Source organism: Odontesthes bonariensis, chromosome 19, assembly GCF_027942865.1.
Source record: "Odontesthes bonariensis isolate fOdoBon6 chromosome 19, fOdoBon6.hap1, whole genome shotgun sequence".
Taxonomy (NCBI): domain Eukaryota; kingdom Metazoa; phylum Chordata; class Actinopteri; order Atheriniformes; family Atherinopsidae; genus Odontesthes; species Odontesthes bonariensis.
Genome location: NC_134524.1, coordinates 2,791,703 through 2,863,791, shown reverse-complemented (window position 1 = coordinate 2,863,791; position 72,089 = coordinate 2,791,703). Strand labels below are relative to the sequence as shown.

The window sequence follows — 72,089 nt, the reverse complement described above, 5'->3', positions numbered from 1 at the left end:
TGGAAACTTGATGACCCCACACACAAGAACAATCTATCAATCAATGACCACAAAGTCATTAAACTGTGGGAAAATTCATTCTCCAAAGAAGGCTCACACTATAGCTTAGACATACCTTCCATCCATCCATCCATCCATCATCTTCCGCTGGTCCGTGGATCGGGTCGCGGGGGCAGCAGCTTGAGCAAAGAGACCCAGACGTCCCTGTCCCCGGCCACTTCCTCCAGCTCTTCTGGGGGGACCCCGAGGCGTTCCCAGGCCAGCCGAGAGACATAGTCTCTCCAACGTGTCCTGGGTCTTCCCCGGGGCCTCCTCCCAGTGGGACGGGCCCGGAACACCTCACCGGGGAGGCGTCCAGGAGGCATTCTCACTAGATGCCCGAGCCCCCTCATCTGACTCCTCTCGATGCGGAGGAGCAGCGGTTCTACTCCGAGCCTCTCCCGGATGACCGAGCTTCTCACCCTATCTCTAAGGGAGAGCCCAGACACCCTGCGGAGGAAACTCATTTCGGCCGCTTGTATTCGCGATCTCGTTCTTTCGGTCACTACCCACAGCTCGTGACCATAGGTGAGGGTAGGAACATAGATTGACCGGTAAATCGAGAGCTTCGCCTTCTGGCTCAGCTCCTTCTTCACCACGACGGGCCGGTGCAGAGCCCGCATCACTGCAGACGCCGCACCGATCCGTCTGTCAATCTCCTGCTCCATTCGTCCCTCACTCGTGAACAAGACCCCGAGATACTTGAACTCCTCCACTTGGGGAAGGATCTCATTCCCGACCCGGAGAGGGCATTCCACCCTTTTCCGGCCGAAGACCATGGTCTCAGATTTGGAGGTGCTGATGGTCATCCCAGCCACTTCACATTCGGCTGCGAACCGCTCCAGTGAGAGCTGCAGGTCACGGCCTGAGGACGCCAACAGAACCACATCGTCTGCAAAGAGCAGAGACCCGATTCTGAGGTCGCCAAACCGGACCCCCTCAACGCCCTAGCTGCGCCTAGAAATTCTGTCCATAAAAATTATGAACAGAATCGGTGACAAAGGGCAGCCCTGACGGAGTCCCACCCTCACAGGAAACATGTCCGACTTACTGCCGGCAATGCGGACCAAACTCTGACACCGGTCATACAGGGACCGAACAGCCTGTATCAAAGAGTCCGGCACTCCATACTCCCGGAGCACCCCCCACAAGAGTCCCCGAGGAACACGGTCGAACGCCTTCTCCAAGTCCACAAAACACATGTAGACCGGTTGGGCGAACTCCCATGCACCCTCCAGGACCCTGCGGAGGGTATAGAGCTGGTCCACTGTTCCACGGCCAGGACGAAAACCACACTGCACCTCCTGAATCCGAGATTCGACTATCCGTCGGATCCTCCTCTCCAGTACCCCCGAATAGACCTTACCAGGGAGGCTGAGGAGTGTGATCCCCCTATAGTTGGAACACACCCTCCGGTCCCCCTTTTTAAAGAGCGGGACCACCACCCCGATCTGCCAGTCCAGAGGCACTGCCCCCGATGTCCACGCGATGCTGCAGAGGCGTGTCAACCAAGACAGCCCCACAACATCCAGAGCCTTGAGGAACTCAGGACGGACCTCATCCACCCCCGGGGCCTTGCCGCCGGGGAATTTTTTGACCACCTCGGCGACCTCAGCCCCAGAGATGGGAGGTCCGAGCCCCCCAACTCTGCTTCCTCATCGGAAGGCGAAGGAGTTTCAACTCCCACCTCCGGCAGAGCTTCAACCATGTCCAGAGGGAGGTGGGGGACATTGAGCTCGAATGGGCCATGTTCCGTGCCTCCATTGTTGAGGCGGCCGACCGGAGCTGTGGCCGTAAGGTGGTCGGTGCCTGTCGTGGCGGCAATCCCCGAACCCGCTGGTGGACACCAGTGGTGAGGGAGGCCGTCAAGCTGAAGAAGGAGTCCTATCGGGCCTTTTTGGCCAGTGGGACTCTGGAAGCAGCTGATGGGTACCGACGGGCCAAGCGGAACGCGGCCTCGGCGGTTGCTGAGGCAAAAACTCGGGCTTGGGAAGAGTTCGGGGAGGCCATGGAGAACGACTTCCGGACGGCCTCGAGGAGATTCTGGTCCACCATCCGGCGGCTCAGGGAGGGGAAGCGGTGCACCGTCAACACCGTGTATGGTGAGGGCGGGGCTCTGCTGACTTCTACAGGGGACGTCGTGAGTCGGTGGGGGGAATACTTTGAGGGCCTCCTCAATCCTTAGACATACCTTTCAAAAAGGAAACCGTGACATTACCAAACAACATCAACTTAGCAACACAGACTACGATTACTGGAGCGCAGACTACGAAAGAACACAGACCTGAAAGAGAAGTATGTGGAGGCGATGAAGTCGACCATCGACAAAGGTTATGCAGAAGAGGTCTCAGCTTCGTCACTTGACCGCAGCGATAGCAAGATCTGGTACCTCCCACATCACCCAGCGACTCATCCCCGCAAGCCTGGAATGGTGCGTGTCGTCTTTGATTGTGCAGCTAAGCAACGTTCCCTCTGAGCTGCTCGCACAGTCTCAGCGCACAAGAACATCTATGCAGCGCATAAAATAAAATACTAGATATACTAGACCTAATCTAATCTAATTAATTAGACCAATACTGTGTTTTTCTGTACCATTTTTCAATATAACGCAGTGAGCGACAGGTGTTTAGCCAATGATACGGCTTACTTGCGCTATGCAGCCAATCAGAGCATTGATGGTGCTTGCATATGTGCCCTGCCCACACGCACCGTGCAGGTTAGCTAGCTAACAGTGAGACGCAACCCCTTATCATGGCGAAACGAACGGGCAGCGCCAGCGACACATCCACTCACCGAGCCAAAGTAAAAAAGAAATGCGGTTCTTTTAGGATGGAATGGCTGTCTGAGTGCAAACAGAAGAACAAGCGCTGAAACTGGGTCAGATTTTTTCTTTTTCGAGTGAGAAAGGTCTACTCTGCAAAACAAGGCTGCAAGCATGACTCTCACATATAACAGATAACATACTACACATCTCATGAACAACAAGATATTTGTCTTTTTCATTTTAAGTGGGCCAAATCGCTTTTATTAAAAGTAAACTAATGGAAATTGCTGCTGTGATTTGATTCTTTTAATAAGCCATGTAACTGGCTATGATCCAGGGTGTTGAACAGGTGTGATACAGGTGTGTGGCCACAGCGTGCACATCTGATGCTGCTCACAGTGCTCCTCAGTGTGCTCTGGGAGCTGGTGTGTTTGTCCAGACACATGAAAAGTTAGAGGGAAGGCAGCTAAGTATGATGGAGTATCCCTCACTACTTTTGCCTCCCTTCATATCAATGCTAACAGCCACCTAGCGATAGCCGCAGCTGTTACGGTGTTTGCTGCTCGGAAGCAGGGGAGTGCTCGGGCTGCACTTCGGTCTGCACGGTTTACACAGCAGGCAGTGATACGAAGGGAGAGAAAATAGGGCCAAGCGATGTGAGCTCTGACTTTTTCTGGAGGGAGGGTTTTGTGATGCAAATGTATTACTCTTTGGAACGCATATTGTTTTGAGAAGCAAAACGCTTTATTTTTTAAACCCCAGCCAACTAGCCGGACTACCTTCATCAACACCAAAACGAGGCTGGAACTCTGCTCACAGGACGCAGCAGGGGGTAAGAAGATGTTCATAAATGATGTTGTTGATATGGGATGTTACACAGCTTCATGTCAAAAGAAGCAAACTGTCCCTTTAACTTTGATGTGAATCTTTCTAAAGATTTTCTGTTTCTTTGTTCTTTAGTTTTTTGTCATGGTGTATTGTCTGTATGTTTTTATGATACCTGCCTGAGGACAACGGATGAAATTTAGCAGCTGTGCTAACTCCGGCATATTTACATGGATGCTTTGCTGATATGTTGATTAATGTGCAGAGTCCTAACCAAATAAATAAGAAATAAAATAAAAACCTCCTCAACACTGACCTGTGGCCCGGTGGACCCAGAGGATGAGCCGGCTCTGTTCCTGGTGGAGGGGTTCTGCTCTTGGTTCAGCTCTTGGTTCAGCTCTTGGTTCTGCTCCGGGTTCAGCTCCGGGTTCAGCTCCGGGTTCAGCTCCGGGTTCAGCTCCGGGTTCAGCTCCGGGTTCAGCTCCTGGATCTGCTCCTGCTTCAGCTCCTGCTTCAGCTCCGGGTTCAGCTCCGGGTTCAGCTCCTGCTTCAGCTCCGGGTTCAGCTCCGGGTTCAGCTCCGGGTTCAGCTCCGGGTTCAGCTCCGGGTTCAGCTCCGGGTTCAGCTCCTGGATCTGCTCCTGCTTCAGCTCCTGCTTCAGCTCCTGCTTCAGCTCCTGCTTCAGCTCCGGGTTCAGCTCCGGGTTCAGCTCCGGGTTCAGCTCCGGGTTCAGCTCCTGGTTCAGCTCCTGGTTCAGCTCCTGGTTCTGCTCCTGGTTCTGCTCCTGGTTCTGCTCCTGCTTCAGCTCCTGCTTCAGCTCCTGGTTCAGCTCCTGGTTCAGCTCCTGGTTCAGCTCCTGGTTCAGCTCCTGGTTCTGCTCCTGGTTCTGCTCCTGGTTCTGCTCCTGGTTCTGCTCCATTCTGGTCTGCACAGTTTTTAACCATCCAGTCACATTCCATTAAACTCAATACTGTGCTTTTTATTTAAATCCCTTTGAACTTTAAAATGCTTCTTTAAAGACCCACTAAGGTCACAGTTCAAAATATTTGTAGCTTTTTGATCAAATTCAGAGAAAAATGTAATAATAACTCTGTAGACCGACAGCCACTGTGTGCAATATCCCATAAATCTCATCTGAGTCAGTGGAACACCATCAACTTAAATCATTTTAGCACATTAAGGCAATGATCCTGTTTGAGGAAAGGGTCCAAATATCATCCCAAATAAGGCCCCACCGATATATCGGGGCGATATTTAGCATTTTGGGGATATCGGCATCGGCCATACTTTCCATAAATTTCCACCGATAAGTTTATATCCGCAAGTTGGGCCGCGGTGGTGGCCGTACTACTTGAAGCAGAGAGAACAAACTCCCTTCAAGGTAAGCATATACGAAGCCTTATCCCCTGCAATAAGTCACAAACACACCAACGTTGCAAAAGCACGGCACCACAACGTCTTTATTAGTGTATACAACTAGTGAAAATGGTCCATTTGATCTGTGTAACGACGCAAACCTTTAGCTCACGTAAGGATAGCCAGAATGACGGCGAATACTCCTCACTGGAACGGCTGTCCATAAAGCAGTCTCAGCATAGTGTACGGTCATTTTTAAACCCCCACATGGCAACGTGAACGTGTCTGTAGTTCTACACGAAAGGTTGACTGAAAGCCATGGTCAATGGAGACCAAATAAAACGTGTTTGTGTTTGTTCCTGAGACTAACCATGTGTTAGCGCAAGCCTGCTAGCTACTTGGTAGCCTGCCGGTGTGAGAGCCTATCTTGTTCCGTAACAACTGGTTACCCAGCACGTCAGAACCAACGGTGATTGGTCGTAATGTCCCTCTCTCCTTAACTTTAATAGAATTAAGTTTTGGCCAGTCGCTGCGTTTCAAACATCTGGAGTAACATCTTGTTACGGGTAGCCAGACAGGCCGTCACACCACCACCAAGTAGCTAGCAGGCTTGTGCTAACAGCCATGGTGTTAGGTGAACAACTTCATGAAGCCGTACGCGACGCGACTCAGATGGTTCATTGTAAAGTTGTACAGGGATGTTTATGTTTATTTTGCTGTTTAAAAATGCTGCAGCTCCCTACACTTGCTTTTCAGTTCTCAGTCAGTTCATTTTCTATTACTTCTTAATATAAAAATAGCATATATTCAAGTATTCTCATAGCAGGGAGTGATTTATTTCTTATTGATAATTATGTATTTATATTATTATTTTATAAGTTATGTTTGGTTTTATTTTACAAATGCTGCTGGCAGCTCCCTGCACTTTTCATTTTTACAATTAAAAAGACTTAATGGATATGAAAGTTTGTGTCAGGGCATGCTATTCTTAATTTATCGTGAATAATGTTTCTATTTATCGGTTGCACATATCGGTTATCGGCAGGGGCGTGGCACCAAATTTGGGGCCCCAGGAACAACCACTACCATGCATATTTGAACCAACATCGACCCTATGTTAGGCTTTTGGGACACTTGTATTGGCTAATAGTTATTACGAAAATAAATACATTTAAGACAAATATGGCTTCTATTTCACAATTATGTGGTAGCCAACAAAATGAGAGATTGTTTTTGAATTATTTGACTTCGGCTGCTATCAGGGCCGTAGCCAGGATTTAGGAATAGGTGAGGTCCGAAATTTTTTACAACATATATATTTTAAATTATATAGTTTTTAATATATAGCAGTGTTGCACATTGAGGCTAGTAGCAAAATAAACCATTATAATGTAACAAGAACCCATAGCTAAAAAGAACCTGATTATTTCCCAATGCAAGCCTATACAAATGTTTGGTACAAGCAAAGGCCATTTGGCCAGGCATAGAGTAAGGCTAACTAACCAATATAAAAAATAGAGTTAAATATAGATGGATGGATGCATATTGTAGGCTATAGCTGTTGCTAAACAACTTATAAAGATTTATGGGCTATATTGAATTCATTACTAAATTGGATGTGAAAAACTGTCTCCAGCCTACATAAATGTGCATTGCTATAACAAGGTGCTGTCTTCTTTATTCATGAACCATATATGACATCGATATAACAATCATATCATTCTAAAGAGCTCGAGCTGAGCTTTCCGTCAGTATATAGCAATCGCCGCTGCACTGCAGAGTGGCCGAGGAAATCGTTCATCAAATTCGTCCAATTTTTCTATTACTGATTACTGGTATGCAGCTACTATGTTGACGGTACTTACACGTGTTATACACACCGTTGGAAAGGGCAGAAACAGACCTTTCAAATGGTACGACGCAGTCACACATTCACGAAAGTGATGTCAACACAAACGTCAATTGAAACGTGTATGCGAAAACCGAGATTAAAAAAATAAATAAATAAAAAAATCCCTGAAAATTGCCGAGGTCCAGACCTCGCTTTCCTCATAGCTGGCTACGGCTATGGCTGGTATCACCGTGGTAGGCTATGCAATGGAAGGTGAATGGGATAATCAGTTACTGTAGGCTGTAATTTTGACATTTGGGCTCACCTTTCTTGGGAAAGAAATCAGTAAGCAGTTGCTTTCCTTCATTTTTTCTCTCTTGCCTTTCTTTTCTTTTCTGAAAGCCTGATTTTTATTTGGATGACATCTTTCATATGCCGGCTGCAGCGTTTAATGCCTAATAATGAAGTGAGTGAAATTTAAGGCGCATGTACATTCAAAAGTCCGCCAGAGGGCGGACTAAACCAATGCGCACTGATAATGGGGGTGTCTGATATAGATTATAGCCTATTTGCAGGCTGGGATATACATTTCAACAGATGTATTTCCAGAGAACATTGGATTTTTATAAATTACCAACATATATTGATATTATTTAAAAAATGATTTTTAAAAAACGAAAGAAGAAGAAAATTTCCCTTAGGGCCCCCCCTGTAGGCTGGACCCTGTGAATCAGTCTGACTTTTCCCCCCTGTTCGACGCCGCTGGTTATCGGCCTCCCATTTCCATAATTATCGGTATCGGCCCTGAAAAAACCATATCGGTCGGGCCCTAATCCCAAAGACTGAGGTTCAGATTCTCTCCGTTTCTAAACCTGTTCTCATTTCCAGAACCTTTTTATCATGTGCTCAGTCCTTGTTGGTTCGTGGATAACAGAAAATATTGGATATGTAAAGGAAAGTGAATAATGAAGCTTTCATGAGACACTTCTGAAGAGGACAGTCAGACTGTCTTTTAATGGGCTTCTGAGTGTAAATCTGAGAAATCACACACTGATACTGAGGAGAACTGGATTTCTACTGCTCCTGTGATACTTTCCTGGATCACCCACAAGTCTTTATAATAATGCTATGACTCCTCTTCACACAACTTAAACTCTTTATATTGAGCAGAATTAAGTCCCATTTTAACATCTAATCATGAAATATGGCATATTGTGTACGTTAAACACATCAAATCACATGTTTTGGCTGCACACTTCTATCAAAAAGCCAAATGATGCTCAGATAAGTCTGGAAAGACCATTCTACATTTGACATTGATCATCAAACTTTTTAAATCACAAAAGATTTCAGCAAAACTACAGAAAGAAGTTAAGAAAACTGCAGCTTTAGTGGGAAATGTGACAGGATGGTCAAAAAGTGCCCCAAAAGGTTAGAAAAGAGGAAGAAAAGGGCCCAGAAGTATGTTTCACACACAGCTAAAAGGATAAAGCTCCATTTTATTTGGCCATCTGGCCGGCTTATTGAAATCTATAGCTGAGGTTGTGTTTCTGGGATGGTTTAACGCTGTAACGGTTAGCATTAGCTTTAGCGTTAGCAGGCCGGGCTAACAGTGAATAGCAGCCAGGTTATCTGAACTTTTTACTCTCTGCTGCATGTTCTGACTGCCCGTGTCCAGCAGCAGGAATCAAACCAATGACACAGAGCACTCTGAAGACATTTCTGCTAACGTCTGACCGCTAAATTCATTCTTTTCTGGACTCACCTGCATGCAGCTTTCTGTTGCTATGCTACCAGATGTTCCGAAGCGCAGAACGCATTGTTTGGTCGAATCGGCTCGGCTTCCGTCGCCTGCTGATTACGTCACAGTATATGGCTGTGGGCTTGAATGGGAGTACATTGTGATTGGCTGTAGTAGCCATAGTAACCGTAACTAGGAGAGTTTTTTTCTCGGTCTTTCGGTGATCGGCAGCAGCTATGGAGAGCTTTTAGGAAGAAATGAAATATTTCCTACAAAATAGTGTGTACCACACCGTGAGCACCACTAGCCCCAAAGCTTTAAGATCTAGTTTGTTTTGTTGAATCATTTTGGCCTTGGTTCACTCTGAAGAGAAGCTTCATTTTCAGCTTTGTGTGCTGAGCAGCAATAACCTCTTTGACTATATGCGTGTGGACTCCTGCACATAAATGTACATAAAACTAGCAAAAATTGTTCTGTTGGATATGTGTGTATATACATACACTACATATAGAGTAGAGAGAGAGAGTAGAGTACTATTTATTAATCCCGAAGGAAATTAAGGTGTCCAGTAGCATATAAACATATACACAAGGCACTATACACAACATTGCACATATAACAGCCATATGACACACACACACACACACACAGTATGTATATATTGTCCAAAGTAAAGAGCAGTAAAAAGAGTCCTGGTGCAGAGAAATTGTTCCTGGTTATTGGGGGGGGGGGGGGGCAAAGGACCTCCGTAGCCTGTCCGTCCTGCAGGGGACTGCACGGAACCTGTAGCCGAGCAGGTTTCTCTGGTTGGCAAACACAGAGTGCAGAGGGTGACTGTGGTTGTCCATTATAGAGAAGAGTCTGCTCAGTGTCCTCTTCTCAGCTGTGGAAGTGAGAGCCTCCAGTTCTGTGCCTACAACAGACCCAGCCTTCCTCACCAACCTGTCCAGGCGTCCAGCATCTCTCTTCCTAATGCTACCCCTCCAGCATGTCACAGCATAGGAGAGCACACTGGCCATGACAGACTGGTAGAACATCAGCAGGAGTCTGTTGCAGACATTAAAGGATCTCAGCTTCCTCAGAAAGTAGAGCCTGCTCTGACCCTTCTTGTAGAGTGCGTGTGAGTTTGCAGACCAGTCCAGTTTATTGTCCAGAAGTACCCATAGGTACTTGTATGTGCAGACTGTCTCCATCGTCTCCCCCTCGATAGAGACAGGCACCAGGGGCGGGGTGGTTCGCCTGAGGTCAACCACCATTTCCTTTGTTTTGGTGGTGTTCAGCTGCAGCTGGTTGGTCCTGCACCATCCGGCAAAGTTCTCCACCACTCCCCTGTACTCCCCCTCCTGCCCATCCATAATGCATGCAACAATGGCGGTGTCATCCGAGAACTTTTGCATGGGGCAGGTCTCTGAGTTGTAGGTGAAGTCAGTGGTGTACAGGGTGAACAACACCGGGGAGAGCACCGTTCCTTGTGGAGCTCCAGTGCTACTGACCACGGTCTCTGATGTGAGGTCACCCAGTCTGACGAACTGGGGCCGTTCTGTGAGGTAGTCAGTAATCCAGGTCACCAGCCCTGTCTCCACTTCCATCTGCAGCAGTTTGTCTCTCAACAGGAGTGGCTGGATCGTGTTGAAGGCGCTGGAAAAATCACAAAACATGATTCTCACAGCACTGCCTCCTTTATCCAGGTGAGAATGCACTCTGTGCAGCAGGTACAGGATGGCATCCTCTACTCCCACATTCTCCTGGTAGGCAAATTGTAAGGGGTCCAGTGCTTTGGTGAACCTGGGGTTTCAGGATGTTGAGCAGCAACACACGCTCAAATGTCTTCATTTTATATATATATATATATATATATATATATATATATATATATATATATATATATATGTCTCTTCTACCAGAACATCATTTGCTTCTTAGATCAAACTGCATCTCACAGATTCCACTTATTCAGCTCCTCTTAGTCACAGCACCCTCTGCTGGATTGTAGGGGAACTACAGCAGACTGACATTTTATATATATAGATAAATATATATATATTAATTTCTTCTGAGATATATGTAGATATAGATATATTTTTTTTCTGATAAATAGTTTCTGTCTATTGTGTTTATATGTATAATATATTATTTCTTCATTTTTCAACTTAATCATACACAGAATAACATGTTGATTATGTTGATATTTCTACAGTCAGCTCAACACTACAGATATCTGTACAATGTTTTGTATGCCATGCTTTTTGTACATTTACATAGAACAATACATTTTACTGAAAAAAACCCTCCTAAACCGGTCACATGGTACGGCCGGTTCGAAAGGCCTCTGACGTCACCACATAGTCATCGACACGCGCCTCGGTACGAGCTTCACAAAATACATCCGAAGTTACTGGACACGCGCTTCAGAGTCAAGACAAATACTCACATTGAGGGGGTTCCGGCAAGATGGCGATCTGAACAGTCGCATCCGTCTGAGCTCCAACTAAAGTCCTGATGTAACAGTCTTTGAACTTATACAATCCACTTTATTTCCAGTTAAAACGAAAAAAATCAGCCCGAACATGGAAAAAAACAACAGTGAGAAACCTTCGGCAGCGAAAATCCTCCAACTCGCAGTCAGTAATGAACATGACTACTCAGCTCCGATGGAAACGGCTAGCGCTGGCGCTAGCAACAACAAACGTGACAGAAACTCGACAACCCCCGACACTCCAGAAAAAGCACAAATGGAGAAGAAAGCGAAAGGTACGTCTCAGGAAAACGAACTTAAATCTTCTACCGAATCCATAATTAATGCTATTGCCACTCTTGGAAAACGTGTTGACGACCGCATGGAGGAAGTTAGCAAACAAATGCAACAACATAGCACCATGCTGGCTGCTATTGCTAAGTCGGTGCAGTTCAATTCAGAGGAGTTAACAGAGTGCAAAACAAAAATACAACACCTGGGAAAACAGGTCGAATCACTCACAAAAGATAATGAAGACATGAAAGGTCGTGTGCTGAATCAAGAAAGATACAAAAGAAGATGGTGCCTTCGAATCAAAGGAAAAAAAGAGAAAGTGAATGAAAACATCAGAGCAGAGGTGGTTGAGCTTCTGGGAAAAATTGCACCAGACCTGAAGACGAAAATGGACGAAGCAGTTGACATTGTTCATAGAGTGGGGCGTGCGACGGAGAACAGGTTTCGACCAATTATCATCCTGTTTGTGAGACGTACAGTGAGAGATGACATCTGGAGGCGTACAAGAGCTTCTCCTGTGTGTAAAGATGAAGGAATCCGCTTTGCTGAAGACCTGACCCAAGAGGACTGGAAGTACAGACAAGCAATGTGGCCCAGAATCGACCAGGCAAGGAAGGAAGGCAAAGCTGCGGGCTTCAGGGGCCCATTTGGTTTCATAGAAGGCAAGCGCATTACGGTTGAGACTCCCGATGTGGGCTGATATATGAAGGTGAATTGAATACAATGTGGATCATTCCTGAAAATGGGACTTTAATCTCAAGGTTTTTTTACTCCACCTCCCTAAACTTTTCTTAAACTTTGTTAATGTGTTCTGTGTTCCAGTTGAAAACTGACATTTCTTTTTTTTCTTTCAATACAAGGGGACTTAAAGACTCAATTAAGCGTAAAGCTGTTTTTTTGTTCTGCAAGGGGCAACAAGCAAACTGCATCTTTCTCCAGGAAACTCATTCTAATGAATCTGATGTCAAGTTTTGGTCACAACAATGGGGTGACAAAATCCTTTTCAGTCATGGCACAAACCGTTCAGCTGGAGTTGCCATTTGTTTCAACAGATGCCCTGGTAAGATCCTGTGTAACAAGGTGGATAAGGATGGACATTGGGTTGCTTGTGTTTTGAATATTGATAACATCCTCATTATTCTAGTTAATATCTATGGGTACAATAGTGATCAAAATAATAAATGTTTGTTACATGAGATATCAACAGTCATAAGAGAACTTAATACAAATTTTCCTACTGATCATATAGTGGTTGGAGGTGATTTTAATCTAACCCCTGATGAATGGATGGATAGATGGCCTTCAAGACTTTTAAGAGAGTGTAAAAACCCTATCATAGAAAACTTTACTAACAGCAACAATTTGATAGATATCTGGAGAACCTTGAATAAAGATATCAAACAATTTACTTGGTACAAACCCAATGGTCAAATTAGATCACGCATCGATTATTGGTTGATATCTTATTCAATTTCACAGCATGTTACAGAGACGATGATCTCTAATTGTCCTTTGAGTGACCATTGTACTATTAATCTGAGACTAAAAAACAAAGATCCAAGTAATAAATTTAAAGATTATTGGAAATCTAATTCCCAATTGCTAAGGAATTTGGAATATTGTAACTCTATTAAAAAACTAATTTTGGATATTAAAAATGATGACAACATTAGCACATCAATATCTAAATGGGAATTTCTCAAATTTAGTATTAGAAAATTCTCAATCTCATTTAGTAAAAAACTAAACCAACAAAAGAGAGAAGAAGAAACAAATGTGGTTAAAGAACTTATGACTCTTTATAGCAAGTTAGATTGGACTGAGGAAGAAAAAGAAAGAATTAATAACCTGCAATGCCAATTAGATGTGATGTACTTGAATAAAGCCAAGGGTGCCTATGTGAGGTCCAGCGCCAGATGGATAGAAGAAGGAGAAAAAAACACAGCCTATTTTTGCAACCTTGAAAAACGCAGACAAGAACATAATTCAATCTGTAGTTTATTGATCAATGGAGAAGAATGCACAGATCCTAAACGCATTTCAAATGAAGTTTTTAAGTTTTATAGTAACCTTTACAAATCCTCGTACTCAGAGCAAAATGTCACATCCTTTTTTGACAAAATCCATCCATCCATCCATCCATTATCTTCCGCTGGTCCGGGGATCGGGTCGCGGGGGCAGCAGCTTGAGCAGAGAGACCCAGACGTCCCTGTCCCCGGCCACTTCCTCCAGCTCCTCTGGGGGGACCCCGAGGCGTTCCCAGGCCAGCCGAGAGACATAGTCTCTCCAACGTGTCCTGGGTCTTCCCCGGGGTCTCCTCCCAGTGGGACGGGCCCGGAACACCTCACCGGGGAGGCGTCCAGGAGGCATTCTCACAAGATGCCCGAGCCACCTCATCTGACTCCTCTCGATGCGGAGGAGCAGCGGTTCTACTCCGAGCCCCTCCCGGATGACCGAGCTTCTCACCCTATCTCTAAGGGAGAGCCCAGCCACCCTGCGGAGGAAACTCATTTCGGCCGCTTGTATTCGCGATCTCGTTCTTTCGGTCACTACCCACAGCTCGTGACCATAGGTGAGGGTAGGAACATAGATTGACCGGTAAATCGAGAGCTTCGCCTTCTGGCTCAGCTCCTTCTTCACCACGACGGGCCGGTGCAGAGCCCGCATCACTGCAGACGCCGCACCGATCCGTCTGTCAATCTCCTGCTCCATTCGTCCCTCACTCGTGAACAAGACCCCGAGATACTTGAACTCCTCCACTTGGGGAAGGATCTCATTCCCGACCCGGAGAGAGCATTCCACCCTTTTCCGGCCGAAGACCATGGTCTCAGATTTGGAGGTGCTGATGGTCATCCCAGCCGCTTCACACTCGGCTGCGAACCGCTCCAGTGAGAGCTGAAGGTCACGGCCCGACGACGCCAACAGAACCAAATCGTCCGCAAAAAGCAGAGACCCGATTCTGAGGTCGCCAAACCGGACCCCCTCAACGCCCTGGCTGCGCCTAGAAATTCTGTCCATAAAAATTATGAACAGAATCGGTGACAAAGGGCAGCCCTGACGGAGTCCAACCCTCACAGGAAACATGTCCGACTTACTGCCGGCAATGCGGACCAAAGTCTGACACCGGTCATACAGAGACCGAACAGCCCATATCAAGGAGTCCGGCACTCCATACTCCCGGAGCACCCCCCACAAGAGTCCCCGAGGGACACGGTCGAACGCCTTCTCCAAGTCCACAAAACACATGTAGACCGGTTGGGCGAACTCCCATGCTCCCTCCAGGATCCTGCGGAGGGTATAGAGCTGGTCCACTGTTCCACGGCCAGGACGAAAACCACACTGCACCTCCTGAATCCGAGATTCGACTATCCGGCGGATCCTCCTCTCCAGTACCCCCGAAAAGACCTTACCAGGGAGGCTGAGGAGTGTGATCCCCCTATAGTTGGAACACACCCTCCGGTCCCCCTTTTTAAAGAGGGGGACCACCACCCCGATCTGCCAGTCCAGAGGCACTGCCCCCGATGTCCACGCGATGCTGCAGAGGCGTGTCAACCAAGACAGCCCCACAACATCCAGAGCCTTGAGGAACTCAGGACGGACCTCATCCACTCCCGGGGCCTTTCCACCGAGGAGTTTTTTGACCACCTCGGCAACCTCAGCCCCAGAAATGGGAGGTCCCACGTCCGAGCTCCCCAACTCTGCTTCCTCATCGGAAGGCGTGTCGGTAGGATTGAGGAGGCCCTCGAAGTATTCCCCCCACCGACTCACGACGTCCCTAGTTGAAGTCAGCAGAGCCCCGCCCTCACCATACACGGTGTTGACGGTGCACCGCTTCCCCCCCCTGAGCCGCCGAATGGTGGACCAGAATCTCCTCGAGGCCGTCCGGAAATCGTTCTCCATGGCCTCCCCGAACTCCTCCCAAGCCCGAGTTTTTGCCTCAGCAACCGCCGAGGCTGCGTTCCGCTTGGCCTGTCGGTACCCATCAGCTGCTTCCAGAGTCCCACTGGCCAAAAAGGCCCGATAGGACTCCTTCTTCAGCTTGACGGCCTCCCTCACCACTGGGGTCCACCAGCGGGTTCGGGGATTGCCGCCACGACAGGCACCGACCACCTTGTGGCCACAGCTCCGGTCGGCTGCCTCAACAATGGAGGCACGGAACATGGCCCATTCGGGCTCAATGTCCCCCACCTCCCCCGGGACATGGTTGAAGCTCTGCCGGAGGTGGGAGTTGAAACTCCTCCTTACAGGGGATTCCGCCAGCCGTTCCCAGCAGACCCTCACAATACGTTTGGGCCTGCCAGGTCTGACCGGCTTCCTCCCCCACCAGCGGAGCCAACTCACCACCAGGTGGTGATCAGTTGACAGCTCCGCCCCTCTCTTCACCCGAGTGTCCAGGACATATGGCCGCAAGTCCGACGATACGACTACAAAGTCGATCATCGAGCTGCGGCCTAGGGTGTCCTGGTGCCAAGTGCACATATGGACACCCTTATGCCTGAACATGGTGTTCGTTATGGACAATCCGTGACGAGCACAGAAGTCCAACAACAAAACACCACTCTGATTCAGATCGGGGGGGCCGTTCCTCCCAATCACGCCCCTCCAGGTCTCACTGTCATTGCCCACGTGAGCATTGAAGTCCCCCAGCAGGACGAGGGAGTCTCCCGGAGGAGCACTCTCTAGTGCCTCCTCCAGGGACTCCAAAAAGGGTGGGTACTCCGAACTGCCGTTCGGTGCATAAGCACAAACAACAGTCAGGACCCGTCCCCCCACCCTAAGGCGGAGGGAGGCTACCCTCTCGTCTACCGGGGTAAACCCCAATGTACAGGCGCACAGCCGGGGGGCAATAAGTATGCCCACACCTGCTCTACGCCTCTCACCGCGGGCAACTCCAGAGTGAAAGAGAGTCCAACCCCTCTCGAGGAGGCTGGTTCCGGAGCCCAAGCCATGCGTCGAGGTGAGTCCGACTATATCTAGCCGGAACCGCTCAGCCTCGCGCACCAGCTCAGGCTCCTTCCCCAGCAGAGAGGTGACGTTCCACGTCCCAAGAGCCAGCTTCAGTAGCCGAGGATCAGACCGCCAAGGTCCCTGCCTTCGGCTGCCGCCCAGCTCACACTGCACCCGACCCCCATGGCCCCTCCCACGGGTGGTGAGCCCATAGGAAGGAGGATTTGACAAAATCAAGAATTTAATTCCGGTAATTGATGATAACTTTAAAGATATTTGTGACGAAAATTTGACTATCAATGAATTTGATCTTGCTATTAAAAACATGGCTTCTGATCGATCACCAGGGCCGGATGGAATAACAACAAACTTCTATAAACACTTTTGGGAAGATATCAAATTCTTACTGTCTCAAGCTTTAGTTGAATGCATTAATCAAAAAGAGCTCATAGAAACAATGAAACAAGGGGTAATAAAATTGATTCCAAAACCTGGAAAAGATAAAAAAAATTTAAACAACCTTAGACCTATAACACTATTAAATACGGACTACAAGATATTTACAAAAGTTTTGGCTACAAGATTAAAAACCGGTATCTCTAAAATAATTAGCCCAACACAATCAGGATTCCTCAAAGGAAGGTCGATCCATAATAATATCCGTCTGGTTCTGGATCTTATTGATTACAATCATCTAATTAAGGATGATGGTTTTATGATGTTCCTGGACTTCCGCAAAGCATTTGACTCAATTGAACATGCTTTCATTATTAACACACTTAAACATTTTGGGTTTGGTAAAGTATTTCTTGATATGATTACAATGTTACACACTGATGTTAACAGCTGTGTTTCTCTCTCAGAAGGTACATGTTCCAGATTCAGGGTAGAAAGAGGCATCAGGCAGGGTTGCAGCATTTCACCTCTTTTATTCATTATAGCCACTGAACTACTAGCTATTACTGTTTTAAATTCAAATATTGAAGGGTTAGACATAAACAACCACAAATTGATTATAAGTCAGCTTGCTGATGATACAACTATATTTTTAAGAAATAAGGATCAAATTCCATTAGCCTTAGAAACAATAAAAAAAATTTCTCAGGACTCAGGTTTGCACCTGAATCTGGACAAATGTGAACTCATGAGTATCCATGACTGTTCTGATTCTTCGTTGTATGATATGCCTGTCAAAAGGGAGACCAGATATCTAGGGATTTGGATAACTAAATGTGAAGAAGTTAGTGAAAAAAAGAATATTCAAAATACTATTGACAAGTGCAAAAAAACTTTAAATAATTGGCTACAAAGAGACTTAACGCTATTCGGCAGAACCATGTTAACCAAGGTTGAATCATTATCCAGATTCATTTATCCAGCATACTCCCTCGCCATCCCACCTAGAATTATAAAAGAAATCAATAGAATGAACTTTAATTTCATATGGAAAAATAAGCATCACTACATCAAAAATGGAGATTTGATAAAGGATTATGAGGATGGTGGCTTAAAAGCAATTGATTTTGAAATTATGAATGGTATATTGAAGATCAAATGGCTTCGTTCTTTCTTAAGAAATCATGATGAGATATGGTTCTCGCTACCTTCTCTTGTTTTTAAGAAAGTTGGAGGCATTGATTTTCTCTTAGTCTGTGATTTTGAAATTTCAAAACTGCCCATAAAATTATCCAAATTTCATCAACAGCTTTTGTTGAATTGGAAACTGATGTTCAAGCATAATTTCAGCCCTCATAATGTACCATTGTGGAATAATCGGGTAATATTGAGTGGAAGGAAGTCTGTGTTTATGGAAGACTGGATGACTAAACAAATTTGGTCTGTTAGACACATAATGGATGATAATGGAAACATTCTTGAATTGAATTATTTTAATGCTAAATATAGCTTGTATTGTTCCAGTGCGACTTATAGGAAAGTTATACAGAATATCCCACAAGCCCTTATCCAATCAATAAAGAACAATATCTTGATCATTCCAACTCCAAATTTACATCAAATAAAGTTAGATGATTTGGACCTAGTAAGTGATAAATGTAATAATAAATTTTTAAGACAGTACTCAGTAAACACCTTATACCCAGGTATAGCAAGAAGCTCATTCATTCTTAGAAATTATAACAAATGTGAAAAATAAAATATTCGGACAAAATACTTAAAATTCCCAGTTCCCCCAAAATGTAAAGAAGTTCATTTCAAAAGTATAAACAACATCTATCCCTCAAATGAATTTTTAAAAAGAAGATTTAAATTTGTTGTAGAAAACTGCAAAATAAATTTGGAAACAACAGAACACCTATTTTATGAATGTGAGACTGTCCACAATTTGTGGAAATCTCTACATGACTTATCATCATCCAGTTCCATGAGCACAGATTTTTGGTCTTTTCAAGATATCCAAGTAGGCGTAATCCTCAAAGATAAGAAAACAGAGTTCTTGATAAATAACCTCATCATCATCACAAAATTTTATATTCACAAGTGTCGATATGCCAAATCCCCACCTTCATGGCTTGCATTAAAAAATAATATATCCTCATTACAAAACTGTTTGAAACATATAAATAATCCCCATGCAAATAAATTATACACACTCATAGAAGATCTTAACCTGTCCTGACCTCTTGTAACTGTTTAGAAGTTATTTATTTTATTCATTTATTTTTTATTATCCCCCTTTTTATTTTATTTATTTATTTATTTATTTATTTTTATCTTGGGCATTTAAGATCCTTCAAGTTGTTTTTTCTATATGTGGAGGTGTAAATATGTAAAGTTAAAAATAATAATTGTTTACTTCTGAGTATGTCATTGTTTTGTCTATGTGACATTTGAATAAAAAAAAATAAAAAAAAAATACTCACATTGAGAAACGGCCCATTACCCGACACACACTGCGAAGCCTCGGCTCATCTCGGCTCATCTCGGAACATCTCGGAACATCTGGTAGCATAGCAACAGAAAGCTGCATGCAGGTGAGTCCAGAAAAGAATGAATTTAGCGGTCAGACGTTAGCAGAAATCTCTTCAAAGTGCTCTGTGTCATTGGTTTGATTCCTGCTGCTGGACACGGGCAGTCAGAACATGCAGCAGAGAGTAAAAAGTTCAGATAACCTGGCTGCTATTCACAGTTAGCCCGGCCTGCTAACGCTAAAGCTAATGCTAACCGTTACAGCGCTAAACCATCCCAGAAACACAACCTCAGCTATAGATTTCAATAAGCCGGCCAGATGGCCAAATAAAATGGAGCTTTATCCTTTTAGCTGTGTGTGAAACATACTTCTGGGCCCTTTTCTTCCTCTTTTCTAACCTTTTGGGGCACTTTTTGACCATCCTGTCACATTTCCCACTAAAGCTGCAGTTTTCTTAACTTCTTTCTGCAGTTTTGCTGAAATCTTTTGTGATTTAAAAAGTTTGATGATCAATGTCAAATGTAGAATGGTTCTTTCCAGACTTATCTGAGCATCATTTGGCTTTTTTATAGAAGTGTGCAGCCAAAACATGTGATTTGATGTGTTTAACGTACACGTAAACAGGACAGCTCTGAGCTAACAGAGGAATAGTACGCGTTCATTCATTCATTGGTCTTAAAGTTTCAGTGAAATAAAGACAGATAATGCCTTATTTAGAGGCTGTATTGTCTCTGCCCTGTTATATGGAAATTATGGGGCGCCGTTTGTAAAGCGGCTCACGCTGAAAATAACAGCTACATTTTGTCACATTTAGCTTTAAACAATGTTTGAAAAACTGGTGTGAATTTTTGAGCTTCACTTTTTTGCACATTTACAACAATATTTGTCAACTTAGAGAAATTTTAATATTTAAATCTAAATGTTAAATTTAAATGCTAAATCTAAATCTAAATGTTAAATGTAAATCTAAATGTTAAATGTAAATCTAAATCTAAATGTTAAATCTAAATGTTAAATCTAAATGTTAAATCTGAATCTAAATGTGAAACTAAGTATTTAGCTAATATGCAAAATCAAATGGCGGTAACAGGAAGTACCAAAATAAAAGATTGTGGAGGTCAGAGTGTGTTTATAGTGGCCAATATATATATATACATATATATATATATATATATATATATATATACATATATATATATATACGAAGAGTTTGGTTCCAAAACGCTATAAATCCATTTTGATCAATTGGAGTAAAAATGTGTTTTCTTTAGCAAGAAAGTGGTCAGCTGAAAACCACTGTTTTCTGTTTCAAACTATCAAATACCATACTAAGGTTAAAATTTCACAAACAAATAAAATCAAGATTTTAATATTTAAAGATTTTCTTTTAAAACACAATTCGTTTTTTCGCAAAACGCAATAAATCCATGCCATGTTTTTTCCCCAAATGTCTTATATCCTTTGGCATCAACAGAATTTTTATTTTTTTGACTGAAAATGTGCAAAATACAATAATAAATAACAGTAAATTGTACATCTTAATATAATAGTGTGACCATTGGGCCTAAAAACACAAATTTCAAAACATTTATTTTCGAAAAAGTGCAACATTTTTAATTAACGAACAAGACATTAAGACTATAAAATTCCCAAAATCACATGTTACATTCACGTGCTGTAGTGTAGTGTAGGGTGTATTGCAGTGTAGTGTAATTTAGTGTAGTGTAGTGTGTGTGTGTGTGTGTGAAGGGGTGGGGTGAGAATGTGGAAGTGTGTGCACATGACCACGTCCACTGTAAACACACACCATGAACATTTCAGAGAGCACCAGTGCTGAGGTGACACACTGTGATCACTAACATTTTTTTTTTTTTACTGTGCAATGCAAAATACAATAATAAATAACAGTAAATTGTACATCTGAATAATAGTTTGACCATTGGGCCTAAAAACACAAAATTCAAAACATTTAGAAAAAGCGCAAATTTTCAAGACAATAAAATCCCAAAAATCACATGTTACATTCAAGTAATGTAGTGTAGTGTAATGTGGTGTGTATTGTACTTAGGGCTGTCGCGATAACCGCAAAATGCAATCACCGCGGTGCTGAGAGGCCCTCCGCGGTGCGTGTCCAGGCCACCACCGCCCACCGCATGCCCGCTTGCACAAGCAGAACAACTCGAGAAACTAAAAGAGTTTTTAAGACTGCACAGTAGATACAAAGCGACTGACAGAACTGATACTTTTTAAAGCCAGCACAGTAATAATGATACATTGTATATTCCCCGCAAGGCAGGAGAAACACATTAACACAGCGAGGTGCCGCGTTTCTGTCGTCATCTTTGCATATAGGCACCGCACACGCACACACGTCTGCATGCTACTCGTTGTGGTCTCATTCTCCCTCGGCAGCTGATATTACAAGAATATTTCTACTCAGTGTCGTAGCAATAGAAGTTAAAATAAAATGCAGTGGCCTACCTTTATCTCGGCTTTACTCTTCTGCCTAGTCCGGACACTTTATGGCTTTGAATCTTCCCTTATTATCCATGTTTAACGTTGTAAATGCGACCGTCTAATATCAACAATAAACTAGCTTCCACAGAACCACAGCTTGGTGTGCACATTTGCTGTTGGGAAATACCTGATCATTTCAACAAAACTGTGTAGGTGAAACTATTAAAAAAAAAAAAAAAAAAAAAAAGTTTAAAAAATGTGCCGTGCCAGAAATAAGCTCTAACAACTTCGTGGAAACAGTTAAAGTTCAGCTTGGGTTGGTTGGTCGGCGTTAGTCTGTTTAAAAAAACTGTATCCCGGACACGTGAGCTCAACTGCTGCCCTGATCTGCTTCGTTTTTCTCCGTCATTACTAAACGAAACGTGCGCAGGTCTGCAACAATGTTGATATTTGCCATGTGGCACTGGCAACAATGCAGAACTGGGGTATGCGCTGCTTGATCTCCGCTATGTTGGTCTGTGAGCGAGTAAATGACAGGCAAAGCAAAGTGAAATGTCAGAATCGCTGGGAAAAAAAGACGGATTATGCGCTCGATTTTCATCTAACATTGCATGTCATCGAAAGTAGCCTAATGAACAAAAATGCGATATCACTGCATACCGCGCTGTTGAGCGGCTATGAGTCACCGCGGTGGGAATTCCCTCACCGCGACAGCCCTAATTGTACTGTACTGTAGTGTAGTATAGTGTGTATTGTAGTCTGTGTGTGTGTGTGTGTGTGTGTGTGTGTGGCAAAAGGCAACTACTCATCACTCTCACTACCTTGCCCATCAGCAACATGTGATAGAAGTGCATCATGATAGAAGGCCTGCACATGGTCACTGGCACCCATTTCCGAAAGCAAGCGTAACACGTCTCTTTTTTTAGCGTCCTTCACAGTGCTTTGTCTCGGTAGAAGACTTGGTCTGAAGCTGGCCCATGTCTTCCCTCTCTTCAAAAATGAGTGGTAGCAGTAGTCACTGCTTTACACAGGCTTGAAGCCGACTTTGTCATTCTGCAACTGGAGCATTCTAGCCTCGCTCAGCTTGAAGGACTTTTGGGCCTTCACAAAACACTGCGTTTCCTTTTTGAAATCAAAGGCCTGCCAGTGCTGCCCGTAGATACGGACACGCCCGTGATTTCTCATGATGTCGTAGTACTCCTCCGGCATAAGAGTTGTCTCCTGCTTGCGGACCTGCTGCTCAATTCTCCCAAAAACACGATCCACCGGCAGGAAACTGTGCCCCCTGATGGGGAAGGCATACTCTGCGGTGATCTGTGGGAATTCTTGTTTGAGAACAGCAAACGGCATGCTCAGGATGTTCATGTTCTTGTTCTGCCCAAAACAGGAATCGCTGAAGAGGCGGAGCTTTTGAGTGCTGTGAAGTGCATCTCTCAGCTCGTGGCGTAGGCAGTGGTCAAGGGCAGAAGCTGTCATATTACTCCCCTTTGTGTTTTCATGCTCCATCCATGTGTACAGATGGACGTCATCTGTGGCTTGCCTACTGCCCTTACCATGATGGAGAACAACACCAAAGACATACATGTATAGCTGGCGTGAGTAGTATGCCTGACCGATAGGGGTTCTAGGGAGCACTAAATTCTGCATCATGTCAAAGCACACTGTCACAGCATCATGCTCCACCTTTCCCAGCATATCATAAAAGACTCGTGCTCTCCTTCTATGCAAAATGTACATTGCGGTCTCTCTGCGCTTTTCATCCTCACCTAAGCTGGGGTCTTTAACTCTGAAATGAAACTTGGCACATGATGAACATGCATCGGTAGCTGGATGGCCGAACGCTAGGTTGAAGCTGTGACGGAAAACAGAGTAATACAGGGAGTAGCTGAGTAGATCATGGTTTTGTTGATCAAAGAGCTTGTGCATTGTTTTCACGCTGAGGTCACTGGGTAGATACTTGCGACCAGGAGCTCCCCTTCTCCCATGATGCCTGGCCCGACATGTGAAAGTTTGAATGTGGTCCTTTACCAGCTGTTTCTTGGCCTCAAACTCATCCACTTTCCGTGCACCACCTCTCTGTTCTGGTCTGGCTGTAGCATTGACGGCGTAGTACCTAGCCACTCGAGACACACGGTCTTTGCTGATACCTGCAAGATAAGATAATGACATTTGAATGCGTATTTACCAAATACAACAACAAAGCACATACATTAATTAGTAATTGGTAATTAATGTACTGTAATGAATATGCTTCTCAGATAATGCACTTAAGACAAATAATAATAATAATACTTTAATCTATACAGTAGTGGTATTATGCATTCAAAGACATATTCAAATGTTTATGCAAGTCCATAAAACATTTACAGTAAGTGGCATCTAACACAGGCCCACTGTATGTAGGCTGTGAGACACTGTATATGATGGAGCAGAAGAGCTGATGAAGAAACTCCACAAAAGTAGAGGTGCCCTTTCACTTGTGCCTTGGTGGATAAACGATATGCAGTACACTTTTACATAAAAGTGTATTCTTGTTAATCTTAGTTGCATTTCGTTTTGGTTAACTTCTCTGATAGGATATTAGTTTCAAGCATCTGGTGTCTTTTCCTGACCAAGAAGCTAATGGGTGGCAGAGGGCTCTGCACACACGCGAGATAGGATAACCCCGCCTCTACTAACATGATTGGCCGATTGAAAAGCCACCAAAACAAACCAAAACAAATATCATGCTTAACCCATTTTGACCTGAAGGTGCATAGTCCTACCCATGTATGTCCCCAATCTGCATTTCAGGCATCAGACAACACCATCGTTGAAAATCGCATGAACGTCACGTTAAGCGGTGTTAATAGTAGCCAAGATGCGGCATGAAAAAAGACACCCAGATGCGTCTCCCGGTCAAAATGGGTTAAATTGGCTTTCCCCTAGCTGTAAGACCCATGTAGCCTACCAACAATACTTTAAATATGATGGGTGTTTAGTCATGTCGACTATAAATGGGGGAACACTAGTTATTTATAGGTAACACTATTCTGATAGAAAGGGGCGTTACCGCTGAATCAAAACACAGCCGCATACAGCTCGCAAAGTGGGCACAGAATAGTAAATAAAGAGGGTAACATGTTGGATTCTACGGTAGTAAAATCACATTTTACTCACCCAATACGCTGCAAAAGGTGGCTTTGCAGACGGGAATCTTTGATGGATGATTTTCCCCAAGTAAGTGGTACTCGTTCGTGACATCCCTCTCCTTTTGCCTGTCTGTGTTCTCCACTTTCTTCCGTCTCCGCTGCACGTTTTTGACCGTGATCAGGTGTAATAATCCGTGATCCTGCTCGACCTTAGTCTCATATTTGTAAAAACACTTGAAATTTTTCTGTAGATCTCTTTCGGTTAATCGCTCAGCTTGACAGAGACGAGAAGTTTGACTGTGACGGCAGATGACAGCTGGCATTTTTCCACCTCCTGAATGCCTCATCTTCTTCACCTTCTCACGTACATGACACTCTTTGGATGGCTTTCTCTTTTTCCCAAAAACTGCTAAACGGACAGGCTCATCTATAACATCGAATCCGTTCATTTTCGCGCACTTTGTTAAATTATATCTATCGTTTGTCACTCTCAAAGTAGGAAACAAGAAATGCCGGGCGCACGCGACCTGTTAAAACCGCCCGGTCGCGTGCTATGATGTTTACGTTCCATATCTCGTGGAATGTTGCACTGTGATTGGGTGAGTGGAGATGTGGCGTTCTGGGGGAAATCAGGATTGGCGTTTGTTGCATTTTGGAAGGAAAGGGAGAAAGCAGGGCAGTATTACACGGCGGATGTGGCGTTTTGATGAAAATTGAATGTTGCCTTTTCAAGAGTGGTCACATACCATTCTGATTCTGGCTCAAACTCGATTTTTTTTTAAACGGCGTTTATCGCGTTTTGGAACCAAACTCTTCATATATATACATATATATACATACACATATATGTGTCTAACACCGTAAGAATGCTCAGCCTGAAAGGCATGGTCTGCTAGGTCGGGTAGCTAAGGAGCTAACTCCTAGCAAAATAATGTGTATACATCACTTCAACCTGGTCCCGTTAAAGCGATGACCTAGCGTCATTTCCACCATGACATCCAGCCAAATACCCCATCAGACGCATCTTTAGCAATGGTCAACACTGGTCAAGATAGGGCTATCCACCGAATGGCTTATTACTGGCGCTAATGCTAAATAGATTTTATCTGGTAAATTATCCCACTAATAATGCATTGATTGTTACCAAACTTCTGCCGTAGTACACATAGGCTCTTAACTCACAAAACGAGGCATTAGAAAGTTTGCAAGTTTACCGGGAGTTTATTTAAAAGAACACTTTCCAGACAGCAACAGTGCTGCTAACGCTCCGTCGACGTCACTTCCAGTAACTCCTGGAATATGACTAATTGCATTGCTTGCACACCAAAAGCTATGTCAACTTCTGTTATCTGACATGTTATCTGTCATCTGTATTTATAGTGTTATTGTATGTGTGTTATGTAATCCTTTGTACTGTGTGTCTTGATATCTTTTTGTTTGTATGGACCTTGAGTCTGAAGCTATAGCTTCTTGAATCTTGACACATGCCACCTGCCGTAGTTCAAGAAGTTGCAACGCACATTTGAAAACGTGAGGCGCTAGAGAGCAAATTCATTCGACTTTGCAAAATAAAATTGCACCACTAGATGGGGGAAGAAATTACATAATGTCCCTTTTAAGAAAGATACTTATTTTATTTATTCAGTTGATTTTGTATTAAAGTGAATTCCTGAATAATAATTTGTTTTCCATGTGTTCATGTCACTCAAAAAATATGCATCTAATTCAATTCAGGTTCGAGTTAAATAGTTAAAAAATCGTTTCACTCACAAAAAAAGGGGCTAAAAAATTCATCAGGCCAGCAAGGGAGAAGGCAATCGGGTCGGCCGGCCCTTCTAATGAGGGGTCCCTTATTTCCACAGTTCTGATAACTGCGTTCTTAGAACGGTCTGTCCGAAAGCGGCTATTGTCTTAATGTAGTAAAATGATTTAAGTTGATGGTGTTCCACTGACTCAGATGAGATTTATGGGATATTGCACACAGTGGCTGTCGGTCTACAGAGTTATTATTACATTTTTTTCTGAATTTGATCAAAAAGCTACAAATATGTGACCTTAGTGGGTCTTTAAAGAAGCATTTTAAAGTTCACAGGGATTTAAATAAAAAGCACAGTAATGAGTTTTCTGCACAGTGAAAAACTGTGCAGAAAGGTTATTAAGAGAAGAAGAAAAGTGGGTGTGGTTTAACACGCTGCACGCCACAGCTGGATCTTATCGTATGTGCTGACAGTTGCAGAGTCCATCAGTCGGACCAGAATGGAGCAGAACCAGGAGCTGAAGCAGGAGCTGAAGCAGGAGCTGAAGCAGGAGCTGAAGCAGGAGCTGAAGCAGGAGCAGAACCAGGAGCAGAAGCAGGAGCAGAAGCAGGAGCAGAAGCAGGAGCTGAACCAGGAGCTGAACCAGGAGCTGAACCAGGAGCTGAACCAGGAGCAGAACCAGGAGCTGAACCAGGAGCAGAAGCAGGAGCAGAAGCAGGAGCTGAACCAGGAGCTGAACCAGGAGCTGAACCAGGAGCAGAACCAGGAGCTGAACCAGGAGCAGAACCAGAACCAGGAGCTGAACCAGGAGCAGAACCAGAACCAGGAGCTGAACCAGGAGCTGAACCAGGAGCAGAACCCCTCCACCAGGAACAGAGCCGGCTCATCCTCTGGGTCCACCGGGCCACAGGTCAGTGTGGAGGAGGTTTTTATTTTATTTCTTATTTATTTGGTTAGGACTCTGCACATTAATCAACATATCAGCAAAGCATCCATGTAAATATGCCGGAGTTAGCACAGCTGCTAAATTTCATCCGTTGTCCTCAGGCAGGTATCATAAAAACATACAGACAATACACCATGACAAAAAACTAAAGAACAAACAAACAGAAAATATTTAGAAAGATTCACATCAAAGTTAAAGGGACAGTTCGCCTCTTCTGACATGAAGCTGTATGACATCCCATATCAGCAACATCATTTCTGAACATCTTCTTCCCCCTGCTGCGTCCTGTGAGCAGAGTTCCAGCCTCGTTTTGGTGTTGATGAAAGTAGTCCGGCTAGTTTGCTAAGGTCCCGAAAATAAAGCGTTTTGCTTCTCAAAACAATATGCGTTCCAAAGAGTAATACATTTGCATCACAAAACCCTCCCTCCAGAAAAAGTCAGAGCTCACATCGCTTGGCCCTATTTTCTCTCCCTTCGTATCACTGCCTGCTGTGTAAACCGTGCAGACCGAAGTGCAGCCCGAGCACTCCCCTGCTTCCGAGCAGCAAACACCGTAACAGCTGCGGCTATCGCTAGGTGGCTGTTAGCATTGATATGAAGGGAGGCAAAAGTAGTGAGGGATACTCCATCATACTTAGCTGCCTTCCCTCTAATTTTTCATGTGTCTGGGCAAACACACCAGCTCCCTGAGCACACTGAGGAGCACTGTGAGCAGCATCAGATGTGCACGCTGTGGCCACACACCTGTATCACACCTGTTCAAAACCCTGGATCATAGCCAGTTACATGGCTTATTAAAAGAATCAAATCACAGCAGCAGTTTTCATTAGTTTACTTTTAATAAAAGCGATTTGGCCCACTTAAAATGAAAAAGACAAAAATCTTGTTGTTCATGAGATGTGTAGTATGTTATCTGTTATATGTGAGAGTCATGCTTGCAGCCTTGTTTTGCAGAGTAGACCTTTCTCGCTCGAAAAAGAAAAAATCTGACCCAGTTTCAGCGCTTGTTCTTCTGTTTGCACTCAGACAGCCATTCCATCCTAAAAGAACCGCATTTCTTTTTTACTTTGGCTCGGTGAGTGGATGTGTCGCTGGCGCTGCCTGTTCGTTTCGCCATGATAAGGGGTTGCGTCTCACTGTTAGCTAGCTAACCTGCACGGCGCATATGGGCAGGGCACATATGCAAGCACCATCAATGCTCTGATTGGCTGCATAGCGCAAGTAAGCCGTATCATTGGCTGAACACCTGTCACTCACTGCGTTATATTGAAAAATGGTACAGAAAAACACAGTATTGGTCTAATTAATTACATTAGATTAGGTCTAGTATTAGATATGAATTAATACGTTTATGGTGAATTTATTTTATGCTCTGCATAGATTTTCTTGTGCGCTGAGACTGTGCGAGCAGATTTCCTCCCGGGCTGACAATAACTGACAGTAAAAGTTATAGCAACTGCAGTTGCTATAAAACAAAACAAACAAACAATATATATATATAAAATAATAAATTAAATAATTAATTAAATAAAATTCAGCTGTAAGCTAAACTAAAAAGGTCTTGAGCCTTTTTTTAAAAACATCAACAGTCTCTGCAGCCCTGAGGTTCTCTGGCAGGCTGTTCCACAGACGAGGTCCATAATAGTGGAACGACGTCTCACCATAAGTTTTTGTTCTAACTTTAGGAACAACTAAAAGGCCGGTACCAGAGGACCTCAGGGTCCGCGAGGGCTCATAATTTAAAAGCAGATCAGATAGATAAGAAGGCCCAAGACCATTAAGACATTTATAAACAACTAAAAGAACCTTAAAATCAATCCTGAAACGCACGGGGAGCCAATGCAGCGATTTTAAAACTGGTGTAAGATGTTCCCGCCCTCTGGTCCTCGTCAGCACACGTGCAGCTGAATTCTGTATTAATTGTAGGTAATGAATACTTTTTTGGGAAGACCAGAAAGCAGGGCATTACAATAATCTATTCTACTAGAAATAAAAGCTTGCATCAGCTCCTCCGTGCTGGTAAGAGAGAGAAATGGGCGGACTCTGGCAATATTTTTAAGATGATAAAATCCTGTCTTTGTTACATTTCTAATATGTTGGATAAAATCCAGCTCAGAGTAAAAAAGAACACCCAAATTTTTTACATGTTGAGAAGATTTAAAATGTTGTAGTTTGGGTAAAATTATCTCTCTCTTGTCTTCAGGACCAATAATCAAAACTTCAGTCTTGCCCTGGTTGAGCTGTAAGAAATTCTCTGCCATTCATGACTTTATATCTAAAATACAGTTTAAAGGTCCCATGGCATGAAATTTTCACTTTTTAAGGTTTTTTAACATTAATATGAGTTCCTCTAGCCTGCTTGCGGTCCCCCAGTGTCTAAAAATGACGATAGACCTAAACCATGCACTGGAAATTATTCTCTGCCTTTGGAAATGTGACCATGCAGAAGGCCTGATCGAGAAAGCCGCCGCTTATGACGTGTGCCCGCTTATGACGTGGAGGTTGTTTCCACCCAGAGCCAATAAACTGCCTTTCCCCGCCCACAGCTCTTTGGCCAGCTCATTGTAAAATCAGTTGAAAGTCTGCGCAACGCCATCTTGATTTTTCTGCGTAGGATATCTAACACACCATGGCTGATCGAAAGCATAACATTTGCTCTGTACATGGATGTACAACGGATCTAAAAAATCTTTTTAAAGCTCCTGCATCAGAACCCCTAAAGAGCCAGTGGTCAGATTTTGTTTTTTCTGGGAAAGTGACCAAAGAACAGAAGAGATTTGTGTATGTGTGCGCCAAACATTTCACGGAGGATTGTTTCCAAAACTTGGGGCAATACCGAGCTGGCCTTGCCGATCGTCTTAAAATGAACCCTGGATCAGTACCAACTCTCTTTGGCCCAACTACAGACCTCGGACAAGTAAGTAATTTAACGCTCTATAATTGTCTTGCTTTTATGTATGTACAGTATAGTTAAATAGCTTGTTACCACAAGAAAGTGTCCTGAAAGTATCGTTAGCTCTGCAGCTAATAGCTAATGCAGCTACTGTCGCTAATGTAACTGTAAATAGCATGAGGTATGCGAGTGGACACCTCATTTACTGTAACGCCAGTGTTGTGTACTTATTTGTTGTTTTGATAGCCGTCCTGCTGTTGGTGTTATGGCGCGCACGATATCTGCCTTTCCCCTGATTAAAATGACTAGCACTACGTCCATCTTTGCAAACCAGAGCAATCAGCTGAGAATGTCAAAATCGCGATTAGCATAGGGCTAAGTCTTCAAACTTGCATTTGGAAGATATACAAAGTAATAACTTGTACTAATTTGACCTTGTTGTATCTACACAGGCCAGCACATCAAGTGCTTTTATTCAGCTGCCTCTCTCAAGGGATGTTGCCTGCCAGACAGACCAACTGGAAACACATACTGTAGCCACACAGCTATCCTTTAGGACTTTGAAGGCCCACATCAGAAGTGAAGGTATTTTGACCCTGTATTTATTTTGCTTGAGAAAACAACAGAACAAAACTTTACTAAAGACCAGTGTTATATTTTGCATGTCTTACTAATGATCGCAAGAAAAATTATTACAATGCGTTGGATGCAGCCTGAGCCTCATACAGTGGCTCAATGGAGACAGAGGTGTAATCAAGTCCAAGTGATGGAAAATATGACTGCCATTCTACAGTTAAAATTACCCCTTTTCCTTAGGAGATGGACACCTGTCATTCTTTATATTGGTTAAGCATATAATTGTATAAGACGAATGTAACATAAGCTTGCAATCAAGGTGAACCTTTTTTTTTCTAATGTATTTTTATTTTAATTTTATTTTAATTTTCAATTTTATTTGTATATGTGTGTTTTATGTATAATATTGTTATTATTATTATTTGTCTGTTTCTGTGTGGTGTGTTTGTTTGTATTGCCTATACGTTATTGGCAATAAAGTAAAAAAAAGAAAGAAGTGAAGGTATGTTCTAGCCACCTTCAATAAGATGAGATTAACTTTATTGTCCCACATGTGAAATTGGGTTAGAAGAGTGCTGTCACTGTATGAATACATCATATGTCATACACATGAATGACTTGACATATCAAACAAACATACATCCTGACGGTACAATGGTGATATTTGTTGCAGGTGTCCAGGCAACTGTCTCCTGCAAAGACTTTGGTGTTGGGACGTCCAAGGTAGACCCTTTGTTCCTGTCATCAACACCAGTAAAGAGACCATCCAAAAGACCTCGATTGGATCTTGAGGAGGAGCAGGAAGATGATGCATTGGAGGGAAGCTCTTTAGTGGATACCCCAAAGGGACAGGATTCCACTTATGACCCTGCAGACTCTGTCACAGCGTCCGAAAACTCTACACTGAGGCTGTAAGTTATCATTATCTGTGTGTGAGTGTGAAGAAAATGTAGGGATTGTGAGAACTTTCATAATTTTTTTTTAATTGTATGGCATTCCAACATGAAGGATTGGTCTCAGCGAGACTGTTGTTGTTTATAGCATTACTTTTAGGATTATTTATGTGCATACAGATTATTCATCCGGCTTCAAGGAGTGTGCTGGTTTAAAGTACTGTCCAGATGAAAGCTCAATCTGATCAACTCAAAATGTGTTTTGCTTTCTTTGTGGTTTTATATAGAGAGGAGTCCTCCACTTCCACCCACATCAAGAAGTACATAGTGTACGAGAACTGCATCATGCAGTTGTTTAATGCATGTCCGGTCTGCACACGGGCATGTGATGTGAAGACTCAAAGGCTGGGGACATTCCTGTCTGTGAAGCAGCGGTGTCCCCACTGCACATTTAGAAGACAATGGAATAGCCACCCTATCCTGGGTAGCACGCCAGCTGGAAACCTGCACCTTTCTGCCGCTGTGTACCTGAGTGGTGCATCTTTCATACAAATAGAAAAGGTAAAGTATGTGCAACTGTAGATACCGTAACTGAAATACTTGTATTTATATCAAATTACATGTATTATTTCTCCCCTCCACACCCAGGTCTTCAAGGCAATGAAGCTGGAGTTGTTTCGGTATGAAACATTTCGCCGGCATGCCAGAGCCTTCATTGAACCTGCAGTTATTCACCACTGGAAAGTCACACAGGATGTGAATCTGCAGCGGCTTACTCGGGAGGAAAAAGTCATACTCGGTGGTGACATGAGGGCTGATTCTCCAGGTATTGTTACTTGACTGAAGTATTGTATTTTGTACAGTGATATTGTTTGAAGTTCAAAGGAATGACAGCAGGCAGGGGGTGGTTTTATCAAGGTCTTTAGCTCCAACTATCTGTAGCCAAAGGCCAGCAATCAGAGTGTAATAGTGCTGGCTCTGAGACACACAAAAGCCAGGGACCAGGTCTGATGGCTCTAAGCAGTGTGTTGTTATGTGAAGTTATGAATTGCACCTAAATATAAGAATACATAATATGTATTGAATAGTGATTCCAAGTGTCATTATTTAAACCCAATTTTTAACAGGTCACTCTGCAAATATGGGAGTTACACCATGATGGATCTCCAAACTAACACCGTTGTGGACATTCAGTTGGTCCAGGTGAGTTGTTGAAATTGACTCTGTAAAGGGGTTATTTGTTGTAATTTAAAAATCAAGGTCCATAATACATTGTCTACTAATGTGTTTTTTTTCTGTGGTGACAGAGCAACGAGGTTGGTGGTAGCTGCTATATGGAGAAAGAGGGCCTGACGAGGAGTCTGGCCTTGCTCGAGTCGCGTGACGTCAAACTGGATTGCATTGTCACCGATCGTCATCCTCAAGTTCAAAAGTTCCTCAGGGAGAGAAACATCACCCAGTACTACGATGTGTGGCACTTCGCAAAAGGTAACTATTCAGGTTTTCAGGTAACCTAAAGTACTTATGGCATCTGAGGTGGAAAAGACGCTGGCGTTCACCAGTGAATCAACATGTTTGGTCAAAGTCAGATGTTCAGAAATATCAACACCAAGATCTATTCTTTCCACCTCAGAGTCGTTAATCTGGACTGGTTGGTAGACTTTCTGCTGATATTGCCTGAAATCTATATATATCTCCTTAGTCTTGGTAACAATAGGAGTAGGTTGTTGTCTTGGCAACAGTTTGAAAGTCTATCTACCTCATTCAAGTAAGCCTGCTCATTGTTCTTAGAAATTAGGTCAACTACTGCTGTGTCATCAGAAAAATTGACAGCAGTGATGTTGGACAGTCAAATGCTGACATTATGAGTCAATATTATCAAATGCTTTGAAATTGTTTTTGAATTGCTACAGCATAGTTGTCACTCTTACTCTTTACTAAGTGGAATGTTGTTTGCTTTCATTTTAGGAATTTCAAAGAAACTGGAAGTCCTATGTAAGATGAAAGACTGTGAGAAACTGAACAAGTGGATGAAAAGCATCAACAACCACATATACTGGACTGCAGCTAATTCAACCTCAGGGCCAGAGAGAATTGCCAAGTGGAACGCGATCCTCAACCATGTGCAAGATATCCACACGCATGAGAATCCTCTTTACCCCAAGTGTGAGCATGCAATCCGCACAACAACGGACAAAAAGAAATGGCTCCAAGCAGGTATCTCAACCAATATGCAGGCAAAATGTTAAAACAGCAAACAGACAAGCAAACAACGAGGTCATTGCTGTGATATTTGTTACTGTATTGTTTTCTAATAAGATATTTTGTTATTGTTTGCAGCAACTCCAGCTTTCTACAAGTTGGAGTCTCTGCTGACAAAGAAAAGAACGCTGAAGGATGTGGAAAAACTGAGCCCCCACCACCAAACGTCATCTTTGGAGGCTTTCCATGCAGTCATCCTTCGTTTTGCTCCAAAAAATGTAGTGTTTCCCTTTATTGGAATGCTGTGCAGGTAAAACAAATCTTTACTCAATACTTTTAGGAATTTTAGTTTAAAATATCTGTCAATATGAACAAATATTTTTATCTTGTACTTCCAGACTCTACCTGGCTGCTATGCATTTCAATGAAAATGCGGAACGACCACAGGCCGAAACGGAGGAAGGTGTACCCCTCTTTAAACTCTCCTTTCCAAAGTCTCGGAAGGGAGAGTGCAGAGCTAAACCAGTAAAGACGAAGGCGACCTTTGGTAATGGTTCAAATCAATTAAAATGACACATTGTTTGGAATTTTAACATTTATTTCTCTCGAAGAAAAATGGATTACATACAAATGCACAGTAAAAACAAAACTCAACCAATTAAATGGAGATATTGCTTGTGCTTTATGATACAGGTTATGTTTCTGACATGATGGACCTAATCTTCGATGAAGTCTTTTTTAACCCGACACCATACAACGATGCGCTGTTGGCCATCTCTGTCCCAGAAAACTTATCAGCGCAGTATGAGAGGCCGGACAAGGAGGAGGTCATTGCCAGCTTTGTTTCAAGGTTCAAACAGGGGGCCGTTTAAACCCAACATAGTGGCCTTCCTCATCAGGAAACTCCGAGCGGATGCGCAGGACCACACAGGCTGGAATTACAACCCGGATTCTGCGTCCCAAGAAGCCCCAGCACCAGCTCACAAAACTGCGACAGGACAGATACCTGTAGCGACTGAACAATTGATTCAGAAATTTTAGATATTAAATTCTGAATGTATCATTGTGTGTGTGAAAAAATAATTCTATGCACCAATGGATCATATTCGGTCTGTTTTGTGTCCCCCCCCCCCCCCCACCCCATCCCTCGCTGTACAAAAATAAATAAATTATTGGAATACAAAGTCAAAACTCTAAACTTCTGTTATTAACTTATCTAACAATGCACAATTTACCGGTGTATTTCTCTGAACTGTAGAGGACCATAGTCTGCTCTGTATATTTGGCTGGCATTTTGAAGTGAGTAGACATTTAGGCAGACAGGCTCCAATCCAGGATGGTCTACCATGCATGGGAGCTGTTCTTCGACCTCCCGAAGTCGTGTAGTAACCTTTTTTAGAATTAGAAACGGTAAGTGACATTTATTAGCAAAATTAGTTGCCGAAAGAAGAGACAAATTATTTTCCAGTGAGGTGGTGAGAATGTTACCTGTGGTATCTCAAGGCAGCAAATATTCTTCACTTCTGTGGGCATAGTTGCACATTTTCCACAATGGCACCTATGTAAAAAATGTAGGTGGATATAAACAACATAAAAAGGTATAATGGCTTGTTAGTGTCTAGCTTGTGGCTGTTGAGTAAGTAAACATCAAATGTGCTCTGGAGTAAATCAAATATTATTTTTCATACGGTGAACATTTATCTTCAGGAATAAATCATGAGTAATGTGCAACATGATTTACATGGATGTGAAGGCTGCATAGCTCTTTTTTATGACAAAGATTACTGATATAACTAGACATACAACTACTTCAGCATAGGTAGCTAAGCCCACATGATAATATCTGTAACAACACATAAGCAAAACAAACTAAATTAACGGCGAAATACTTAACTAACCATTCAGAGACGTCCTGCTGTAGTCGCTGATTTTCAACTTCTTCAACTTCTTCTCCATCTGGATCAGACTCTGGGTCAAATTGAAAAGCTTGAACGACTGCTGTTCTACGTGCCATAGCGATTCACAACGCATTTGCGCATGGTACCAAGGGCGGAAGTAAGGCCACACCCCCACCCTCCGCTTTGCCCCGTCTTTCTCCTCCTAATTTGCATTTAAAGCTGCAGGCCCTAAACAGCTCATTCTGAGGATCCTAAGAAAAACTCATTTTGGGACTGGCTGTAATTCTGCACCAAGGCAGAATGTTGCCTATATACAGTATAATACAGTATAAGGGGACCACTAAAGCCTCTAAAAATATATAAAAGCCTCCATTTATTTTCATGTCATAGGATCTTTAAAAGAACGTTAACTGGTTCTAGGTCATCAGGAGACACGGCAATGTAAAGCTGTGTATCATCAGCATAGCTGTGAAAACTAATGCCATGTCTCCTGACGACATCCCCAAGCTGCAGCATGTCTAAAGACAAAGCGTGATCGTGCCTTTGAGGTAGTGGCTCCAACTCTTTGGAACTCTCTTCCTCTCTGTCTACGGTCTGCAACTTCTTTAGACATTTTCAAAAAGAATCTGAAGTCCCACCTATTTAAAATAGCTTTTATCTGTTCTTAAAGTGCCCATCTGCTCTGTAGCCTCATGCTTTTCTGCATTTACTGTGTTTTCTTATGTGTGTATATGAAATGTTGACTTGCATCGTATTGTGAAGCACTTTGTGAATTTTATTTTCTGTGAAAGGTGCTATACAAATAAATTTATTATTATTATTATTATTATCTGAGCGAGCCTCAATGTCGTTATTTTTCAGAATATTAGACCTTCTAGATTTTGGATTTCCTCATTCAGGAATTGTTGCTGGCTTTTGGGTATGAAGTAGAACTGGTGACCTCTGGTGGATGCCATTAAATGCTTCCTCTTAATTTTCCATGAGCACAAGATAAAATTGTGATCTGACAGGCCAGATAATAGATTAAAAGTCTTACAGAGTCTTTCAGGATTATTAGTAAATATAAGATCAATTGTTGTATTTGACGTATTAGTTATTCTTGTCGCTCCTTTCATAATTTGTCTCAAATTGTAATTTTTTCCCTGACTTGATGTTCCAGTTGATATTAAAATCAGCGAGTAGGATGATTTCCTTCTTCGAGTTGCAGTGATTTAAGATTGTCTGAAGATGATCATAAAACACATCCTTTGCTGAGGTGGATCCACACAAATCGCAGTAAAAGACATTGCAGAGCAGAGTGATGCATTTAGACCAATACACTCAGCGTTAACGTCTTTAGGCCACCTTATTAGTTCATGTTGAAACTTCTCTCTGACATAGATTAATACTCCCCCACCTCGCCCTGCTTCTCTAGCCTTTCTAAATACATTATATCCTGGAATGCTGCTAGCTGCTGTAGATGATGATGAATGTGTCAACCAACTTTCACATATTCCAAGTATATCAATATTAGAGTCACTTAATGAATGTTCCATTTGCTCAGTTTGTGTTTTTCCTGGTTAAAAACAGCAAAGTGTTTCCTGGTTTCATCTCCTCTCTCTGAGCTGCAGAGTTTAATGCTTAAAAAGCTGAACGTGTGCAGAACATATCAGCACAGTGCTGATAGCTGAGGGCACTTATAAACGCACCCTCAGCGTTCACGTTTGATCTGAGATATTGAGACCTGTGTGGCTCGGTCTGTCCAGCTCCAGTTAGAATATGTTGGTTAGCGTAGGTTAGCTTAGGCAAATCTTTTGTGTGAACTTCAAAAGGATCTAAGTCTTCTTCCTCTCTGTCATTGCAGAAACGTAGAGCCCAAGAGGGATCCAGATGGCACTGCTGTAAGGACTGTGGGAAAGTTATCAAACGATCAAATCTGAGGTATCATCAGATAATTCATACTGGAGAGAAGCCATACAGCTGTGGTCAATGTGGGGCAGCTTTCACTGGATTATTTCATCTAAAGACGCACCAACGTATTCACACAGGAGAGAAACCTTTCAGCTGTGGTCAGTGTGGGGCAGCTTTCACTGATTTATCTAATCTAAAGACACACCAACGTATTCACACAGGAGAGAAACCTTTCAGCTGTAGTCAGTGTGGGACAGCTTTCACTGATTTATCTAATCTAAAGACACACCAACGTATTCACACAGGAGAGAAACCTTTCAGCTGTGGTCAGTGTGGGGCAGCTTTCACTACATTAGGTAGTCTAAAGACACACCAACGTAGTCACAATGCAGAGAAATGATTGGCTTAAATCAACATCAATTTTTACGGCAGATAAGCAAATATTCACCTGGGAGCAGCAACTGGAACTACCGATCAGAAGCCTTTCCTTTGTTCAGATTAAAAATCTTCTTTGTGGATTACCACCTTCTCTTGTCAGGACTTTAGTTCTGAATGTTCTGTGGGGAGCACATGTTTGAAGAACCATTGAAAGTGCTTTATAATTTGTTGGGATTGCTTTAACTGGGGACGGATCTCCCGACGTTCAAGACAAACATGGCATCAATTGTGAGTTGATGGACAGAACAAAATGCATTCTGTCTGAAAGTAGAAACATGTTTATTCTGTTATACTGAACATGTTTGTTTTGTTTAAAGTTAAGATCCACAAAGTAGCTTTGCACCAGCTGTGGGTATTTCTGTAAACATCTGAAGAAGCAATATATCATTTCAGTTTGATGTGAAGTCGAGCTTTACACTCGTCTGTATTTCATTGTTCTGCATTTCATTAAAGGTCATATGTTAACTTTTCTCATGCTTTTCATGTTCTTGCTACACAGATATTTTTGAAGAAAATGTGTGTTTGGTTACGAGGGAAAGTTGACCCTTATCATCTTCCCCAAAGACCCAGAAATCTTTAACACAGTCTGAAAAAGGTTTGGAGTTGTTCCCTGTACTTCCCAGACAGCTGTATGATGCTGATGACTGAAGCTGAAAGTTAAGGCTGTTCCAACACTAAAAGGGCACGAGGCTCAACTTCAAGCTATGAAACTCTTTCAAATGTCTGTTGTGTTGGAATCAGACGTGTGAACGCATTTTAGTCCAAACGTCACGGCTGCACTGAGGGAAAAGGCAGCTAAGCAGGCTAACGCTACTTTGAATTGAACCGTTTAACAGGAGAAAACTGAACTGATCTGTTTGTTGCTTCTACAACTGCTCAGTTACTCACACAATCAGGTACTGAGCAGATTTACCCAACAGACATTCTGCTGTAATCTCAGATGCTCTGTCGCGCTGCTCACGTTGTTTTAGTCCACAACTCTTCTTCTTCTTCTTCTTCTGCCCCGACGGCTGCACAACTTACCCAGAACACCCGTTGGCAGAGTGTGCACACGACACCCTTATACTTTATTGGATTGTACCTCAAACTCAAACGCTGATCATTTAAACCTGCTTCAGGCTGTTTTTGTTCCTTTTTTTTTTTTTGTTAGTTTAGTTTAGTTTATTCCAAACAAAAAAAATATACAGAACAAGCGGCTAAGTACATTACAATTTTTGTACAATACACAAACTGAACTTATTCGTAGTATTTTAGAAGTACATTTATACAACTTAGATTCAAATAAGCTTGGAAAGCTTAGAAGGAGCGTCTCTGCAGCCCAGATGTTGAACTGGTGGCTGTGAGTTTCTGTCCATGTTGTCTGCTGACAGAGTTCACCTGAGTTACCTGCTGACGCTGTGTGTGACATCATCAGCTGAGCTGTTGCTAAGCTACAGAAACAACAGCCCGACCCACTGATGGAGACCTCTGAAGGTTTCTACCACACCTTCCTCTCTGCTACACTTCAGCTGATTACATTTTATTTAGTTCTCTGTAACAGCAGCTGATCTTTAGTAATAACTAATCCTGCAGGGATATAATTTTTTTTATATATCACCTGCACGGTGGTGTGGTGGTTAGCACCGTCGCCTCACAGCAAGAAGGTTCCAGGTTCAACACCCAGCTGGGGCCTTTCTGTGTGGAGTTTGCATGTTCTCCCCGTGTATGCGTGGGTTCTCTCCGGGTACTCCGGCTTCCTCCCACTGTCCAAAAAATCATGCATGTTAGGTTGATTGGCATCTCTAAATTGTCCTTAGGAGTGAGTGTGGGCGTGCATGGTTGTTTGTCTCGTTTGTCTCTATGTGGCCCTGCGATGGACTGGCGGCCTGTCCAGGGTGTACCCTGCCTCTCGCCCATTGACTGCTGGGATAGGCTCCAGCCCGCCCGCGACCCGATCGACGGATTCAGCGGTATAGATAATGGATGGATGGATGGATGGATGGATGGATATATCTATATATATAGATATAGATATATCTATATATATATGTTACAGAGCAGAATATTCTATTACTGCTGAGCCTACTATGAATGTTAAAATACGCTGACTCATGAGTCCCGTATCATGCCTACATGTATCACGTTTGCAGAAACAAAAATCCGTTGAAAATCAGTTTTGTATTCAACGAGTTGTGATTGATTAAATGCGCTGACGCTTCATGGCTCCAGCCAGACAGATTACACTGAGTGGAGCGATGACCGGTCCAAGATGGCCGCCCCAGGTTACAGGCTGAAGGTTTGCTTTGTTGTCCGAGGGCTCTCAGCAGGATGGATGGAGGTGTCCCATCATGGAGGATGTGTTGGCATGAAAGGCCAGTTCTTGTGGGCAAATCAAACACCGCACCTTCAGCAGACAGAAAAGAAAGAGATAAGCCATCACTTTTTAAAATGTATGGAATAATGGCCGTAAGCGCTTTGTTTGGGATATGCGCTAAATAAACAAGTCCAAAATGAATGTATTGTCCTACATACCTTAGATTCTTAAATGTGCTGCCCCCTTATTTTAAGAAGAGAAGTATATTAGCATGCATACCCATAATAATAATAAAGCTTATATTTACAGTTGAAAAACAAAAACAAGCAAACATCTTGCATCACACAACAGTATATTGTACAATAGTATCAGCTTATTAGGAGAAACCAAGGTGAAGTGATCCCAAGCCACAGAACGTTTCCTGCCAGAAGCCATGGAAAAGAGCAATGAATTGAGTTCAATTGTGACAGTTTGGGATTCATTTTACTTTTGTAGAGAACAGCGCCCCCAAGTGTTCAAACGATGAGCGACCTCTGAACCGTGGTTCCACCGAACAATGCGTTCCGCGCTTCTGACGTCATCTGGTGTGAGAGAGAGAGAGAGAGAGAGAGAGAGAGAGAGAGAGAGAGAGAGAGAGAGAGAGAGAGAGAGAGAGAGAGAGAGAGAGAGAGAGAGAGAGGGGAAAAAGGAGAGAAAAAAAGAGAAAAAATTTAAAAAAGAGAAAAAAATAAGAGAGAGAGAGAAAAAAAGAGAGAAAAAAAGAGGAAAAATAAAACAAATGAGAAAGAGAAAAAAATGAGAGAAAAAAAGAAAAGAAAGAGGAAAAAGAGAAAAAAAATTAAAAAGAAAAAGAAAGAAAAAAAGAGAGAAAGAAAAAGGGAAAGAAAAAAAAGAGAGGAGAGAGAAAAAGAGGGAGATAGAGAGAAAAATAAACAAAAAAAACAAGCACCGACAATGGATTTTGCCCAAAGATGCACCTCTGGAAACAACAGCTGGAACGGGCCAACCTGGACATGTTCCCCTCTGAAATGACTGAAATGAAGTGTTGCAGCACTTTGGGGGACAATAGATAACAGGTGAGCACCTGAAAAAGCCTCGACTGGGTTACGGATCCTAACAACTCAGCTGGGAGGAGCTAACTGAACTAAGACGAGACCGAGGTCTAAAGCTACAGGACGCTTTGCTCATCACCTTTGGACAGTTTTTGGTTGACTGCTGCAGAGGAACTGCTCCCATCGTCCAAATATATCTAAGAGAGCAAGAAGTGTCCAACAACCGTCTCACGGCTCTAAACAGAGCTGCTGTCCTGTTGGCTCTCAGTGTAAACCGTGATGGCATCATTCACAACACGAATAGAATCCGTAACGTGATGGAGGGCTTTGAGTTCTCCCAGGAACCTGAGAGCTTTGTTGTCGGGGGTTACCTTCCTAGTAGGGTCTCCCCTGGCACCTTGCCTCAGGGGTGGGGTCAGGCTTGGATTGACACAAAGACCTTGATGGAGCAGCACCAGATTGTGAACGCTCACCTCCCAGGAAAGGGAAACTGGAACACACCCGAGGGGTCAGGCCTAGAGAAGGAGCTCACCTCCCAGGAAAGGGAAACTGGAACACACCCGAGGGGTCAGGCCTAGAGAAGGAGCTCACCTCCCAGGAAAGGGAAACTGGGACACACCTGAGGGGTCAGGCCTAGAAAAGGAGCTCACCTCCCAGGAAAGGGAAACTGGGACACACCCGAGGGCTCAGGCCTAGAGAAGGAGCTCACCTCCCAGGAAAGGGAAACTGGGACACACCCGAGGGGTCAGGCCTAGAGAAGGAGCTCACCTTAGAGATAGGAGGAGGAGCTCCTGGGAGGTGGCCCCAGTCCAGTTACTGTCCTCTTGTTCATTTACAGGAATTGTTGTGGAGGAAATGAAGTAAAGGACTGTATGGGCTCTATTTTAGGAGTTAAGCTGTCACTACTCTGGAGTGCCGGCCAGAGCACTACTTGGGCCAGGATGAATGTGCAGATGGATGGAGAGAATGAGGAGGCAAGGGTTGACGTTTAGGTTTGTATTGAACATCAGATGAATACAGGATGACAAAAGGTGTGACACGTATTATATAGGTGTGTCTGTGTGGTCTTTCTGCATAAACGCACACTTGACAGGAATCACACACACTTTGCATGAAGCATTCACCAGGAGAAACGAACTTCTGAGACCATGTCTAACTCTACTGGCGGTACGAGCACATAACAGGCTGCAGTGCCCCCTGGTGGACACTCCGAAACTACAACCAAATAACGCATTAAACTAAAACAGCCTTATTCAGACGTAGAAAGAACTGAAACAGAGGGGCCTTTTGTACAGCCGCCCCCAAATGTATGAAGTACATTTGCTCACAACAAAAGGTTACCACTAACAAAAACTCAAGGCGACTGTCCACTGGCTTCTCCTGGGAGGGCTGGCAGGATCACCAACCGGGCGACAGGTCGGGTGAAGGTCCTGTCCTTTACCTTGATGTCGGCTGACCGGATGTGGCCATCCGCACTGGGGTGAACCTTGGAGATGCGACCAATGAGCCAGGAAGCCCGTGGCAACTGTGGATCCACGATCATCGCTACAGAGTCTTTGGTGATGTCCGCAGAGGATGACTGCCATTTCTGACGGGACTGCAGACCAGGAAGATACAGCCGGATGAAACGGGACCAGAAGTGGTCGGTCAGCACCTGTGAATGCTTCCACCTCCGGCGACTCAGGATCTCTTCTTTCGGGTAGACCACTTGGGGGAGTGACCCATTTGGCCGCCCCATCAAAAGACAGTTGGGGGTCACTGGATCAGGATCGCTGACGTCGGATGGGACGTAGCCCAGAGGTTTTGAGTTCAAGATGCCCTCCACCTCCACTAGGACTGTACGGAGGACTTCTTCTTGCAGGGGTTGAGCTCCAACTGTAGTGTAGAGCGCCGTCTTGACTGATCGGATCTCTCGCTCCCACACTCCCCCAAAGTGAGGAGCTGCAGGAGGATTAAAATGGAAGCTGATCTTCTGAGGAGCGAGGAGCCTTTGCAGGTCGGAGGTCATGGCGGCGAAGGCTGCTTGAAGTTCACTCTCTCCGCCGCGGAAGTTAGTGCCGCGATCTGAGTAAAGCTCTGCCGGGGTTCCTCTCCGGGCAATGAACCGTCGGAGTGCCATGAGGAAGGCATCGGTATCGATGGAGGTGAGAACATCCAGGTGAACGGCTCGGGTGGTAAGGCACTTGAAGATGATACCCCACCTCTTCTCCACGCGGCGTCCTAATTTTACTTCGAATGGTCCGAAGCAGTCCATTCCTGTCGAGTAGAACACAGGCTTGTAAAGGCGGAGGCGAGCGACTGGCAGATCAGCCATCTTGGGGACTGTAGGTCGGGATCTCCATCGGCGACACTCAGTACAGGTTCGCTGGAAGCGTCGAACTGCTTCCCGGCCTCTCAGGATCCAGTAGGAACGTCGGATCTCCGCGAAGACCCTCTCTGGTCCTGGGTGTAGCAGGCGATTGTCGAAGTCCTGAATGAGCAGACGGGTGACTGGGTGTGTTGGATCCAAGACAACTGGATGGAGACTGGAGTAGGCAAGATCCTCAGAGCGACGAAGACGTCCACCTACTCGAATTACCTCACTCTCAGAGTCGAACTCAGGGGCGAGAGCAATGAGACGACTGCTACGGCTGATAGATTTGCCTGACTTGAGGAGACGGTACTCATCAGGAAAGCTCTCCTGTTGAGCTCTTCTCAGGACCACGATTTCTGCCTGACGATAGTCTTCAGCAGAAGGTGTTCTGTCTCCGGTGGCCGCCCCGTGCACCTGCGTGATGGTAGCTTCCAACACCTGCATCCAGGTGTCATACTCGCTGAAGCTCGGTGTGGCAGGGTGAGCTGTTGTAGAAACTCCGCAGAAAATGTCTTTACGGAGCTCTGCAGGATCGGGAGGCTGAGTACTGGGGCTGCTTGGCTCCGAGGGCCACTGGTCTTGGGGTAGGAGCAGGAAAGGAGGACCTTGGCTCCACCGGTTTGGTCTACTCAACTCCAGAAGCGACTTTCCCCGGGTTATGTCGTCAGCGGGGTTCTGGGCTGAGTCGACATAGCGCCAAGAATGAAGGTGGGTGAGCTCTTGGATCTCGGCTATGCGGGTGCCTACGAAAATCTTGAAGCGGCATGACTCAGAACTCAGCCAGGTGAGTACTGTAGTGGAATCCGACCACAGCACTGTTCGCTTGATGTCTAGGCTGAGCTCATTCTCGAGGAGACTGCAGAGACGAGCTCCGCAGAGGGCACCACACAGTTCGAGTCTGGGCATGGAGAGCACACGTTTGGGGGCTACTCTTGAGCGTGCCAGCAGGAAAGCCAGATGTGCGCTCCCATCACTCATCACGGTTCTCAGGTAGACCACAGTGCCATAGGCCTGTTCGGAGGCATCACAAAATATGTGAATCTCCCTCTCTTCGACAGACTCGGTGAGGTGTGATGGCAGGTAAGGGCGGGGCAGCAGGACTTGAGGGAGGTACTGCAACTCTTCCTCCCAGGTTCTCCACTGCTGCAATAGTTCTGATGGTAGCTGCGGGTCATCCCAGCCTCTTTGTTGATCCCAAAGGCGTCTCACCAGCATTTTGGCCCGGGTGGTGTAAGGAAGGATGAAGCCTAAGGGGTCGTATTGGCTTGCGAGGACTTTATAGATGTTCCTCATGGTGGGGACGCCATAGCTGATAGGGCGGTGCTTGTAGGTCAAGGTGTCGATGGGGAAGTGCCAGCTAAGGCCCAAAGTTGGTTCAGAAGTGTCTGTCTTTTCTTGGGCAAGCCACAATTCTGCACTGGTGGATCTGAGGTCTTCGGGGAGGTGGCTGATAGCGCTGGGTTCGTTACTAGCCCACTGACGGAGGACAAATCCAGCAGTAGACAAGAGGGCTCTTAACTTGTCTACCAAGCCCCGTGCTTCTTCTGGGGTGGGCACACTCTGGAGAAGGTTATCGACATAGAAGCACTGTCCAACAGAATGATGGAGCTGATCATCGGCTTGGGCGTGGTTCTTTGTGTGGCGCTGCAAGGCGTAAGTCGCACAACAAGGGCTACAAGTTGTGCCGAAAGGAAGAACTTGCCACTCGAACACTGCAACCGGTTCTTCTGGGTGTAGGTCGCGCCACACAAAACGGAGGAGGGAGCGGTCCTCAGGGCGAAGGCGAATCTGGTGGAACATGCCTTTTATGTCGCCACTGACTGCCACCGCATGCTCCCGGAACCGCAGGAGGACACCGAGGAGGGATGCACTTAAGGCAGGGCCAGGTAGGAGCTGGTCATTAAGGGTTTGGCCCTGAAACTGGAATGAACAGTTGAACACAAGGCGATGTTTGCCATTGTGGCTAACAAGGTGGTGTGGGATGTACCACGACTCCTCTGACTGGGTAACTTCTGAAGGGGACAACTTCACCACAGAACCTGCATGGATCAACTTCTCTATTTCTGTGCTGTAAATCTTAGCTCGCTCAGGGTCCTTTTGCAGGCGCCTCTCTACGCCTCTCAGACTGGGCAGGACAGCAGCAGGGGTAGCCTTGAGGGGTGGCATGTTCTTACGGCGAAGAAGCGGGGTGGCGTAGCGGAGGGTACCCTCTACATCCACACGAACTGTCTTGAGCTCAAGCAGGTCAACAGCGTAATTATCCTCTCTTGAGCGGGTAACTATCTTGCCTTCCTTCACTGGAATAACATCTGCCTGCCATAGCTTCTCTACGTGTTTCAGTAGCTCACTGACCTGAGGGGCTGTGGTGGTTGTGAGGAGACACTGTTGTGGTGAGGAGGAAGAACAGATGAGACTGGAGGGACCCTGTAATGTCCACCCTAATCTGGTGCGCATTGCAGCGGGACCACCTGGGGGGCCAAGACGGACAGCTTCGGTTGGAGTGATAAGCTGTGGGTGGTCGCTTCCGATGAGTAGTAGGGGTTTGACCTTCATGAAGGGCTGGATGGGCAGGCCTCGGAGGTGCTTATACTTCCGCTGAAGTGACTCAACTGGGTAACTGTGCTCAGCTAAGTCAATGCGGGTGGCGGTGAAGGCGTTAGCGACCCTATACTTCTGCTTAGGTTCACCACCAGTGGAGATGTCAAAGGAAACACATGCACCCTGTAGGGTCTGCACATCTTGTCTAATGGTGCGCAGAGGAAGTCTCTCGGGAGTGCCCTGGAGGTTTAGCTTCCGGGCAGCGGTGGGCAGCAGCATGGTCCTCTCGGACCCGTCGTCCAAGACAGCATGGGTGCTCAGAGCCTTGCCATTATGGTGAAGGATGACTGGGACGACCTTTAGCAGGACTCTACCGCTCTCTGTCGGTCGGTCGAGGTACAGAACACCAGTGGAATTCTCATTTCCCGGAGTGGCAACAGCAGCTGGAACAGGTGACCTCTGTGGCCTACAGTTAACTTGGTGAAGAACCTGCAGGTGGTGACCCTGACAAATGTTACAGGGCTTCTTAAGGGTGCACTGTGCTGCCTGATGGGACCGTGCACAGCGCCAGCACCTCTTGTTGGCCTTGATCCAGTCAGTGAGCTGTTCTTGGCTTAGCTTGATGACCTCTGTACACTGACTCAGGTGGTGAGCACGGTTGTCACAGTAAGCACAGTATGGCTGCTGCTTTGGCTTGCTAGGGGTGTTAGCTGGTGGCAGGGGTGAGCCTTTTGCCCCATGGAGCACAGTGGTGGAGCGCTTAGGGGGTCTGGTATCAGGCTTCTCTTTAGCACCTCGCTGAGTGGGCAGGCCGTCAAAATCCTGACACCACGACTCGTACTTCAACCATGTGGCTAGGTCTTCTAGGGTGTACGTTTGGCCAGAGCGGTTGAACATGCACCGACGAAACTCCGCTCTCTGCTCTGTGGGAAGCTTACTCAGGAGTCGAGCCACGTGAGAGCCGCATTGAAGCTCAACTTCACCATCATGGCCTAAAGTCTTTAACATACCAACAAGTGACTGTATCTGGAGGGCAAACCGCTCGAATGCCACCACATCCCCTCTGCGGATGTCAGGTGAGTCCATCACCGCTGCGATTCTTCTCAGGGCAAGCTGGTGGGGCTGACCCAGCTTCTCATTGAGAGCATTCATGGTGTCACTGAAGGGGGTGGTAGAGTGAAGGTAGGCATCAGCTATTAACTTTGCCTCCTCCAGGTGCAGGTGGTCTAACAAGACTTGATACTTGAAGAGCTCTGAGCTCTCAGGAGGCAACAAGTTCTCCAGTGCCATCTTCAGCCTTGCAAATTCCCCAGGATCCCTGTGCAATAGCTTGGGAATGCTTGGTCGAGGCCCCCTGTAGGTGAACTCTGAAACTGCGACTGGTCTCGGGGGTCTCTGGGCCTGTGATGACCTCCACCCTGAATCCGGAGGGGGTGGATGCAATAATACAGCGGGCTGGGGGTTTGCTCTAGGGGGTGGCACTGGAGGAAGGGTAGTCTTGGGCTGGGGTGAGACCATTGGCTTGGGCACAAAGGGTGGGTTAATACGGCTCTGCTGTGCAGCCAAAGACTCCCTCTTCAGGTTCTGAAGCTCAATCATCATGATATCCAGACGATCTACAACTGGACTGGGTACCGGTTCCTCTTTAAACTCAACTGGGGGTGGGGGTAGAGACGGGGTGGTAGGGAACTGCAGCAACCACTGGTGAGGGGGAATGCTGCAGACTCTCAGCACGGTTCAGCAGCTGCTGCATACTGGCATAAAGGGCCTGAAAATCCTCCAATCCCGCTTTCATCCGTTCCTGGGATTTCTGAAGCAGATGTCTCTCACGTTGCATCTCCTGTAGTTCTGCCCTCATATGTGTGGCATAGCCTGGTGAGAGCTCGCTATGATGTTCAAACATGGGGGGAAGGGCAGGGGCATAGGTAGCGCCAACTAGTGGTAGTGTTATCTCACCATCCTCAGGGTGACGCACCTCATGCCTGGGTAGATCGATCTCATAGTCTTCATAACGAAGGGGCAGGCGTACATTGCGTCGAGGGCGTGCACCGAGGGCTGCAAAATCCTGAACATCATCCATCTTGAGAGGGCAGAGACAGCTTATCCGGCTCGAAGGACCATTTATTGTTGTGGAGGAAATGAAGTAAAGGACTGTATGGGCTCTATTTTAGGAGTTAAGCTGTCACTACTCTGGAGTGCCGGCCAGAGCACTACTTGGGCCAGGATGAATGTGCAGATGGATGGAGAGAATGAGGAGGCAAGGGTTGACGTTTAGGTTTGTATTGAACATCAGATGAATACAGGATGACAAAAGGTGTGACACGTATTATATAGGTGTGTCTGTGTGGTCTTTCTGCATAAACGCACACTTGACAGGAATCACACACACTTTGCATGAAGCATTCACCAGGAGAAACGAACTTCTGAGACCATGTCTAACTCTACTGGCGGTACGAGCACATAACAGGCTGCAGTGCCCCCTGGTGGACACTCCGAAACTACAACCAAATAACGCATTAAACTAAAACAGCCTTATTCAGACGTAGAAAGAACTGAAACAGAGGGGCCTTTTGTACAGGAATCTCAATTAATCCGTCTTTATTAAAATGTGCACTCTTTCCACCTTAAAGCCTTTCACTCTTTGCTTTGGCCTCTAAAACCTGGAGACATTTAAACTCTTTGAGCAGCTCTCACAGGACTTGAACATATGATCTGAGTCCCAAAGCAGTTTATTGCCCCTCTGAGCGATGCCTCCGCTGCTTTGTGCTGCTTTCTTGGCACTTTTTACCTGAGACTGATGAGCACAGACACTATCTTTTAGTCTTCCAACATGTTTTCTGTGAAGCAGCTTTGCTCATCAACTGTCTCTGCTTTGTTCAGCTGCTCGGTGTTCTGTCTCATGCTCTGTATCCCAATAAAGTCTCAGACTCGTTGGTTTCAAACTTTGAACACTGAAAAAGATTGAGTGGAACCTGGAAAAGGCTTGAACTCAGTCCCTATGAAAAGAAAATGAAAAGAGAAAGTTTAGGATTCAACCTTTCAGTGTGTAGTTGGTGCATGTAGTTGTCTTATCCACCAGGGACCTCACATTTCCCCTGATGATCGAGGGAAGAAATGCTTTAAACTTCCTCCTCCTTTTCCTCCAGGTTGTTCCTGCTCTGCATCCTAGACGTCTCCTCTTCAGCTCATCCAGATTTGGGGTATTTTTCCAGCCATTTCTTGGGCTTTTGTGAAGCTCAGTTAGCTGCACCAACAGGTGAACAACTTTCCCATTGCTACGGTTACGCATCATAACAGATGTGAAAACCTACCAGAGTGACCAGCAGAGGTCCTTCCAGCAGCATCCACACCAGCTCAGAAACATGTTTCAGAGGTCTCTGTTTTCACACAGAAAATCTGAAGAAGATGCAAAGAATTCTGGGATAATGGTGCTGACCTGGTTCGGTTCCACCTGAACCCAAAACATTTCATCCGGAGTCAAAAGCTTCCATCCAATATGTATCATCAATCTACATTTATAAATAACTAAAGCCGACACATGAGTTTATCATTTTATTTTTTGAACTAGAATTATATTACGGTGGAATTCTGCAGTTAAAGAAAGAGGAAAACCTCCATTTAACCAGGAGTTACAGCAGATTAAATCTATAAGTTAGTGTAAATATAAATATATATGGTGAAAAACACTAACTTGATGGTCACACCGGAGGAAACTCAGGTATTCTGCAGAAGCACAGGAGTTCATCCCCTTCAGATCATGAATATCTGACGCTGATTGCAGCTTTTAAAAGAATCAATGAGAAATCCCCAGTGAGACGACGCTGCCACCAGAAGGTCAGATTGGAACATTACACTATTGTTTGGATCCAGCACTGTGTTCTTCAACAACCTTCAGTTTTACAGATCATTACGGAGGTGGAAAAAGTGAACACAAACTCCTGAAAAACACTGAAGCACAGAAGCAGCGCTCAGTGTGCTTTGGCAGCAGGAACCCCAGAAAGACTTCTGGGGACTGAGGGGATTTTCCTCATTTTTACGTCCCTTCATTCATTTGCCTTTTTCAAGCACTTGTTATTACTTATTTGAATTGGCTGATGTGACAATTCTTCATGCTGCTTCCTGCTTTTGATTAGTTTCAGGTGTAGTCTGAGTAAGAGGAGAGAATAATGCAAAACAAGAAACTGCAGCACTGATCAGACACGGCTGGATCTCAGCAGGAAACACTCCCTGAGAACCAGATCTAACGTGTGACTTCCACTGTGAGTCAGCTCAGTTACAAACTGGGTTTAACTTCTGAGGTTGGTCTCTGACTGAGAGACAGTCTCTGTCACGCTAACAGCCCCCCCGGCTGGCTCGCCATGTTTCGCCACATATACACAACATGACGGGGTTCATTCGGGGGAGGTGACTTCACTGATGACCATCTGCATTCAGGAAGACCGTCCTGCATAACATTCAGTGGCTACAGCGACTGTCTTGCATTTCTGGTGGCTACTTACTGTTCAGCCAGGACCATAGCTTAAGTCATGAGCATCATACAGCTGTCTGGGAAGTACAGGGAACAACTCCAAACCTTTTTCAGACTGCGTTAAAGATTTCTGGGTCTTTGGGGAAGATGATAAGGGTCAACTTTCCCTCGTAACCAAATACACATTTTCTTTAAAAATATCTGTGTAGCAAGAACATGAAAAGCATGAGAAAAGTTAACATCTGACCTTTAATGAAATGCAGAACAATGAAATACAGACGAGTGTAAAGCTCGACTTCACATCAAACTGAAATGATATATTGCTTCTTCAGAGGTTTACAGAAATACCAACAGCTGGTGCAAAGCTACTTTGTGGATCTTAACTTTAAACAAAACAAATATGTGCAGTATAACAGAATAAACATGTTTCTACTTTCAAACAGACTGCATTTTGTTCTGTCCATCAACTCACAATTGATGCCATGTTTGTCTTGAACGTCGGGAGATCCGTCCCCAGTTAAAGCAATCCCAACAAATTATAAAGCACTTTCAATGGTTCTTCAAACATGTGCTCCCCACAGAACATTAAGAACTAAAGACCTGATAAGAGAAGGTGGTAATCCACAAAGAAGATTTTTAATCTGAACAAAGGCAAGGCTTCTGATTGGTAGTTCCTGTTGCTGCTCCCAGGTGAATGTTTGCTTATCTGCCGTAAAAATTGTTGTTGATTTCAGCTAATCATTTCTCTGCAGTGTGACTACGTTGGTGTCTCTTTAGATGAGATAATGTAGTGAAAGCTGCCCTACACTGACCACAGCTGAAAGGTTTCTCTCCTGTGTGAATGCGTTGGTGTGTCTTTAGATTATTTAATGTAGTGAAAGCTGCCCCACACTGACCACAGCTGTATGGCTTCTCTCCTGTGTGAATACGTTGGTGTGTCTTTAGATCAGATAATGTAGTGAAAGCTGCCCCACACTGACCACAGCTGTATGGCTTCTCTCCTGTGTGAATACGTTGGTGTCTCTTTAGACTACCTAATTCAGTGAAAGCTGCCCCACACTGACCACAGCTGTATGGCTTCTCTCCTGTGTGAATACGTTGGTGTCTCTTTAGACTACCTAATGTAGTGAAAGCTGCCCCACACTGACCACAGCTGAAAGGTTTCTCTCCTGTGTGAATACGTTGGTGTGTCTTTAGATTACCTAAGCTAGTGAAAGCTGCCCCACACTGACCACAGATGAAAGGTTTCACTCCTGTGTGAATACGTTGGTGTCTCTTTACACTAGATAATGTAGTGAAAGCTGCCCCACACTGGCCACAGATGAAAGGTTTCTCTCCTGTGTGAATACGTTGGTGTGCCTTTAGATGAGATGATGTAGTGAAAGCTGCCCCACACTGACCACAGATGAAAGGTTTCTCTGCAGTGTGAGAACGTTGGTGTGTCTTTAGATTACCTAATGTAGTGAAAGCTGCCCCACACTGACCACAGCTGTATGGCTTCTCTCCTGTGTGAATACGTTGGTGTGTCTTTAGATCAGATAATGTAGTGAAAGCTGCCCCACACTGACCACAGCTGTATGGCTTCTCTCCTGTGTGTATACGTTGGTGTCTCTTTAGACTACCTAATTCAGTGAAAGCTGCCCCACACTGACCACAGCTGTATGGCTTCTCTCCAGTGTGAATACGTTGGTGTGCCTTTAGACTACCTAATGTAGTAAAAGCTGCCCCACACTGACCACAGCTGTATGGCTTCTCTCCTGTGTGAATACGTTGGTGTCTCTTTAGGTGACCTAATTCAGTGAAAGCTGCCTCACACTGACCACAGCTGTATGGCTTCTCTCCTGTGTGAATGCGTTGGTGTCTCTTTAGATGAAATAATGTAGTGAAAGCTGCCCCACACTGACCACAGCTGTATGGCTTCTCTCCAGTATGAATTATCTGATGATACCTCAGATTTGATCGTTTGATAACTTTCCCACAGTCCTTACAGCAGTGCCATCTGGATCTCTCTTGGGCTCTACGTTTCTGCAATGACAGAGAGGAAGAAGACTTAGATCCTTTTGAAGTTCACACAAAAGATTTCTCTAAGCTAACCTACGCTAACCAACATATTCTATCTAGAGCTGGACAGACCGAGCCACACAGGTCTCAATATCTCAGATCAAACGTGAACACTGAGGGTGCGTTTATAAGTGCCCTCAGCTATCAGCACTGTGCTCTGATGTGTTCTACACATGTTCAGCTTTTTAAGCAGTAAACTCTTGCATTTTGCTCTTTTACTAATTCTTTTTGTCATGATGAAACTCTGAAAAGGAACTTGAGCTACAATATTTCAGATAGATAGATAGATAGATAATAACGTCTCATAACGTCCACGCCTTGTAGCGGTGTGAGGGCTTGCGTGTCTCAATGACCCCAAGAGCTATGCCAGCGGGAGTGCCTCAATGATTAGCACCCCCGGCAGGGTCACCCATGCTGGACAGGTCAAAGGGTAGAGGCCAGACAAAATGTGGACCACCTCACCTCGAAGGTAAAAAGGGTTAGCGTAGGGCCAACTACCTTATCTAGAAAAATACAGTTACAGAAGCACCGATGATAAGAATCCAAGAAACACAAGTAGAAACAAGGACATCACTTTACTTATGGGCGACCTCAATGCCAAGATAGGGTCAGATAACACAGGCCATGAAGAGGTAATGGGAACACAAGGGCTAGGTAAGATGAACGAGAATGGGGAAAGATTTGCAGATCTGTGTTCGCTCAATCAACTAGTGATAGGAGGCAGCATCTTTATGCACAAACGAATCCACAAAGCCACATGGAGATCACCCGACCACGTCACAGAAAACCAGATCGACCACATGTGCATCAACCGGAAGTTCCGACGGCTGTGGAGTGATGTAAGGGTGATGAGGGGGGCAGATGTGTCATCAGACCACCACCTTATTGTGACGTCAGCACGGCTGAGGCTGAAGAAACACTCCACAAACACCAATCCACGTAAAAGATTCAATGTAGGCCTGCTCAAGGATAAGGACATCCAGACAGCATTCAAACTCAGCATTTCAAACAGGTTTCAGCCACTGCAGGAACTCTTTAAAGAGGAGGATACAGATATTGAGAACCAGTGGCAACAGGCCACAAAGGGCTGGCTGGAGGTCTTGGGCAAGACGAAACAACATCACAAGGAGTGGATGACCTTCCACACTATGAAGAAGCTAGAAAGGAGGAAACAAAAGAAAGAGGTATTGAACACAAGCCGGACAAGATCAGAGAAGGCAAGGGCACAGGAGGCCTACACAGCAGCAGACAAGGAAGTTAAAAAGAGCATCAAAAAGGACAAAAGAGACCACTTTGAGGACCTAGCCAAGCAGGCAGAGGAAGCTGCAGGGAAGGGAAACCTGAGGGAGCTCTACATGACGACAAGAAAGCTAGCAGGTAAATTCCAACAAGTAGAGAAACCAGTTAAGGACGAAGAGGGCAACCCACTTACAACAACAGAACAGCAACTTAGAAGATGGGCAGAACACTTTAATGAGCTATTAAACAGACCAGCCCCAGAGGCACCTCCAGATATACCACCTGCAAACAGAGAGCTACCTATCAACACGGGAAAACCTACAAAGGTAGAGGTCAAGAAGGCCATCATGTCTTACCCAGGCTCCGCCCTCGCAGTGACGCAACACCTTCGGCTCTGCTACACTTACTCAGGCAAACTGCTCATTCAGGTGGATTCGAGTTCCCGAAAAAATGGGAACTCCACCCACTTTGTCGGGAAGCAATCAACTTTGAGCAGCGCCAACCAAGGCGGGTTCAAGGTAGTGACGTGGTTGAACTGCCACTCAACCGATGGATTGTACACGGAAGCGCTTCATTCAATATCACATGGAGCAGCATCAAGCTTTTGACACTGCTGTAGATGCTGTAATGAAAGTGTTCGACGGGAGATTCTCGTTAAAAATCGAGCAAAGAACAGCCCTTGAATCGTTTCTTGACAGGAAAGACGTTTTCGCCTGGCTTGCTCCCTACTGACTTTGTTAAGAGTTTAATCTCCCAGTTAGCCCCGCTGGTAGCTAAATCATACGTCAGAGGAAAGAGTGGTGTGATTGACTTAAGCTTAGGCACAGCCTTTTCTGGCCACAACCAGTAGCAACCCGAGGGAGGCGGGTTGACCAGGCCATTTCGAATCGTATTCGTTATGGTCTTGGTCAGACCAGAATCTCGAAGAGATTTGAAAGTCTATGTTAACCAGGCTAATCATGTCTCTAAAGAACGGGAAGTCAGCAGGACCAGATGAAGTACCAGCAGAGGCCCTCAAGGCGGACATAGTGAGCTCAGTCAACATACTGCACAGCCTTTTCAGTAGGATTTGGGAAGAGGAGCATGTTCCCCTGGAGTGGAGGGAGGGCATACTCGTTAAGGCGGTAGTATGGTTGCCGCGTCTGTCACGGCGGTGTCGCACCGTGACGTCAAAATGACGTTTCAGGCCTGGCGCTTCCCTTGAAAAGACGGCGCAGCGCGGTGTCGTGCACCAGTCGATTTTTGTAACTTGGCGGCGCCGAGCACAACGAACCGGATGGACCGATGTGAGACCAGGCTAAGTGGGGAGGTGCGTTTGTACAGCAGCTGTACGAAACTGCAGTGAAACAGCACAGGGAGCACGTAAACTCCCCAAACTGGTGCACAGAGATTGGCAGAACTTTGGGGAAAGAGGGAGAGTTCTGTAAGAATGTGTGGAAGAAGCTACGGGACAGATACGTGAAGGCAAAGAAGAGGGCAGAGACTCTGTTGATGCCGGGGGCTTCAAACCTTCACCTCTTTTAACTGAATTAAAAAATTAAAATGATCCGAAAACTGCCGCAGTATCATTAATTACAGTATTCCTGCTCTTGACAGCGGCATTGTTTTCTTCTCCCCTTTCGTGGTTGTAGAGTAGAGGTAACCTTCACGTAGCAGCGCCACCTCTGTGACGGAGAAAATTGCAACTACTGGCGCGCAACAACTTGCGCCACTATATAGGGTCCTATGGCGGGCACGAACTCGTGACGTCATCAACACCGCTCGCGCGAGCAGACGCGGCAACCATGCTAGAGCCTTAAAACTACCGAAGAAGGGGTATCTTGGTAAGTGTAACAACTATAGGGATTATGCTACTGTCAACAGCAGGGAAAGTGTTCAACAGAATTGTCCTGGAGAGAATGAGGGATGTAGTGGATGTCAAGCTGCGAGATGAACAGGCAGGTTTCCGGAAGAACAGGTCCTGTGCTGACCAGTTTGCCAGCCTACGCATCATAATAGAACAGTCACTGAATTGAACTCTCCTCTCTACATCAATTTCATAGACTACGAGAAGGCCTTTGATAGCATAGATAGAGACACCTTGTGGAAGTTGCTGCGGCACTACGGGATACCAGAGAAGTTTGTATCTCTAATCCGGAACACATATAAGGACATGAAATGCAGAGTAGCCCATGCAGGACAGCTAACAGAGAGCTTTAATGTGAAGACAGGAGTACGTCAGGGATGTTTACTGTCGCCATTTCTTTTCATACTGGTTATTGACTGGATTATGAGGACTACTACTAGAGGAGGGAGAAATGGGATCCAGTGGACACTTTGGATACAGCTGGAGGATTTAGATTTTGCCAACGACCTGGCACTCCTCTCACACAACCACAAACAAATGCAAGATAAAACAGCCCATCTGGACAACATCAATCAGTACAGGACTCAAGATCAGCAAAAAGAAGACTGAACTCATGAAGATTAACATTACAAACAGCACACCAGTCACAATTGGAGGGGAAGAGGTGAAGGAGACAGAGTCCTTTGTGTACTTGGGAAGTGTGGTTGACCGGCAGGGGGGCACGGATAGGGATGTAACAGCCAGGATAGGGAAAGCAAGAGCAGCCTTCATCATGCTTAGGAACGTCTGGGCCTCCAGAGTGATTCGCATAGCCACCAAACTCCGGATCTTCAACTCCAATGTCAAGTCAGTATTGCTCTACGGATCCGAGACATGGAGAACCACAAAAACAACACAACACAGGATACAAACATTTATAAACACTTGTCTGAGAAGGATCTTTAAGATTAAGTGGTCAGACAAGATCAGCAACCTGGAGCTGTGGGATAGAGCAGGACAAAACCCGGTGGGAAGCCAGATCCTCAAGAGGAAATGGTCTTGGATAGGGCACACCCTTAGGAAGACACCATCCAGCATCACAAACCAGGCACTAACCTGGAATCCACAGGGTAAACGAAAGAGAGGAAGGCCAAAAAACAGCTGGAGAACAGACACAGAGGAGGAGATGAGGAGCATAGGCAACAGCCGGCAAGACCTAAGGAAGAAGGCCCAGAGATGAGTGCAGTGGAAGGGTGGGGGGGGGGGGGGGGGGGGGGGAAGAGAGAACCGCTGGTTTAAAGGAATAAAAGTAACAGCGGTGGTAATACATGACATTCTTTACACTAAGCCTCTGTTCCAGCTTACAACTCAGAGGTCTGCAGCCATTCAGCTCAACAGCCATCAGGGAAACACAGTCCATTTTAACTCAACCTGTTTCTCTTTGTTAAAACAACTCTACAAACCTGTCATCTAACCATTAAAGACCCAGAATATTACCACCCATCCATCCATCCATTATCTATACCGCTGAATCCGTCGATCGGGTCGCGGGGGGGCTGGAGCCTATCCCAGCAGTCAATGGGCGAGAGGCGGGGTACACCCTGGACAGGCCGCCAGTCCATCGCAGGGCCACATAGAGATATGAATATTACCACCACCAGGTTCAATTCATGTAACCCAGAGTAACCCAGAGACTTTAAACACAAAATGAAGATTAGCTCCTGAACCTCTCAAATCTGCAGACAGAGCCAGAAAAAGTCCCACCACAACAATCTGCCCGCTGATTTTCTTCCAGCAGATCATTCAGCCTGCAGCACGTTGAGTCTGAGCACATCTGGATCTGCAGCTCAGAGAGAGGAGATGAAACCAGGAAACACTTTGCTGTTTTTAACCAGGAAAAACACAAACTGAGCAAATGGAACATTTATTAACCCCTTAACGTTTTTATGTCCCGCCGGCGGGACGTTGCACACTTCAGCGCAAATCCGGGGTTTTCCTCAGCCCGCCTTTATATGTACCTACATATGTTATATACTGTTGGAAAGCTAAGGGTCTTGTGATTCCAATGATGTATCCAGGATACAATCAGAACTGTGGACGCAGTTAACACTCATGTAAAACCAGTCGCAACAAAAAAAAAAGTGTCAAAGTCACCTATAAAGCCTCACAGTATTCTAAGAAAAGAAACAATTCCAATAAAAACGGTCCTGTCACGTTGGCAAGGATCCAATTAATGTTCTCCAGTAAAATAGTTAGTCTACAACAAGTATTTCGCCCACAAAGACACAAAGTCTGCGGCGGCTAACTTTCAGAATTTCTGTCAGAAGCATATTTTTTAGCCTACAGGGCAGTGGAAGGAAATGGTAAGGTTTGCTTACCTATTGTTCCTGTTGTGGTTAGAAGCAAGGCTAGCAGCATCAGTTCTGTCACATACGCATTACTCGATCCAGGAGCCAACACCAGTTTAGTGTCGGAAGAACTCACCAAGAAACTCAAAGTTAAGGGCAAGCCTGCCAGGTTAGACCTTGATACAGTAGGAGGCAGTCGAGAAGGAATATTTACTGGAAGTGTGGAGCTTGAGATAGACTCACTGCACGATGGCAGCATGTACACGCTTAATGGTGCGAGAACACTAAATAAGTTAAACATAGGACTTATCCGTCTAGCTACACCTGATGAGACGGCCAGATGGGATCACTTAGCGGACATTCCTATTCCCAGTGTCAACTCCAAAGATGTGCACCTTGTTATTGGACAAGATGTACCACGTCTTCTCAGAGCTGAAGAATATCCTGTAGGAGGAGATAATGACCCATATGCTACCAGAACGGTGCTTGGCTGGGCCATAAATGGACCAATTGATTGCAAGGAAAGAAGGAAGGCCAGGGCCTACTTCCTCAAGCCCGATCATAGCCTGCAAACTCAGGTGGAAAGGTTTTGGAAACTTGATGACCCCACACACAAGAACAATCTATCAATCAATGACAACAAAGTCATTAAACTGTGGGAAAATTCATTCTCCAAAGAAGGCTCATACTATAGCTTAGACATCCCTTTCAAAAAGGAAACCGTGACATTACAAAACAACATCAACTTAGCAACACAGACTACGATTACTGGAACACAGACTAAGAAAGAACGCAGACCTGAAAGAGAAGTATGTGGAGGCGATGAAGTCGACCATCGACAAAGGTTATGCAGAAGAGGTCTCAGCTTCGTCACTTGACCGCAGCGATAGCAAGATCTGGTACCTCCCACATCACCCAGTGACTCATCCCCGCAAGCCTGGAAAGGTGCGTGTCGTCTTTGATTGTGCAGCTAAGCAACGTTCCCTCTGAGCTGCTCGCACATTCTCAGCGCACAAGAACATCTATGCAGCGCATAAAATAAAATTCACCATAAACGTATTAATTCTACCAATGATACGGCTTACTTACGCTATGCAGCCAATCAGAGCATTGATGGTGCTTGCATATGTGCCCTGCCCATACGCACCGTGCACTGTTAGCTAGCTAACAGTGAGACGCAACCCCTTATCATGGCGAAACGAAGGGGCAGCGCCAGCGACACATCCACTCACCGAGCCAAAGTAAAAAAGAAATGCGGTTCTTTTAGGATGGAATGGCTGTCTGAGTGCAAACAGAAGAACAAGCGCTGAAACTGGGTCAGATTTTTTCTTTTTCGAGTGAGAAAGGTCTACTCTGCAAAACCAGGCTGCGAGCATGACTCTCACATATAACAGATAACATACTACACATCTCATGAACAACAAGATTTTTGTCTTTTTCATTTTAAGTGGGCCAAATCGCTTTTATTAAAAGTAAACTAATGGAAATTGCTGCTGTGATTTGATTCTTTTAATAAGCCATGTAACTGGCTATGATCCAGGGTTTTGAACAGGTGTGATACAGGTGTGTGGCCACAGCGTGCACATCTGATGCTGCTCACAGTGCTCCTCAGTGTGCTCAGGGAGCTGGTGTGTTTGTCCAGACACATGAAAAATTAGAGGGAAGGCAGCTAAGTATGATGGAGTATCCCTCACTACTTTTGCCTCCCTTCATATCAATGCTAACAGCCACCTAGCGATAGCCGCAGCTGTTACGGTGTTTGCTGCTCGGAAGCAGGGGAGTGCTCGGGCTGCACTTCGGTCTGCACGGTTTACACAGCAGGCAGTGATACGAAGGGAGAGAAAATAGGGCCAAGCGATGTGAGCTGTAACTTTTTCTGGAGGGAGGGTTTTGTGATGCAAATGTATTACTCTTTGGAACGCATATTGTTTTGAGAAGCAAAACGCTTTATTTTCGGGACCCCAGCAAACTAGCAGGACTACCTTCATCAACACCAAAACGAGGCTGGAACTCTGCTCACAGGACGCAGCAGGGGGGAAGAAGATGTTCAGAAATGATGCTGCTGATATGGGATGTTACACAGCTTCATGTCAGAAGAAGCAAACTGTCCCTTTAACTTTGATGTGAATCTTTCTAAAGATTTTCTGTTTGTTTGTTCTTTAGTTTTTTGTCATGGTGTATTGTCTGTATGTTTTTATGATACCTGCCTGAGGACAACGGATGAAATTTAGCAGCTGTGCTAACTCAGACATATTTACATGGATGCTTTGCTGATATGTTGATTAATGTGCAGAGTCCTAACCAAATAAATAAGAAATAAAATAAAAACCTCCTCCACACTGACCTGTGGCCCGGTGGACCCAGAGGATGAGCCGGCTCTGTTCCTGGTGGAGGGGTTCTGCTCTTGGTTCAGCTCTTGGTTCAGCTCCTGGTTCTGGTTCTGCTCCTGGTTCAGCTCCTGGTTCAGCTCCTGGTTCTGCTCCTGGTTCTGCTCCTGGTTCTGCTCCTGGTTCTGCTCCTGGTTCTGCTCCTGGTTCAGCTCCTGGTTCAGCTCCTGGTTCTGCTCCTGGTTCTGCTCCTGTTTCAACTCCGGGTTCAGCTCCGGGTTCAGCTCCGGGTTCAGCTCCTGCTTCAGCTCCTGCTTCAGCTCCTGGTTCAGCTCCGGGTTCAGCTCCGGGTTCAGCTCCTGGTTCAGCTCCTGGTTCTGCTCCTGGTTCAGCTCCTGGTTCAGCTCCTGGTTCAGTTCCTGGTTCAGTTCCTGGTTCTGCTCCTGGTTCTGCTCCTGGTTCTGCTCCTGGTTCTGCTCCTGGTTCTGCTCCTGGTTCAGCTCCTGGTTCAGTTCCTGGTTCTGCTCCTGGTTCAGCTCCTGGTTCTGCTCCTGGTTCTGCTCCTGTTTCAACTCCGGGTTCAGCTCCGGGTTCAGCTCCTGCTTCAGCTCCTGCTTCAGCTCCTGCTTCAGCTCCTGGTTCAGCTCCGGGTTCAGCTCCGGGTTCAGCTCCGGGTTCAGCTCCGGGTTCAGCTCCTGGTTCTGCTCCTGGTTCTGCTCCTGGTTCTGCTCCTGGTTCAGCTCCTGGTTCAGTTCCTGGTTCAGTTCCTGGTTCTGCTCCTGGTTCTGCTCCTGGTTCTGCTCCTGGTTCTGCTCCTGGTTCTGCTCCTGGTTCTGCTCCTGGTTCAGCTCCTGGTTCAGTTCCTGGTTCTGCTCCTGGTTCAGCTCCTGGTTCTGCTCCTGGTTCTGCTCCATTCTGGTCTGCACAGTTTTTAACCATCCAGTCACATTCCATTAAACTCATTACTGTGCTTTTTATTTAAATCCCTGTGAACTTTAAAATGCTTCTTTAAAGACCCACTAAGGTCACAGTTCAAAATATTTGTAGCTTTTTGATCAAATTCAGAAAAAAAATGTAATAATAACTCTGTAGACCGACAGCCACTGTGTGCAATATCCCATAAATCTCATCTGAGTCAGTGGAACACCATCAACTTAAATCATTTTACTACATTAAGACAATGATCCTGTTTGAGGAAAGGGTCCCAATATCATCCCAAATAAGGCCCCACCGATATATCGGGGCGATATTTAGCATTTTGGGGATATCGGCATCGGCCATACTTTCCGTAAATTTCCACCGATAAGTTTATATCCGCAAGTTGGGCCGCGGTGGTGGCAGTACTACTTGAAGCAGAGAGAACAAACTCCCTTCAAGGTAAGCATATACGAAGCCTTATCCCCTGCAATAAGTCACAAACACACCAACGTTGCAAAAGCACGGCACCACAACGTCTTTATTAGTGTATACAACTAGTGAAAATGGTCCATTTGATCTGTGTAACGACGCAAACCTTTAGCTCACGTAAGGATAGCCAGAATGACGGCGAATACTCCTCACTGAAACGGCTGTCCATAAAGCAGTCTCAGCATAGTGTACGGTCATTTTTAAACCCCCACATGGAAACGTGAACGTGTCTGTAGTTCTACACGAAAGGTGGACTGAAAGCCATGGTCAATGGAGACCAAATAAAACGTGTTTGTGTTTGTTCCTGAGACTAACCATGTGTTAGCGCAAGCCTGCTAGCTACTTGGTAGCCTGCCGGTGTGAGAGCCTATCTTGTTCCGTAACAACTGGTTACCCAGCACGTCAGAACCAGCGGTGATTGGTCGTAATGTCCCTCTTACTTAACTTTAATAGAATTAAGTTTTGGCCAGTCGCTGCGTTTCAAACATCTGGAGTAACATCTTGTTACGGGTAGCCAGACAGGCCGTCACACCACCACCAAGTAGCTAGCAGGCTTGTGCTAACAGCCATGGTGTTAGGTGAACAACTTCATGAAGCCGTACGCGACGCGACTCAGATGGTTCATTGTAAAGTTGTACAGGGATGTTTATGTTTATTTTACTGTTTAAAAATGCTGCAGCTCCCTACACTTGCTTTTTAGTTCTCAGTCAGTTCATTTTCTATTACTTCTTAATATAAAAATAGCATATATTCAAGTATTCTCAAAGCAGAGAGTGATTTATTTTTTTATTGATAATTATGTATTTATATTATTATTTTATAAGTTATGTTTGGCTTTATTTTACAAATGCTGCTGGCAGCTCCCTGCACTTTTCATTTTTACAATTAAAAAGACTTAATGGATATGAAAGTTTGTGTCAGGGCATGCTATTCTTAATTTATCGTGAATAATGTTTCTATTTATCGGTTGCACATATCGGTTATCGGCAGGGGCGTGGCACCAAATTTGGGGCCCCAGGAACAACCACTACCATGCATATTTGAACCAACATCGACCCTATGTTAGGCTTTTGGGACACTTGTATTGGCTAATAGTTATTACAAAAATAAATACATTTAAGACAAATATGGCTTCTATTTCACAATTATGTGGTAGCCAACAAAATGAGAGATTGTTTTTGAATTATTTGACTTCGGCTGCTATCAGGGCCGTAGCCAGGATTTAGGAATAGGTGAGGTCCCATATTTTTTACAATATATATATTTTAAATTATATAGTTTTTAATATATAGCAGTGTTGCACATTGAGGCTAGTAGCAAAAGAAACCATTATAATGTAACAAGAACCCATAGCTAAAAAGAACCTGATTATTTCCCAATGCAAGCCTTTACAAATGTTTGGTACAAGCAAAGGCCATTTGGCCAGGCATAAGCCGCTTTCGGACAGACAGTTCTAAGAAAGTAGTTATCAGAACTACCCTCCTCAAATTTCGTTCTGATAACTATCCTTCCCCAGCGGAACTGTTTCAGTCTGCATTCGCACATGAGTCGGGACCTGATAGGGACTGATGCGTCACGTGCAGCCGTCTGCTTCAGTGACGTGTTAGCCGTTAGCCGTTTAGCGCTACATTCAAACACAAAACAAAACGGTAAAAGTAAGGAGAGTAGAAAAAACACCACCAAGAAGCTAATATGGAGCGCGGGGAGGCCATCGTGTTTATGGTCTGCATGATGGTGATATTAATCATGGACAATCACATCAGGCGTCTAATATCGAGGCTGGAAAAGCTCACAGAGAGAGAGTCTGGAGAGATACTTTTTTATTTCACGAAGGAAGAAAGGAGAGCAGAGCGCTGCAGACAAATGAGACCAATGTAAGTTTAACTTATTAAACACCCGCCGGTTGTGTCTGTGTCATATGAGGAGACATTTCAGCCGTGATAGCATGACATGGGGCGTAGCTACCGACCACCACACACCTCCGTCAGATTAGTTCTATAGAACTATGAAAAGACCCGACCTCGGAGAAGGAGCTAAATAGTTATAGGAACTGAGGGAGAAAGCCCCGAGTTCCTGTATGTCCGAACACGGGAGAAAACGGCCCCGCGGATTAAAAGGTTATTAGAACTGCCAAAGGTTCCTACAGTCCCAAAGCGGCTATTGAGTAAGGCTAACTAACCAATATAAAAAATAGAGTTAAATATAGATGGATAGATGCATGTTGTAGGCTATAGCTGTTGCTAAACAACTTATAAAGATTTATGGGCTATATTGAATTCATTACTAAATTGGATGTGAAAAACAGTCTCCAGCCTACATAAATGTGCATTGCTATAACAAGGTGCTGTCTTCTTTATTCATGAACCATACATGACATCGATATAACAATCATATCATTCTAAAGAGCTCGAGCTGAGCTTTCCGTCAGTATATAGCAATCGCCGCTGCACTGCAGAGTGGCCGAGGAAATCGTTCATCAAATTCGTCCAATTTTTCTATTACTGATTACTGGTATGCAGCTACTATGTTGACGGTACTTACACGTGTTATACACACCGTTGGAAAGGGCAGAAACAGACCTTTCAAATGGTACGACGCAGTCACACATTCACGAAAGTGATGTCAACACAAACGTCAATTGAAACGTGTATGCGAAAACCGAGATTAAAAAAATAAATAAATAAAAAAATCCCTGAAAATTGCCGAGGTCCAGACCTCGCTTTCCTCATAGCTGGCTACGGCTATGGCTGGTATCACCGTGGTAGGCTATGCAATGGAAGGTGAATGGGATAATCAGTTACTGTAGGCTGTAATTTTGACATTTGGGCTCACCTTTCTTGGGAAAGAAATCAGTAAGCAGTTGCTTTCCTTCATTTTTTCTCTCTTGCCTTTCTTTTCTTTTCTGAAAGCCTGATTTTTATTTGGATGACATCTTTCATATGCCGGCTGCAGCGTTTAATGCCTAATAATGAAGTGAGTGAAATTTATGGCGCATGTACATTCAAAAGTCCGCCAGAGGGCGGACTAAACCAATGCGCACTGATAATGGGGGTGTCTGATATAGATTATAGCCTATTTGCAGGCTGGGATATACATTTCAACAGATGTATTTCCAGAGAACATTGGATTTTTATAAATTACCAACATATATTGATATTATTTAAAAAATGATTTTTAAAAAACGAAAGAAGAAGAAAATTTCCCTTAGGGCCCCCCCCTGTAGGCTGGACCCTGTGAATCAGTCTGACTTTTCCCCCCTGTTCGACGCCGCTGGTTATCGGCCTCCCATTTCCATAATTATCGGTATCGGCCCTGAAAAAAACATATCGGTCGGGCCCTAATCCCAAAGACTGAGGTTCAGATTCTCTCCGTTTCTAAACCTGTTCTCATTTCCAGAACCTTTTTATCATGTGCTCAGTCCTTGTTGGTTCGTGGATAACAGAAAATATTGGATATGTAAAGGAAAGTGAATAATGAAGCTTTCATGAGACACTTCTGAAGAGGACAGTCAGACTGTCTTTTAATGGGCTTCTGAGTGTAAATCTGAGAAATCACACACTGATACTGAGGAGAACTGGATTTCTACTGCTCCTGTGATACTTTCCTGGATCACCCACAAGTCTTTATAATAATGCTATGACTCCTCTTCACACAACTTAAACTCTTTATATTGAGCAGAATTAAGTCCCATTTTAACATCTAATCATGAAATATGGCATATTGTGTACGTTAAACACATCAAATCACATGTTTTGGCTGCACACTTCTATCAAAAAGCCAAATGATGCTCAGATAAGTCTGGAAAGACCATTCTACATTTGACATTGATCATCAAACTTTTTAAATCACAAAAGATTTCAGCAAAACTACAGAAAGAAGTTAAGAAAACTGCAGCTTTAGTGGGAAATGTGACAGGATGGTCAAAAAGTGCCCCAAAAGGTTAGAAAAGAGGAAGAAAAGGGCCCAGAAGTATGTTTCACACACAGCTAAAAGGATAAAGCTCCATTTTATTTGGCCATCTGGCCGGCTTATTGAAATCAATAGCTGAGGTTGTGTTTCTGGGATGGTTTAACGCTGTAACGGTTAGCATTAGCTTTAGCGTTAGCAGGCCGGGCTAACAGTGAATAGCAGCCAGGTTATCTGAACTTTTTACTCTCTGCTGCATGTTCTGACTGCCCGTGTCCAGCAGCAGGAATCAAACCAATGACACAGAGCACTCTGAAGACATTTCTGCTAACGTCTGACCGCTAAATTCATTCTTTTCTGGACTCACCTGCATGCAGCTTTCTGTTGCTATGCTACCAGATGTTCCGAAGCGCAGAACGCATTGTTTGGTCGAATCGGCTCGGCTTCCGTCGCCTGCTGATTACGTCACAGTATATGGCTGTGGGCTTGAATGGGAGTACATTGTGATTGGCTGTAGTAGCCATAGTAACCGTAACTAGGAGAGTTTTTTTCTCGGTCTTTCGGTGATCGGCAGCAGCTATGGAGAGCTTTTAGGAAGAAATGAAATATTTCCTACAAAATAGTGTGTACCACACCGTGAGCACCACTAGCCCCAAAGCTTTAAGATCTAGTTTGTTTTGTTGAATCATTTTGGCCTTGGTTCACTCTGAAGAGAAGCTTCATTTTCAGCTTTGTGTGCTGAGCAGCAATAACCTCTTTGACTATATGCGTGTGGACTCCTGCACATAAATGTACATAAAACTAGCAAAAATTGTTCTGTTGGATATGTGTGTATATACATACACTACATATAGAGTAGAGAGAGAGAGTAGAGTACTATTTATTAATCCCGAAGGAAATTAAGGTATCCAGTAGCATATAAACATATACACAAGGCACTATACACAACATTGCACATATAACAGCCATATGACACACACACACACACACAGTATGTACATATTGTCCAAAGTAAAGAGCAGTAAAAAGAGTCCTGGTGCAGAGAAATTGTTCCTGGTTATTGGGGGGGGGGGGGGGGGGGGGACAAAGGACCTCCGTAGCCTGTCCGTCCTGCAGGGGACTGCACGGAACCTGTAGCCGAGCAGGTTTCTCTGGTTGGCAAACACAGAGTGCAGAGGGTGACTGTGGTTGTCCATTATAGAGAAGAGTCTGCTCAGTGTCCTCTTCTCAGCTGTGGAAGTGAGAGCCTCCAGTTCTGTGCCTACAACAGACCCAGCCTTCCTCACCAACCTGTCCAGGCGTCCAGCATCTCTCTTCCTAATGCTACCCCTCCAGCATGTCACAGCATAGGAGAGCACACTGGCCATGACCGACTGGTAGAACATCAGCAGGAGTCTGTTGCAGACATCTCAGCTTCCTCAGAAAGTAGAGCCTGCTCTGACCCTTCTTGTAGAGTGCGTGTGAGTTTGCAGACCAGTCCAGTTTATTGTCCAGAAGTACCCATAGGTACTTGTATGTGCAGACTGTCTCCATCGTCTCCCCCTCGATAGAGACAGGCACCAGGGGCGGGGTGGTTCGCCTGAGGTCAACCACCATTTCCTTTGTTTTGGTGGTGTTCAGCTGCAGCTGGTTGGTCCTGCACCATCCGGCAAAGTTCTCCACCACTCCCCTGTACTCCCCCTCCTGCCCATCCATAATGCATGCAACAATGGCGGTGTCATCCGAGAACTTTTGCATGGGGCAGGTCTCTGAGTTGTAGGTGAAGTCAGTGGTGTACAGGGTGAACAACACCGGGGAGAGCACCGTTCCTTGTGGAGCTCCAGTGCTACTGACCACAGTCTCTGATGTGAGGTCACCCAGTCTGACGAACTGGGGCCGTTCTGTGAGGTAGTCAGTAATCCAGGTCACCAGCCCTGTCTCCACTTCCATCTGCAGCAGTTTGTCTCTCAACAGGAGTGGCTGGATCGTGTTGAAGGCACTGGAAAAATCACAAAACATGATTCTCACAGCACTGCCTCCTTTATCCAGGTGAGAATGCACTCTGTGCAGCAGGTACAGGATGGCATCCTCTACTCCCACATTCTCCTGGTAGGCAAATTGTAAGGGGTCCAGTGCTTTGGTGAACCTGGGGTTTCAGGATGTTGAGCAGCAACACACGCTCAAATGTCTTCATTTTATATATATATATATATATATATATATATATATATATATATATGTCTCTTCTACCAGAACATCATTTGCTTCTTAGATCAAACTGCATCTCACAGATTCCACTTATTCAGCTCCTCTTAGTCACAGCACCCTCTGCTGGATTGTAGGGGAACTACAGCAGACTGACATTTTATATATATAGATAAATATATATATATTAATTTCTTCTGAGATATATGTAGATATAGATATATTTTTTTTCTGATAAATAGTTTCTGTCTATTGTGTTTATATGTATAATGTATTATTTCTTCATTTTTCAACTTAATCATACACAGAATAACATGTTGATTATGTTGATATTTCTACAGTCAGCTCAACACTACAGATATCTGTACAATGTTTTGTATGCCATGCTTTTTGTACATTTACATAGAACAATACATTTTACTGAAAAAAACCCTCCTAAACCGGTCACATGGTACGGCCGGTTCGAAAGGCCTCTGACGTCACCACATAGTCATCGACACGCGCCTCGGTACGAGCTTCACAAAATACATCCGAAGTTACTGGACACGCGCTTCAGAGTCAAGACAAATACTCACATTGAGGGGGTTCCGGCAAGATGGCGATCTGAACAGTCGCATCCGTCTGAGCTCCAACTAAAGTCCTGATGTAACAGTCTTTGAACTTATACAATCCACTTTATTTCCAGTTAAAACGAAAAAAATCAGCCCGAACATGGAAAAAAAGAACAGTGAGAAACCTTCGGCAGCGAAAATCCTCCAACTCGCAGTCAGTAATGAACATGACTACTCAGCTCCGATGGAAACGGCTAGCGCTGGCGCTAGCAACAACAAACGTGACAGAAACTCGACAACCCCCGACACTCCAGAAAAAGCACAAATGGAGAAGAAAGCGAAAGGTACGTCTCAGGGAAACGAACTTAAATCTTCTACCGAATCCATAATTAATGCTATTGCCACTCTTGGAAAACGTGTTGACGACCGCATGGAGGAAGTTAGCAAACAAATGCAACAACATAGCACCATGCTGGCTGCTATTGCTAAGTCGGTGCAGTTCAATTCAGAGGAGTTAACAGAGTGCAAAACAAAAATACAACACCTGGGAAAACAGGTCGAATCACTCACAAAAGATAATGAAGACATGAAAGGTCGTGTGCTGAATCAAGAAAGATACAAAAGAAGATGGTGCCTTCGAATCAAAGGAAAAAAAGAGAAAGTGAATGAAAACATCAGAGCAGAGGTGGTTGAGCTTCTGGGAAAAATTGCACCAGACCTGAAGACGAAAATGGACGAAGCAGTTGACATTGTTCATAGAGTGGGGCGTGCGACGGAGAACAGGTTTCGACCAATTATCATCCTGTTTGTGAGACGTACAGTGAGAGATGACATCTGGAGGCGTACAAGAGCTTCTCCTGTGTGTAAAGATGAAGGAATCCGCTTTGCTGAAGACCTGACCCAAGGGGACTGGAAGTACAGACAAGCAATATGGCCCAGAATCGACCAGGCAAGGAAGGAAGGCAAAGCTGCGGGCTTCAGGGGCCCATTTGGTTTCATAGAAGGCAAGCGCATTACGGTTGAGACTCCCGATGTGGGCTGATATATGAAGGTGAATTGAATACAATGTGGATCATTCCTGAAAATGGGACTTTAATCTCAAGGTTTTTTTACTCCACCTCCCTAAACTTTTCTTAAACTTTGTTAATGTGTTCTGTGTTCCAGTTGAAAACTGACATTTCTTTTTTTTCTTTCAATACAAGGGGACTTAAAGACTCAATTAAGCGTAAAGCTGTTTTTTTGTTCTGCAAGGGGCAACAAGCAAACTGCATCTTTCTCCAGGAAACTCATTCTAATGAATCTGATGTCAAGTTTTGGTCACAACAATGGGGTGACAAAATCCTTTTCAGTCATGGCACAAACCGTTCAGCCGGAGTTGCCATTTGTTTCAACAGATGCCCTGGTAAGATCCTATGTAACAAGGTGGATAAGGATGGACATTGGGTTGCTTGTGTTTTGAATATTGATAACATCCTCATTATTCTAGTTAATATCTATGGGTACAATAGTGATCAAAATAATAAATGTTTGTTACATGAGATATCAACAGTCATAAGAGAACTTAATACAAATTTTCCTACTGATCATATAGTGGTTGGAGGTGATTTTAATCTAACCCCTGATGAATGGATGGATAGATGGCCTTCAAGACTTTTAAGAGAGTGTAAAAACCCTATCATAGAAAACTTTACTAACAGCAACAATTTGATAGATATCTGGAGAACCTTGAATAAAGATATCAAACAATTTACTTGGTACAAACCCAATGGTCAAATTAGATCACGCATCGATTATTGGTTGATATCTTATTCAATTTCACAGCATGTTACAGAGACGATGATCTCTAATTGTCCTTTGAGTGACCATTGTACTATTAATCTTAGACTAAAAAACAAAGATCCAAGTAATAAATTTAAAGATTATTGGAAATCTAATTCCCAATTGCTAAGGAATTTGGAATATTGTAACTCTATTAAAAAACTAATTTTGGATATTAAAAATGATGACAACATTAGCACATCAATATCTAAATGGGAATTTCTCAAATTTAGTATTAGAAAATTCTCAATCTCATTTAGTAAAAAACTAAACCAACAAAAGAGAGAAGAAGAAACAAATGTGGTTAAAGAACTTATGACTCTTTATAGCAAGTTAGATTGGACTGAGGAAGAAAAAGAAAGAATTAATAACCTGCAATGCCAATTGGATGTGATGTACTTCAACAAAGCCAAGGGTGCCTATGTGAGGTCCAGAGCCAGATGGATAGAAGAAGGAGAAAAAAACACAGCCTATTTTTGCAACCTTGAAAAACGCAGACAAGAACATAATTCAATCTGTAGTTTATTGATCAATGGAGAAGAATGCACAGATCCTAAACGCGTTTCAAATGAAGTTTTTAAGTTTTATAGTAACCTTTACAAATCCTCGTACTCAGAGCAAAATGTCACATCCTTTTTTGACAAAATCAAGAATTTAATTCCGGTAATTGATGATAACTTTAAATATGTTGAACAACATGGGAACATGTTGAGCAGAGGGAACATGGATAATGTGAAGATAAAAGTTATAAAAGTCAGTGAGGAAAATAAATTCAGGAAGAGTGTGTAACTCATAATAACTAAAAACCGGTATCTCTAAAATAATTAGCCCAACACAATCAGGATTCCTCAAAGAAAGGTCGATCCATAATAATATCCGTCTGGTTCTGGATCTTATTGATTACAATCATCTAATTAAGGATGATGGTTTTATGATGTTCCTGGACTTCCGCAAAGCATTTGACTCAATTGAACATGCTTTCATTATTAACACACTTAAACATTTTGGGTTTGGTAAAGTATTTCTTGATATGATTACAATGTTACACACTGATGTTAACAGCTGTGTTTCTCTCTCAGAAGGTACATGTTCCAGATTCAGGGTAGAAAGAGGCATCAGGCAGGGTTGCAGCATTTCACCTCTTTTATTCATTATAGCCACTGAACTACTAGCTATTACTGTTTTAAATTCAAATATTGAAGGGTTAGACATAAACAACCACAAATTGATTATAAGTCAGCTTGCTGATGATACAACTATATTTTTAAGAAATAAGGATCAAATTCCATTAGCCTTAGAAACAATAAAAAAATTTTCTCAGGCCTCAGGTTTGCACCTGAATCTGGACAAATGTGAACTCATGAGTATCCATAACTGTTCTGATTCTTCGTTGTATGATATGCCTGTCAAAAAGGAGACCAGATATCTAGGGATTTGGATAACTAAATGTGAAGAAG

The 72,089-nt window shown here is 44.5% G+C and overlaps 1 protein-coding gene, 2 long non-coding RNA genes and 1 pseudogene across 3 annotated transcripts; 2 read left to right on the top strand and 2 right to left on the bottom strand.

Annotated features, from left to right (window-relative positions):
- The first annotated feature begins 30,544 nt into the window (after positions 1 to 30,544).
- LOC142368964 (uncharacterized) lies at positions 30,545 to 32,147 on the top strand. The gene is made up of 3 exons (XR_012767469.1): positions 30,545 to 30,950; positions 31,615 to 31,852; positions 32,122 to 32,147. It is a non-coding gene; the product is annotated as an uncharacterized LOC142368964 (long non-coding RNA).
- A 2,406-nt stretch (positions 32,148 to 34,553) lies between these two features.
- Positions 34,554 to 35,553, bottom strand: LOC142368962 (uncharacterized). Its single transcript, XR_012767468.1, has 3 exons — positions 35,525 to 35,553; positions 35,272 to 35,426; positions 34,554 to 35,051 (listed from the first exon to the last, which is right to left on the bottom strand). It is a non-coding gene; the product is annotated as an uncharacterized LOC142368962 (long non-coding RNA).
- A 16,151-nt stretch (positions 35,554 to 51,704) lies between these two features.
- LOC142369474 (uncharacterized) lies at positions 51,705 to 53,440 on the bottom strand. The gene is made up of 2 exons (XM_075451824.1): positions 53,429 to 53,440; positions 51,705 to 52,991 (listed from the first exon to the last, which is right to left on the bottom strand). Exons 1-2 carry the CDS (start codon positions 53,438 to 53,440, stop codon positions 51,705 to 51,707), a joined length of 1,299 nt encoding a protein of 432 aa, XP_075307939.1.
- A 33-nt stretch (positions 53,441 to 53,473) lies between these two features.
- Positions 53,474 to 57,331, top strand: LOC142369473 (uncharacterized; annotated as a pseudogene).
- Positions 57,332 to 72,089: the final 14,758 nt, after the last annotated feature.